The following is a 72,089-nucleotide window of genomic DNA, read 5'->3' on the forward strand; positions in this document are numbered from 1 at the left end:
CCCATAGTGCCTAGGGATGTGCAGGTCAGGTTGGATTGGCCATGCTAAATTACCCATAGTGCCCAGGGATATGCAGGTCAGGTTGGATTGGCTGTGCTAAATTACCCATAGTGCCCAGGGATGTGCAGGTCAGGTTGGATTGGCCGTGCTAAATTACCCATAGTGCCCAGGGATGTGCAGGTCAGGTTGGATTGGCTGTGCTAAATTACCCATAGTGCCCAGGGATGTTCAGGCCAGGTGGATTAGCAATGGGAAATGCAGGGTTTAAGGGATGGGGTTAGTCTGGATGGGATGCTCTTCAGAGATTTGGTGTGGCTTCAATAGGCCGAATGGCCTGCTTCCACACCATAGGAATTCTATGAAATAAAGCCTATTACTTTTCCATAACAAAAAATTGTAGATCCGAAATATAAACTGAAATTGCTGAGAAATTCAGCAGGTCTGACAGCATCTTGGAGAGAGCAAACCCGTTCCTGTTTTGAGTCCAGGGATCCTTGTGCAGGACATGTTGTGAAGAAGGGTCACTGGTGCTGAAACGTTAACTCTGGTTTCTCTCCACAAATGCTACCAGACCTTTCTGTTTTCCTTTCAGATTCTCAGCACCCACAGTGCTTGGTTTTGTTTCCCGTAATTCAATACAGTTCAGGCATGAGTTTTGTTAAGGGCTGATTGACAAAGGTGGTGATGTCGAGCCAATGGCCTCTTCATAAGTGGAAGGGTTAATGACAAGTTATTGCTAGACAGTCTTCAAGATGGAACACAGTGCTGCTCTCCGATCTCCCTTTAGGGTTCACGCAGAACGCAAGCTATTTACTGACTTCCAGTAAGCTGTGGGCTATGACAGTCAATCAGCGTGGATCATCTCCCATTACTGAGTGCTGAGTGACAGCACTGCTGAGCAGTCCTCAGGTCCCGTCGGACTTTCTGAATAGAAACCCATCAATGTCAGGCCAATGGCCCTCACAGGAAAGGAATCAGACTGGCTCTGTCATTCATTCACACTGAGGTGCCATCAACGTCTAACGCAGAGGTTCACAACACTCGGTGCCAACACACTGGATAGGGTTAGTTTGTAATTTGTGAACAGATTAAGTCACAAAGGATATGACAAATACTGAAGCAGTCCTCAATGAGATTGTGTGAGACTTTTAAATGAAGTAGCATTTTAAAGCAGTTACAGGGGGAGCTGAACAGATTGCAACAGATGCTCCGCACTCATCTGTCACACACATCTACTGTCAACTCACAACTAATTTGAATCATTTCCTAAAAACTTCTCAGATTAATTTATAAAGTGCAATATTCAATGATTTAGAGCTGCCAGTGTTAGACTAGGGTGTAGAAAGTTTAAAACTCACACAACACCAGGTTATAGACCAACAGGTTTATTTGGAAGCACTAGCTTTCGGAGCGCTGTTACTTCATCATATGGTTCATCATCTGATAAAGGAGCAGCGCTCCAAAAGCTAGTCCTTCCAAGTATATCTATTGGACTGTAGATTAGAGTGATGCTGGACAAGAACAGCAGGTCAGGCAGCATCCGAGGAGCAGAAAATCGAAGTTTCGGGCAAAAGCCCTTCATCAGGAATGAGGCCGGGAGCCTCCGGGGTGGAGAGATAAATGGGAAGGGGGTGGGGCTGGGAGAAGGTAGCTAAGAGTGCAATAGGTGGATGGAGGTGGGGATGGAGGTGATAGGTCAGAGGGGAGGGTGGAACGGGTAGGTGGGAAGGGAGATTGGCAGGTAGGACAGGTCTTGGGGATGGTGCTGAGCTGGAAGGTTGGAACTAGGGTGAGGTGGGGGAAGGGGAAATGAGGGAGCTGTTGAAGTCCACATTGATGCCCTGGGGTTGAAGTGTTCCGAGGCGGAAGATGAGGCGTTCTTCCTCCAGGCGTCTGGTGGTGAGGGAGCGGCGGTGAAGGAGGCCCAGGACCTCCATGTCCTCGGCAGAGTGGGAGGGGGAGTTGAAATGTTGGACCACGGGGCGGTTTGGTTGATTGGTGCGGGTGTCCCAGAGATGTTCCCTAAAGTGCTCTGCTAGGAGGCGCCCAGTCTCCTCAATGTAGAGGAGACCGCATCGGGAGCAACGGATACAATAAATGATATTGGTGGATGTGCAGGTGAAACTTTGATGGATGTGGAAGACTCCTTTAGGGCCTTGGATAGAGGTGAGGGAGGAGGTGTGGGCACAGGTTTTACAGTTCCTGCGGTGGCAGGGGAAAGTGCCAGAATGGGAGGGTGGGTTGTTGGGGGTGGGAAGGGGGGGCCCTTCCCACATGGTTAAAGATGCCCTCCAACTCATCTCATTCACATCGTGCACTTCCACCCTCTGACCCCACCCCTCCAACCGTAACAAGGACAGAATGCCCCTGGTGCTCACCTTCCACCCTACAAACCTTCGCATAAACCAAATCATCCGCAAACATTTCCGCCACCTCCAAACAGACCCCACCACCAGGGATATATTTCCCTCCCCACCCCTTTCCACCTTCCGCAAAGACTGTTCCCTCCGTGACTACCTGGTCAGGTCTACACCTCCCTACAACCCACCCTCCCGTCCTGGCACTTTTCCCTGCCACCGCAGGAATTGCAAAACCTGTGCCCACACCTCCTCCCTCACCTCTATCCAAGGCCCTAAAGGAGCCTTCCACATCCATCAAAGTTTTACCTGCACATCCACCAATATCATTTATTGTATCCGTTGTTCCCGATGTGGTCTCCTCTACATTGGGGAGACTGGATGCCTCCTAGCAGAGCGCTTTAGGGAACATCTCCGGGACACCCGCACCAATCAACCAAACCGCCCCGTGGCCCAACATTTCAACTCCCCCTCCCACTCTGCCTAGGACATGGAGGTCCTGGGCCTCCTTCACCGCTGCTCCCTCACCACCAGACGCCTGGAGGAAGAACGCCTCATCTTCCGCCTCGGAACACTTCAACCCCAGGGCATCAATGTGGACTTCAACAGTTTCTTCATTTCCCCTCCCCACCCCCTTACCCCAGTTCCACCCTTCCAGCTCAGCACCATCCCCATGAGCTGTCCCACCTGTCAATCTCCCTTCCCACCTATCCATTCCACCCTCCCCTCTGACCTATCACCTCCATCCCCACCCCCCTCCCCCATTCACCTATTGTACTCTTGGCTACCTTCTTCCCAGCCCCCCATTTATCTCTCCATCCTGGAGGCTCCCTGCCTTTATTCCTGATGAAGGGCTTTTGCCCGAAATGTCGATTTTCCTGCTCCTCGGATGCTGCCTGACCTGCTGTGCTTTTCCAGCACCACTCTAATCTAGACTCTGATCTCTAGCATCTGTCCAATTGGATTATAACCTGGTGTTGTATAATATTCAATATTTTTTCTCGTGGCCTCTGGAATTCTGGAGGAACTAGAGGCATAGGTTTAGGGTGAGGGGGAAAAATGTGAAAGAGACCTCAGAGGCAACTTTTTCACACAGAGGGTGGTACGTGTATGGAATGAGCTGCAAGAGGAAGTGGTGGAGGCTGAGACAATTGCAACATTTAAAATGCATCTGGGTGGGTATATGAATAGGAAGGGTTTGGAGGGATATGGGCCAAATGCCGACAAAAGGGACTAGATTAGTTTAGGATAAGTGGTCGGCATGGATGAGTTTGATGGAAGGGTCTGTTTCTGTGCAGACTATCTCTATGACTCTGTGCTGCTGATAGTCAGTCTCACACAGTAAGGTTGTGTTCACGTCTTTGTGTGTGGAGATCGGTGAGACATAAAGATGCAACTTAGCTTCGAATTTCCTCATGCAAAGGATATCTGATTTATTAAGTATTTGAGCTTTAAGCATATTATTTGATAAATTTGATGAAAATATCAGTTGGGTAAAAGCTGTACAATCGTCACTGACTGGACAGAGGACCCGCCAACAAGAAGGTCCAAGGCTTGGGTGATATTGGATGTTGTAACTCATGTTAATTCAAAGTATGGCAGTTTTGGCATTGAGAGCGATTCTGGCTGGGGCTGGGGGGTGGGGGGAGGTGGGGGGGAGATGGGACCTGTACCAACTGGATGAGTTATAGCTGGGTAGGACCGGGACTGATGTCCTCGGGTGGGGGATACTCGGAAATGTGGTTGGTGAGGGTTTATACTGGCGTGGCATGGGGCTGGGAACCAGAGGAGTGGGGCAGTAGATGCAGAAATTGAGGGTGAGGTAGAAACCAAGACAAACATTAATAAGAACAAGAACAGGCAGGGAAACGCTGCAGGGTGGTGGTCTCTGAAATGCATGTGTTTTAGTGAGAGAAGTATAATAGATGAGGGAGATCACCTTAGAGCTTTGGTTAGTACTTGGAACTGTGACATGATGGAGATTACAGAGACTTGGCTCATGAAGGGAGAGGCCTGGCAGCTGCATGGCCCAGGATTTCGATGTTTCAGGTGTGACAGAAAGGGAGGTAAAAGGGGTGGGGGAGTTGCATTATTGATAAAGGAGTATCTCAGAGCTGTACTGTGGCCGGATACATCAGAGGATTCGGGCAGCGGGGCATTATGGGTAGAACTCAGGAATAGGAAAGGTGATATCACAATGCAGGGAGTATACTACAGGCCTCCCATTAACCAGCGGGAGATAGAGGAGAGAATGTGCAGAGAGATTGCGGCAAGATGTAAATACAGCAGGGTTGTTGTGGTGGGTGATTTTAACTTCCCCTATATTGACTGGGACTCACTTCATGCTAGGGGCTTGGATGGGACAGAGCTTATAATAACCATTCAGGAGGGTTTCTTGACATCATATGTAGATAGTCCACCCAGGGAAGGGGTTATATTGGGCCTGGTTTTGGGAAATGAGTCCACTTAGATGAGTTAAATTTCAGCGGGGGAGTATTGCGGGAGTAGTGATCATAATACAGTGAAATTTAATATTCTTATGGGTAGGGATAACAGCAGTCCTCAGGTCAAAGTGTTAAACTGGGGGAAGGTGAACTCCAATAATATTAGGCAGGAACTCGAGAACATTGATTGGAGATGGCAGTTTGAGGGTGAATCCACATGGGAGATGTGGGAGTCCTTAAAATGGCAATAGATAAGATTTCAGGAGCGGCACGTTCCTGTGAGAATGAAGAATGGGTTTGGCAGATTATGTGAACCTTGGATGACCAGGGATGCTATGACCTGGGTCAAAAAGGAAAAGATAACATCGATAAAATCTGGGAGGATGGGAGTTGATGAAGGCCCTTGAAGTATATAAGGAAAGTAGGAAAGAACTTAAAGGAAGAATGAGAAAGACTAGAAGGGGTCATGAAAATTGTTAGCAAACAGGATTAAAGAGAATCACAAAATCTTTTACACACGTATAAAAAGCAAGTGGGTAGCTGCCCTCCGGACCTGTCCATCACTACCCCCCGCTGACCTATCCCTATGTCCATCTATCCCTTTCTCAGCTACTTTTCCCCCAACCCCACTCTCCTCCCATTTATCTCTCAGCCCCCTGGCCCTCAAGCCTCATTCCTGATGAAGGGCTTCTGCCCGAAACGTTGGTTCTCCTGCTCCTCGGAGGCTGCCCTGACCGGCCATGCTTTCCCAGCACCACGCTCTCGACTCTGATCGCCAGCCTCTCCTCACCGTCTCCTAAAGCCCACTCAAGGCCAAAGGAGGGAACCTATGTGTGGAGCCAGAAGAGGTGGGTGAGGTCCTAAACAAATACTTTTGAGTTAGTGTTCACCAAAGGGAAGGAATTGGCGAAGGATAATGTCAGGGAAGGGACTGTTGAACTTCTGAGCCAAGTTGTTATGAAAAATGAAGAGGTATAGTGTGTCTTAAAAAGCCCCAGGTCCTAATGAAATCTATCCCAGAATATCGAGGGATGCAAGAGAACAAATTGCTGGAACATTGACAGACCTAATCCTAATGCTATCTTTGTAATCTCTTTGGGCACAGCTGAGGTCCCAGAGAACTGGAGTATAGCCAATGTTGTCCCATTGTTTAAGAAGGGTAACAGGGATAATCCAGGAAATTACAGGCCTGTGATTCTCACGTCTGTGGTCGGGAAATTATTGAACAAGATTCTCAGAGACAAGATCTACACCATTTAGAAGCAAATGGACTTATTAGCAATAAACAGTCTGGTTTCGTACGGGGGAGATCGTGCCTCACTAAACTTGTTTGAGTTTTTTGAGGAGTGACCAAGATGATTGTTGAGGAAAAGCAGTTGATGTTCTCTACGTGGACTTCAGTAAAACCTTTGACAAAGTCCCTCTTGGCAGGCTGGTATAAAAAGGTGAAGTCACATGACATTGGGGTGAGCTGGCTAGATGGATGCAGAATTGGCTTAGTCAGAGGAGACAGAGGGTAGCAGTAGAAGGATGCGTTTTGGAATGGAGCTGTGTGACTAGTCGTGTTCTACAGGGATCACTCCTGGGACCTTTACTATTAGTGATTTGCACAAATGATTTGGAGGAAAAGGTAGCTGGTCTCATTAGTAAGTTTGTGGACAATACCAAGATTGGTGGAGTTGCGGATAATAAGGAGGAATGTCAGAGGATACAACAGGATATTGATCAGTTGGAGGCACGGGCAGAAAAATGGCAGATGGAGTTTAATTCGGACCAACATGAGGTGACGTACTTTGATTAGATTAGATTACTTACAGTGTGGAAACAGGCCCTTCGGCCCAACAAGTCCACACTGACCCGCTGAAGCGTTCCCCACCCAAACCCATTCCCCTACATTTACCCCTGCACCTAACACTACGGGCAATTTAGCATGGCCAATCCGCCTAACCTGCACATTTTTGGAGTGTGGGAGGAAACTGGAGCACCCGGAGGAAACCCACGCAGACACAGGGAGAACGTGCAAACTCCACACAGAGAGTCGCCTGTGCGGGAATTGAACCCGGGCCACTGGCGCTGTGAGGCAGCACTGCTAACCACTGAGTCACCGTGCTGGCCCACTTTGGAAGGTCAAGTACAGGTGGAAATTATACAGCAAGTGGCAGAACCTTTAGGAGTATTGAAATGCAGAGGGATCTGGGTGTGCAGGTCCACAGATCACTGAAGGTGGCAGCAGGTAGATAAGGCAGTAAAAAGGCCAATGGCAAGCTTACCTTCATTGGAAGGAGCGTTGAGTATAAGGATAAGTAAGTTACGCTGCAGCTTTAGAGAACTTCAGTTAGGCCAGACTTGGAATATTGTGCACGGTCCTGGTCAGCAGACCACCAGGAGGAGGTGGATGCTTCAGCGAGAGTACAGGAAAGGTTTACCAGGACATTGCCTGGTATGGGGGATTTTAGTTATGAAGAAAGGTCGGATAGACTGGATTTGTTTTCACTGGAACGCAGGAGGTTGAGGGGTGACCTGATTGAAGTTTGTAACATTGTGAAAGGCATGGATAAAGTGGAAAATATGAGGCATTTTTCTCAGGTGATGGGGTCAATTACTAGGGGACACAGGTTCAACTGTGGAGGATGTTTAATAACGATGTGTGAGGCAGATGTTTCACACAAAGGGTGGTGAGTTTCCGCAACGTGCTGTCAGAGGAGGTGGTGGAAACAGACATGACAGCAGCATTTAAGAAGCACCTGGACGAATATATGACTAGGAAGGGAATAGAGGGATATGGATGCTGTAAGTGAAGACAGTTTTAGTATGGAAGGGCAAAATGTGTGGGTGTGGGCTCGGAGAGCTGAAGGGTCTGTTCCTGTGCTGTCTTGTTCTTTGTTCTTTGTTTGAGCTATACCTACCTGCTGTGGTCCCTGATGAAGGGGTCATTACCTTCAGACAGTGATGGTCATGTAAGGTCCAATGGCCAGAGGGAGTAGGAGCGAAAGGCTTGTGATGATGGTGAAGGGATACTTCAACTCCTCCCGATTTTGGAAGGGGCTTATTTGTTGCCTGTCTTTACCAGCTGCTGAAAAGACTCAAGGTGCTCAAATTGCATGCAGCCTTCACATTGGATGCCTAACACAAAATGGTTTTAGCAGTGGAGCTAATGTCTGTGGAGATTGGACATGGGACTGCCCATTGTTATTAAAATTCCAAAAAAACTGTGAATGTTGATAATCTGTAACAACATTAACATTTTGTTTCTGACAAAGCACCACTGGACTTGAAACGTTAGCTCTGTTTTTCTCTCAACAGGTGCTGCCAGACCTGCTGAGTTCCTCCAGCAATTGCTGTTTTTTCTCAAAGCTATGCCTAATCTCATTGGGCAGCTCCCTCATTAGACAGAGACAACTGGTGGTGGTTTAACCTGAGGGTCACCATGTCTTAGGCCAGGGCAAAGGTTGAGAGGGCAGGACCTTCATGTTAACCTCAGCTGATGCGGCAATTGTACGCATACTCTCGGCATTACACTGCATCACAAGCCAATCATTCAACCTACTGACTTCTTTAACAACGAAGATGAGAAACATGGAAGCAATAGATACCACTCTCAGCACCAAATTGTCAAGATGTATAGGCCACAACTTGGGCGGCTCGGTGGCACAGTGGTTAGCACTGCTGCCTCACAGCGCCAGAGACCCAGGTTCAATTCCCGCCTCAGGCGACTGACTCTGTGGAGTTTGCACATTCTCCCCGTGTCTGCGTGGGTTTCCTCCGGGTGCTCCGGTTTCCTCCCACAGTCCAAAGATGTGCAGGTCAGGTGTATTGGTCATGCTAAATTGCACGTAGTGTTAGGTGAAGGGGTAAATGTAGGGGAATGGGTCTGGGTGGGTTGCTTTTCAGAGGGTCGGTGTGGACTTGTTGGGCCGAAGGGGCCTGTTTCCACACTGAATGTAATCTAAACTGCCTCAGTTGACCATGGCTCCACAAGGACAAGAATGACTGAGATGACTTGGGCTAGCTAAGGCTTGACTGACGCTGTTATTGTGGCTCCTTCATTCAATCAGTCCAAAGATGTACAGGTCAGGGTGGATTGGCCATGCTAAATTGCCCATCGTGTGCAGGCTGGGTCGGTTAGCCATGGGAAACGTGGGGCAAATTACTGATCACTGAGCAATTAGGAATGGGTAATATATGCCAGCAATACCCTCATCCCACGAATGAATAAAAAAATAAATAAAAATACACCCTGATTGACTAACTCCTGTTTGGATTTTCTGCCACCTATGTGCCTCCATGGAACACTGAGCACAAATGGTTTGGATCTTTGTTTTTAAATACACTAAACTACCAAGACTCATCTTTTCATTTCAAGCATCGTACAAATACTGCACCAAGCTCACAAGGACAAATCTAAAAATGAAATCGAAACCATGCTTCCCCTGTCCCTGCACACAGAATGAAAACATTAACTGAACGAAATATTATGTGTTGTTCCTAATGGAGGTCAGGAAACTACCATGAGAACTTCGAGGGAATACAATGAGGGCTAATCTGTAATATCAACATCTGCTTCTTTGGAAATCACAAATGATAAACGAACATCATGGAGACGACCTGCCTAATCATTGATGGTGTGGAAAAGGGTAAAATCGAAGCAGGAGAAGATTCAGATTTCAGGTTTTTACAGATGGCCTAAATATTGCATTACACCTGCAGGGCGATAGTGACATTGAGAAGCACACGCAGCACATTCCATATCCTGGTGTGAGACTGAGGTGTGGCTTTCTGGGAAATAATATACTGGCAGGGAGATTTGTTAGAGCTGCTCAGAGGATTTAAACTAGTAAGGTGGAGGGTGGGTGGGACCCAGGGAGATAGTGAGGAAAGAGATCAATCTGAGACGGGTACAGTTGAGAACAGAAGCGAGTCAAACAGTCAGGGCAGGCAGGGACGAAATAGAGAACAAGGTAGGACTGATACATTAAACTGCATTTATTTCAATACAAGGGGCCTAACAGGGAAGGCAGATGAACTCAGGGCATGGTTAGGAACATGGGACTGGGATATCATAGCAATTACAGAAACATGGCTCAGGGATGGGCAGGACTGGCAGCTTAATGTTCCAGGATACAAATGCTACAGGAAGGATAGAAAGGGAGGCAAGAGAGGAGGGGGAGTGGCATTTTTGATAAGGGATAGCATTACAGCTGTGCTGAGGGAGGATATTCCCAGAAATACATCCAGGGAAGTTATTTGGATGGAAATGAGAATAAGAAAGGGATGATCACCTTATTGGGATTGTATTATAGATCCCCCAATAGTCAGAGGGAAATTGAGAAATAAATTTGTAAGGAGATCTCAGTTATCTGTAAGAATAGTAGGGTGGTTATGGGAGGGGATTTTAACTTTCCAAACATAGACTGGGACTGCCATAGTGTTAAAGGTTTAGATGGAGAGGAATTTGTTAAGTGTGTACAAGACAATTTTCTGATTCAGTATGTGGATGTACCCACTAGAGAAGGTGCAAAACTTGACCTACTCTTGGGAAATAAGGCAGGGCAGGTGACTGAGGTGTCAGTGGGGGAGCACTTTGGGGCCAGCGACCATAATTCTATTAGATTTAAAATAGTGATGGAAAAAGATAGACCAAATCTAAAAGTTGAAGTTCTAAATTGGAGAAAAGCCAATTTTGATTGTATTAGGCAAGAACTTTCAAGAACTGACTGGGGACAGATGTTTGCAGGTAAAGGGACAGCTGGAAAATGGGAATCCTTCAGAAATGAGATAACAAGAATCCAGAGAATGTATATTCCTGTCAGGGTGAAAGGGAATGCTGGATGACTAAATAAATTGAGGGTTTGGTTAAGAAAACCCTTAAGGTTTTCATATGTCAGGTATAGACAGCATATGTCAGGTATAGACAGGATAGATCGAGTGAATCCTTAGTAAAGTATAAAGGAAGTAGGAGTATACTTAAGTGGGAAATCAGGAGGGCAAAAAGGGGACATGAGATAGTTTTGGCAAATAGAAGTAAGGAGAATCCAAAAGGTTTTTACAAATACATTAAGGACAAAAGGGTAACTAATGAGAGAATAGGGCCCCTCAAAGATCAGCAAGGCGGCCTTTGTGTGGAGCCACAGAAAATGGGGGAGATACTAAATGAATATTTTGCATCAGTATTTACTGTGGAAAAGGATATGGAAGATATAGACTGTAGGGAAATAGATGGTGACATCTTGCAAAATGTCCATATTACAGAGGAGGAAGTGCTGGATGTCTTGAAATGCATAAAATGGATAAATCCCCAGGACCTCATCAGGTATACCAACAATTCTGAGGGAAGCTAGAGAAGTGATTGCTGGGCCTCTTACTGAGATATTTGTATCATCGATAGTCACAGGTGAGATGCCGGAAGACTGGAGGTTGGCTAACGTGGTGCCACTGTTTAAGAAGGGCGGTAAGGACAAGCCAGGGAACTATAGACCAGTGAGCCTGACATCGGTGGTGGACAAGTTGTTGGAGGGAATCCTGAGGGACAGGATGTACATGTATTTGGAAAGGCAAGGACTGATTCAGGATAGTCAACATGGCTTTGTATGTGCGGCCTGGTGGCTCAGTGGTTAGTGCTGCTTCCTCACTGCACCAGGGACTCAGGTTCGATTCCAGCCTCGGGTAGCTGCCTGTGTGGAGTTTGCACATTCTCCCATGTCTGTGTGGGTTTCCTCCCACAATCCAAGGATATGCAGGTCAGGTGAATTGGCCATTCTAAATTGCCCATAGTGTTAGGTGCATTAGTCAGAGGGAAATGGGTCTGGGTGGGTTACTCTTCAGAGGGTCGGTGTGGACTTGTTGGGCCAAAGGGCCTATTTCCATAATGTAAGGAATCTAAATGTCTCACAAACTTGATTGACTTTTTTTGAAGAAGTAACAGAGAGGATTGATGAGGGCAGAGTGTAGATGTGATCTTTATGGACTTCAGTAAGGCGTTTGACAAGGATCCCATGGAAGATTGGTTAGCAACGTTAGATCTCACGGAATACAGGAAGAACTAGCAATTTGGATACAGAACTGGCTCAAAGGTAGAAGACAGAGGGTGGTGGTGGAAGTTTGTATTTCAGACTGGAGGCCTGTGACCAGTGGAGTGCCACAAGGATCGGTGCTGGGTCCTCTACTTTTTGTCATTTACATCAATGATTTGGATGTGAGCATAAGAGGTACAGTTAGTAAGTTTGCAGATGACACCAAAATTGGAGATGTAGTGGACAGCGAAGAGAGTTACCTCAGATTACAACGGAATCTTGACCAGATGGGCCAATGGGCTGAGAAGCGGCAGATGGAGTTTAATTCAGATAAATGTGAGTTGATGCATTTTGGGAAAGCAAATCTCAGCAGGACTTAATGGGAAGGTCCGAGGAAGTGTTGCTAAACAAACAGACCTTGGAGTGCAGGTTCATAGCTCCTTGAAAGTGGAGTTGCAGATAGATAGGATAATGAAGAAGGTGTTTGGTATGCTTTCCTTTATTGGTCAAAGTATTGAGTACAGGAGTTGGGAGGTCATGTTGCGACTGTACAGGACTTTGGTTAGGCCACTGTTGGAATATTGCGTGCAATTCTGGTCTCCTTCCTATTGGAAAGATGTTGAGAAATTTGAAAGGGTTCAGAAAAGATTTACAAAGATGTTGCCAGGGTTGGAGGATTTGATCTATAGGGAGAGGTTCAACAGGACTGTTTTCCTTGGCGTGTTGGAGGCTGAGGGGTTATAGAGGTTTATAAAATTATGAGGGGCATGGATAGGGTAAATAGGCAAAGTCTTTTCCCTGGGATGGGGGAGTCCAGAACTAGAGGGCATAGGTTTAGGGTGAGAGGGGAAAGATATAAAAGAGACCTACAGGGCACCCTTTTCACACAGAGGGTGGTACGTGTATGGAATGAGCTGCCAGAGGAAGTGGTGGAGGCTGGTACAATTACAACATTTAAGAGGCATCTGGATGGGTATATGAATAGGAAGGTTTAGAGGGATATGGGCCGGGTGCTGTCAGGTGGGACTAGATTGGGTTGGGATATCTGGTCGGCATGGACGGGTTGGACTGAAGGGTCTGTTCCCGTGCTGTACATCTCTATGTTCTACTGCACCCCACAGATGTTTGTTATGGAGTAGTGGTCCCTGAAGACCCACTGTAGCTCTGGATTCCTGTATGTTGCTGTCCTTCTCCTCCTCCTTCATCCATTAGCTCCTGGCCCCTTCTCCCTTCCCAGCTGAAAGCTCTACAGCAGCTCCATCACCAATCCATATTGACAGACTGGAATGGAGACCATGCCAGCAAACTCCTCTGTTCATCAATCAGGTACTGACAGCCGGGATGTTAACCAGGGACAATATCAACTGAATTAACTTAATCTTTTATTTAATAACTGGACACAACACAAGACTTAGCTTCTAGATCTGTATTTTAGATGGTTTTGTTACCCAGAGGCAATCAAATAGAGACAGTTAGAAAGACTGCCTTACTACCTTAAGTGAGGAGGAATATTGGACAACAGGAAAGGTCATATCCTTCAGAGATGTGCGTCATCAAATATCTTCCCCTTACATTCAGGTATTCATTATTCATGCCATCATTTGACCTCTGACCTCATCCAGTCTGACTGATTTCTATTCAATAAAACATCACCTGATTGAGGGAACCCAAAAGAGAGAATGCTGGAAAATCTCAGCAGGTCTGGCAGCATTTGTAAGGAGAGAAAAGAGCCGACGTTTCGAGTCTAACTGACAAAGGTTCAGTTAGACTCGAAATGTCAGCTCTTTTCTCTCCTGACAGACGCTGCCAGACCTGCTGAGATTTTCCAGCATCCTCTCTTTTGGTTTCAGATTCCAGCATCCGCAGTAATTTGCTTTTAACCTGATGTATGTATATAATCTAAGATTTATTTGATGTGAATTATATGTCACTTCATTGATAGCAACTTGGACTCTTCTTTCTGCTGTCTTTGACAGGTGACCTCTCACTTTTTCCGAGGTTTTTGAAGCTCATTTGACAGATCTCCCGTTCTCAGGGTATGAGCATCACTGCCAAAGCTGGTATTTCCTGTTCATTCTGAGTAGCCCCGTGAAGGGGCTGGCAGACATTTCTCCCGGGTTTCTGCAGTAGACAGTAAGTGTCAAACAGGATAGTGCGTGGAATCATACACAGGCCAGTAGGGAACGAGAATGTCTTTAGAGCGAAGATCTAATTTTCAAATGAATCTCCAAAGTAAAAATTCAATTCCTTATTTTGGATGGATAGAGTTTTAGGCTAGCACATTACTTGACCTCTATGGTGTGAAACTTCTTGAGCGTTGTTGGAACTGCACTCATCCAGCCAGGTAGAGAATCTTCTATCACTCTCCTGACCTGGGCTTTGGGGAGTCAGGAGCTGAGTTACTCACTGCAAACCTCCCAGTCTCTGACCAGTCCTTGTGTCCTAATAATAATACAAAATATATTGCTTTAATATTATAACAATTATAACATCAACAAGTCTACAACCACTTGCAGTTGTCAACCAAATTGCAAAATGACAGGCACCCTGCAGTGATAAGGGATGGTTGTGAAATCAGTCATACTGCACAAGTTCAGCAATAATCATTCTTAGGTTTGTATCAACAGACAGAGTAACAAGCAATCGGTTTTATTCGAACATTCTACATTTAAAAACAAAATTTATGGGCAAGGACCTTAACGGATCCTCCTGAAACTTCCGACAACTCCCTCTAACGGGCACTTTTGACCCATCTTAAAGCTTCCTGCGATGGGTGTGTGTGGCTATTTCTTTCTTTGGCTTTGACAGGTATGTTGGCCATTTCAGTGAGCTTGACAGTAAGGTGTTTCGTGCGTACATTTATTCCTCCTTTGGCAATTCCAAAGTCCACACTACTTCTGTGTTATATGTCTCAGGGTGGCATCCAAATGGATACCTTACCATTCAGAGAAATACACCAAGTTCTGATTTGTTCTGTATCAAAATTATTCTGTATGCTTCTGATTTCACACACACCGGTTATGACAGTCTAACCTGAACAGAGGCAGCCGATGATTTTGACGCCTCCACGAACTGTGAATCGGAAAACCCCAGGTGCCTTGTCTAAATGGGAAATGTACTGTTCGAGGGTGGGACTCCCAGTTCCTGGGCTCCCCTGCAATCTTTGCCATGATTGAAAGGTTATGTTTCATGGCAAAATTTAGATCCATACCTCTGCTGGTTTGTCTATGCTGCACTGATGTATACATGCCTGAGTGAAAGTCAAGTTTATTTGGCCTCGATTTGGCATTCAAATATGCGTCTTTGCACAGACATTGCATTTGCAAAAAAGACAAAACTTGTCCGGCATTTCTTTAAGGCATTTCGCAAGAGGTTAAGATCCTGTCCTGGAAGAGATAAAAAGACGTTCCTAGTATTCTGATCACAAATCACATCTTCCCTAAGGACCTGTGCAGCAAGTAAATTATTCCGGTGAACCATATGAAAGAGCAAGACTATAAAATATTATCCGGTTGTATCATAGAACTGTAACCTGAAGTGCCAATGATTTATTTTTGCAGTGGTGTCTCTAAACAATGCAATTCTTATAGGATCATTTCCCTGCACAGAACAAAGTCAAACACCAAAGTTTCTTTCCCAGTCACTCTGTAAGTTGTTTCATTTATCAGAATGGTGGCTCATAATACTGTAGTGTCTGCAATGTACATTAGAGAATAGATTTCGAAAGATGAAGGATGTAAATATAGCTACGTTTGTAACATTTGAAGAGTTGTTATCATATTGAACTCACAACACAGAGATCACAGAGCTCAAATCAAATCATACCTAGCAGTTCAATCCATATTCAACACCTCTCGTAATGTCCGAGTGGGTAACGTGAATAGCTTTTGAATGGAAACAACTATGGAATGTTACAAGGAAAAGGAAGCTGTTTCCCTTAGCTCATTCAATTTACATGGGACTCCTAATCACGGTCTCTGAAGTGATCTAGCAAAGCCACCAATTGGTAAAATGAAAACACAGCTGTGGCATTGTGACCACATGAATTCTGTGTTGCCCATGGGAGAGCAAGGATAGGAAGTGCCACCTGAAATAGATTTGGTTGAAGAACTGGTGACACTCCAGAGAAACAGCACAAGGGTGTTTACGCCAATTCCTAGATATTCCGTGAACACGCTAGAGAATGTCCTGTCAGCCACCCAGACTGGAATTCACTCCCTGTGTGTTCACTGAATCTCCTCATACAGCGGCTTCTGACTCTCACAACTGCCAGCTCAAGCCACACGCCAAGGCTTGAGTCTAAGGAATAAGACGCTAATACAATGCTCTATTGTTGGGGATGCCAATGAAACATTAAGCCAGAAATCCATTTGTTTGTTCAGGTGGATTTTTAAAGTTTGAAGTTTTCTGAGCATCCTAATCATCCCTTCAACAAAGAGCTGCAGCATACACACAAGACAGCAATCATTCAGTTTGTTGTTGCTGAAGGGATCTTCATATCTCTAAAGCATTTATCTCAAGAATATTGGTTATACCCTTTCACAGTACCTGTTGTTACAACAAAACTGGACAGGTCCACAGTGTGGTGCATGTATTTGGATTTAGCTCATTTAGCATCTGTTCAGTTTCTCAAGTGTTCCAATTAAAAATACACCCAGTCATGAAATTTTAGTCTTAAACAAATTTGGCAAAATTTACGACAAAGCTATTCCTGAAAGTAGATAGAGCTAAATGTCTCTGGATTAGTGGTGCTGGAAGAGCACAGCAGTTCAGGCAGCATCCAAGGAGCTTCGAAATCGACGTTTCGGGCAAAAGCCCTTCATTTCCTGATGAAGGGCTTTTGCCCGAAACGTCGATTTCGAAGCTCCTTGGATGCTGCCTGAATTGCTGTGCTCTTCCAGCACCACTAATCCATGAATCTGGTTTCCAGCATCTGCAGTCCTTGTTTTTACCTCAGAGCTAAATGACTCCACAGCGAAGAGATCAGATTTCTCTGCATATCCCAGTCCCATTCTCTTCACTGGCTCTCTCCAGCTCTCTTGCCCAATCCTTACCTCTCAGCAGGAACAAGAAATAAACTTGCATGTAATCAGCATAATTGCACAAACAGGTCATCAGTTTCATGTCATTGACAGAAAAAAAAATTGAGTCACTATTAATGGAGAAAATAGGTAAAGATTAAGAATTGAAAAATTAAAAAAAAAACGAGGAGACGGCATGAATTGGGAAAAGGACAATCCTGCTCAATTGATCTTGTTGACTTTTCATTTTTTCCAAAGAAGTCACATTTGACTCAAAATATTAACCCTCTCTACAGATGCTGCCAGACTTGGAGTCATTGACTCATGGGGATGTACTGCATGGAAACAGACCCTTCGGTCCAATTCATCCATGTCGACCAGATATTCTAAATTAATCTAGTTCTATTTGCCAGAACTTGGCCCATATTCCTCCAAACCCTTCCTATTCAAGTACCTATCCAGATCCAAATGTTGTAATTGTACCAGCCTCCACCATTTCCTCTGATAGCTCGCTCCATACACACATCACCCTCTGCATAAAAACATTGTCCCTTAGCTTCCCTTTAAATCTTTCCCCTCTCACCCTAAACCAATGCCCTCTAGTTCTGAACTCCCCACTCCAGGGAAAAGACTTTGTCTATTTACCCTATCCAAGCTCCTCATGATTTTATAAACCTCTATAAGATCTCCCCTCAGCCTCTGACGCTCCAGGGAAAACAGCCCCAGCCTATTCAGCCTCTCCCTATTGCTCAAGCCCTCCAAAATTGGCAACATCTTTATAAATCTTTTCTGGATCCTTTCAAGTTTGAAACACCATTCCTATCTCGGGGAGACCAGAATAGAACACAGTATTCCAAAAGTGGCCTAACCAATGTCCTGTACAGTGCAATATGACTTCCCAACTCCTACATTCAATGCATTGTCCAATGAAGGCAAGCATACCAAACACATTCTTCACCATCTTGTCTACCTGTAACTCCACTGTCAAAGAACAATGAGCCTGCACCCTAAGATCTCATTGTTCAGCAAGACTCCCCATGACCTTCTTGCACTTTCTGGTTTTATTTCAGATCTCCAACATCTGCAGTACATTGTTGTTATTTCATTGAGAACTTTGGTGAGGGAATAGAGGGCGGATAGGGTAATGTAATGGATGTACTACACCCAGACTTCCAAAAGGCCTCTGATAGGGTATTGTATCACAGGGCAATGAATAAGTCAGATTATTGACAGTCAAAGGACAATTAACAGATTGGGTGCCTAGCTAGCTGCAAAGCAGAAAACAGGAGTAAAATGTGGCTCCCCAAAGTAACAGAAGTAGGGAAGGGGTCCCTCAAGGCTTGGACCACAGGCATTTACAATCTATGCTAACAATTTAGATCTACAAATCGAAAGCACAGGTTCCCTTACATATCCAAGTAACACCCAAGTGGAATAGTCAGTATTCAATAGAACTGCAACACTTGCAAAAAAAGGCATTAATAACGTGCATAATGGGAAAATAATTGACAAACGAAATACAGCAGTTAGAAATTGTGAAGTATTTCAGTATGGTAAAAGTAAAGGTCACATTATACTTGGAAAAGGAAAAACAAAATAGGATCGAGGACTAATGAAATAGGGAAATACAAATGCACAAATTATATAAAATTACAGCATGGGTTAATCGATTTATAGAGAAAACAAGCCAAGGATTAAGGATTATTTCTACAAACTAGAACTGAAAAGTTGAGAAGTTATGTTAAACTTGTGGTCAAGGCATGTTATGAGTACAGTATATCCAGCTCTGATTCCCTATTTAAAAAAAATGACTCTGGACAAGGTGCAAAAGTGTTTGCAGGGATGATACAAGAACTGTGAGTTTAAACCAGAATCACAGAAGTATAATTGCACAAATGGAACCCATTGTGCCAGCACCAGCTCATTAAGTAAGCATCGTTACCTCTTGCAAATCTCCTGTTTTATCCAAATAATCATCCAATGGCCTCTTGAATGACAATCAGGATGAAGACACTAAGTTCTGCTTTCTTTTCTAATGCAAAGGCTGAGGGGTGATCTCAAAGAGGTCTTTAAAACTAAGGCAGGTTTTGATGGTGTGGATGTGGTGCTGAAAACTATGAGGACAACAACTGTTCACCCATCCTCCACCGGAATCCCTGGAAGATTTGGAACTAAAGGACCAGAAAGAAGCCCACCCCACAACCATTTCATGCCGCTGGAGGGTCAGTTGACCAAACGATGGGACCTCCACTCCTCACTGAGGACAAAAACTCATCCATCGAGGGCTGTCAGCCAATCATCAGTCTCAGCAGCACCACAAGGTCTGAGTGGACACTGTCGGTACTGCAGGCAGGCACACAAAGAGGAGCAGAGTCTGTTGAGTGGCAGTGGTCCAGGGTATTGGGATCAGAGAGGTTTTGGGAAACTTAGTGAGGGTGGCAAGGGTGGTGAGGGGATGATGTCAGGCACAGGGGTTTCCAATCAGACAGATAGAAAGGAAGACAATCTTATGTGAGGGTTCCTCAGGTGGGCAAAGACAATTGTTACATCCCCTTGTTTCCCACTATTATAGAAATGTATTCTAAACTGATGGCCTGCTCTCTCCTGTCCATCTGCCAAATAAATTCAGTTCGCCCTTAATTATTGATTTACTTATGCTGGGCGGGCTGCTGATTTCGGCACCTGTCTACTTTCTGTATTATGGTGGTGGGCTCAGTGAACGTGCTGGGCGCTGCCCCTGACATAGATTCATAGAATCATACAATACCAAAAAGGTCCTTCAGCCCATCACATTGGTCCTGTTAAAACTATACTGCTCTCTTCACTAGTCCTACTTTCACACTGAATGATATGGCACTTCAAATCTTCGTCCTAATTCTTTATTTTATTCATTGATGGGCGTTGGTATGGCCAGCATTTATTGCCCGGGAAGCAGCTAAGATCAACCCCATTGCTGTAGGTCTGGACTCACATGTAGGCCCCAGACCAGGTAAGGATCACAGTTTCCTTCCTTAAAGGATATTTGTGAATCAGATGGGTTTTTCTGACAATTGGCACTACTTTCACGGTTTCACGGTTAACATTAGATTCTTAATTCCAGATATTTTGTGAATGCTGGGTTCAAATTTCACCATCTGCCATGGTTGGATTCCCCAGAATATTACCTAGTTAATAGGCTATTGATTAATAGTTTACTGATAATTCTACTAGGCCGTTGCCTCCTTCTTTAAAGGTTGTGAGAGTTATCTTCCTCAACCACCCTCCCAGGCAAAGCATTCTCGACCCCCACCACTATTTTGTGTTTTTTTAAATTAATTTTTGAGGTGTGGGGTCTCTGGCTAAGAGTTCTTGCCAATTACTAATTGCTGAGTGGGCAGGTAAGGGTCGTTGCTGTGGGTTTGGTGTCACGTGTAGGCCAGGCTAGGTGAGGATGGCAGATTTCCTTCCCTAAAGGACAGAAATCATCCAGATAGACTTTTCTTGACAATGGTTTCATGGTCATCATTAGACTGTTATTTCCAGATTTTGATTGAATCCAAATTCCACCATCTGCTGTGGTGGAGATTCGAACCCAGGTCCCCCAACTATAACTAATAGGCTAGTTACAATGACATTAGGCCATCACCTACCTTAGGTGAAAAATGCCTTCCTGAAATCTCTTTCACATTTACACATGTCCCCTTGTTCTTGACCCCTCAGCTAAGCAGTCAGCCTGTCTATGCCTGTTGTCCAAATGACCAGAACCCCCTACCTCAGTCCGTATACACCAAACTATTACCAGGAGACAGCCTAGACCCTAACTTTTATATTTATTTAAAGGCGAGTGTAAGGTGCTGTGATCCAGATTATTTGATTGGTCCACCACTAGGCTTCAATAAAAACACGAGGAGCAGGAAAATCAACATTTCGGGCAAAAGTCCTCTATTCCTGATGGAAGAGCTTTTGCCCGAAACATCGATTTTCCTGCTCCCCGGATACTGCCTGACCTGCTGTGCTTTTCCAGCACCACTCTAATCTTGACTCTGGTTTCCAGCAGCTGCAGTCCTTGTTTTTACCTAGTTCAATAAAAACACGCTTCATTCTTATAATACAGTTAAAATATTTTTAAAAAACAAGAAGAATTGGCATCACCTTAACTCTATTGAAATACTTAACAAGGTACGATTTAACCACTGCTTCATCAACTGTTCCAGAATCGGCAGCATCCCACAAACACACCCTTTGGGAAGGCAATTCAGCAAAATAGCTATGATTCTCATGTACTGTCTCTCTCCAGTCCAGGAGAAAGAATCAACCTGCTCCATTTTGGTTTTAAGATGAAGCCTCACTGCTTAAGACTTGACTCTGGCAGCCAGGACATCAAGCTTTTAGCTCAGCAGCGACAGAAACATTTGCGCAAACTGAAACCCTTCCTGGATCTGCACATGCCCTGACCCCATGCACTTGTGACTCTTCTGTCTAATTTATTTTTAAAAAACACAGAGGGATACCTCCAGGCCTGTCTGAAGGTGACATTTCCACATGACAAATCTCTCTGCAAGAGAAACAGCACAGAGCGCATCTCCCTTAAAGGCACAGTATCCTATAGGCACAGTACACTGACCTATAACCTTATACAGTTCTATCAGGTCCCGACCTGTGAACTCACACCCAGGAAAGGGATGTAGGATTATTCCCTTGGGGAAAGCAACTCCATTAAGAGGAAAATGAAAACTGGAGGCCATCTCATGGGATAATTGGCAAGACATCATTCGGGAGTTCAGAAGGATATCTTTCCCCAGAGAGCAGTGAGAATGTGGAACTGCATACCAAGGAAGTTTTAGATTAGATTCCCTACTGTGTGGAAACAGGCCCTTCAGCCCAACAAGTCCATACTGACCCTCCAAAGAGTAACCCACCCACACCCATTTCCCTCTGACTCATGCACTTAACACTCCGGGGCAATTTAACACGGCCAATTCACCTAACCTGCCCATCGTTGGACTGTGGGACGAAACCAGAGCACCCGGAGGGAACCCACACAGACACAAGGAGAATGTGCAAACTCCACACAGTCAGTCACCTGAGGCTGGAATCGAACGTGGGACCCTGGTGCTGTGAGGCAGCAGTGCTAACCACTGAGCCACCATGTCACCCCTTACTGAGACAAATTGAAGGATAATTTGAATGAAAATTGAGGTTAGAGTGTCGGGCTATGCTGATAGCATTAGATGATTGAGGAAAGATGGGAGGGAGCTTGAGGTGAAGGATTATAAGGAAGAGTTAAGACACACTCCAATTGGTTCAAATCATTGTTTCTATGTTGTAATTTACCGCTGTCAGTTTAGGTTTTCAAAATCGCGGCAACGAAATCAACCTGTAAGTTTTGTTTGTAAATCATATGATAGTTAATGGTATGGCCTAGGGGATTGTCGCTGAACAAATAGACTTAGGGGTGCAAGTGCATAGTTCCCTGAAAGTGGAGTCGCAGGTAGACAGGGTGGTGAAGAAGGAGTTTGGTGTAAGCTTGCCTTCATTGGTCAGGACATTGAGTATAGGAGTTGGGAAGTCAGGTTGCCACTGATTAAGGTACAGGGCATTGGTTAGGCCACTTTTAGAATACAGTGTTCAATTCTGATCACCTTTTTATAGGAAGAATGTTGTTAAACTCAAGAGACTGCAGAAATGATCTACAAGGATCTTGACAGGTTGGAGGGTTTGAGTGACGGGAAGAGCTGAATATGTTGGGGATTTTTTTTCCCACCGGAAACATTGCAGATTGAGGGTGACATTATAGAAGTTTACAAAATCATAATGGGCATGGATAAGGTGAATAGGTTCCAGGATAGGGGAGTCGAAAACTAGAGGGCATAGATTTAAGGTGAGAGGGGAAAGATTTAAAAGGGACCTAAGGGGTAACATTTTCACACAGAGGGTGGTGCGTGTATGGAATGAGCTGACAGAGGAAGTGGTGGAGGCTGGTACAATTACAGCATTTAAAAGGTATCTGGATGGGTATATGAATAGGAAGGGTTTAGAGGGATGTGGGCCAAATATTTGCAAATGGGACCAGGTCAGATGGAGAGGCACCAGAATACCTCGCTCACAGGGGAGAAACAATGGAAACAAGGAACATTCTCACTTACTCCCGAAGAGAGCCGGAATCTCCTGATCCCATTAAGAAAAGGGCTCAGAAAAGATTTACAAGGATGTTGCCAGGGTTGGAGGATCTGAGCTACAGAGAGAGGCTGAACAGGCTGGGGCTGTTTTCCCTGGAGCGTCGGAGGCTGAGGGGTGACCTTATGGAGGTTTACAAAATCATGAGGGGCATGGATAGGATAAATAGACAAAGTCTTTTCCCTGGGGTTGGGGAGTCCAGAACTAGAGGGCATAGGTTTAGGGTGAGAGGGGAAAGATATAAAAGAGACTTGGGGGCAACTTTTTCACACAGAGGGTGGTACGTGTATGGAATGAGCTGCCAGAGGATGTGGTGGAGGCTGATACAATTGAAACATTTAAGAGGCATTTGGATGGGTATATGAATAGGAAGGGTTTGGAGGGATATGGCCCGGGTGCTGTCAGGTGGGACTAGATTGGGTTGGGATATCTGATCGGCACGGACGGGTTGGACCGAAGGGTCTGTTTCCATGCTGTACATCTCTATGAGTCCATGTTGCCAGGATGCTACATTGTTTCCACAATCAGGGGATTCTTCTGATAACTGCTTTGCAATTATCCCCATTGTAACTGGATTACTTAATGATCAAATTCATTGAATTTTCCCAATTTTTAATTAGCATCATTGTACAGGATTCCTATAAAACCTGGCTTGATTCTCAGCTCAGGGAATAGAGCCCTTGATCTACCTGTACAGACTGTCAGTTCTGGGTCAGCCTTGTCAATTTCTCTTCTCGCGATATCGCTTGTAATAAACAGCATATCAATTTCACCTGATCTGGGCTTGTGTGGTCTCTGATCAGTTGGGCCCATTTCTCCAACAGTGACTCAATGACTCGAGGGTTTGTCTTGTTTGTTTTCCTGTTGGAACATATCTGCCTGGGGTGTCTCAGTTTGGTTCTGTTTATTGTCTGGTGCATTTTGTGACCTCCTTTAAGCTTCAAAATAAACTAAAATCAAAACGAGTTTGAGACACTTACTCCACCCGCCATTTTCTGTCCCAGAGTAACCCAAGGTGATGGTTGGTGAGCTCACAATGGGCAGTGGTTGTGGATGAACCCCTGCATTCCCCTGTCCCCATTCATACCTTACTGTATCCTCTATTGCAAGTACTGTTGTCTCCCCCCCCCCTCTACAGTTGTCTTTCCCTTCCCCCTCCCAGCCTGCAGTCCCCAATCCCAATGAATATACCCCCATGGTGACGTCCCACAGCAGTGGCCCCACCTGTTTCCCCTTCGTTTCCTTGGGCAGAGCCAACAGGCTGACCATGGGCCAGACCCTTGAGGGATCCATATGGACGGAGGTTGGATGAGAAGTGCCCAGACCCCTGTCTGGCAGCTGGACATCTCAAACACCGGCTTTGTCACCAGACCCCCCACCACTGGCACTGCCCACCGTGGAGCACAGGACTGACCATGGCCCACTCTGGATTTGCCAGGCACCGACCTCTTGCCCAAGAACACCCCAGCACAATGCCTGACTGTGGCCAATCCCTGGAACTGGTAGGGCAGGCTGCCCTTGACCTACTGTGATGGAACCCCATTGACTTCAGTGAGGACTCCTCCCCCTGGGACTTTGAGACCTGGCTGCCTGCTTACTGCCCGTGCCATATGTTTACTGTATACGCTGCTGGGACTTGGTGCTGCTGTGAGACTGACATAACACACTGCCGTCCAGCAAGGGATATGACCCCTTGGATTGAGCAGCAGGGCAATCAATGGCTTGTGTAGGTAAATAAAGGCAAGTCTGGGATGCTGTGGATATTGAGGTTGGTGCAAAGTGAGCTCAGACTAAGACAGGAAGTGAGCAGTCCTGAGATGCTGCCTGCTCTAGTCCATTAGCTGGGGAGTGCCCTTGGGTGCAGTATCCTTGCAGCAGCTTTTCAATGTGAGTTTTCAATGAGTACCCTCCAATACAAGGAGGTAAAAACAATGACTGCAGATGCTGGAAAGCAAATACTGGATTAGTGGTGCTGGAAGAGCACAGCAGTTCAGGCAGCATCCAACGAGCAGCGAAATCGACGTTTCGGGCAAAAGCCCTTCATCAGGAATGAAGGATGCCTGCCTTGAAGAAGTTTTCCTCCTCTCTCTCCAAGAATCTCAGGGAGTCCCTCTCCCACTGCAACTCCCAGGTCATTTCCTCTGCTCTGAAGCTCTTCAGATTTCGCTGCTCGTTGGATGCTGCCTGAACTGCTGTGCTCTTCTAGCACCACGAATCCAGTATATACCCTCCAATACAAGTCTGTGCTTCCTTCTGAAGTGTACAGGAAGTGGTTCAGAGAGGTGCCTTGAGGATACAGAGGGCTTGATAACCAGGGACCACCCAGTGTCATGGTTGAAGGGTGAGGGTGGCTTGTGTCCATGGATCATGTCCCAAGATGCTGCAGGAACATGGAGGCTCCTTGAATCCAGCAGCAAACTGAAATCACCAGTACCCACTCTTTCCTGTCAAGTTTTCTCCAGGTCTAGTCTGTTTGCAGTAGGTGATGGGATGGGAAGCTGTGAATTAATGAGGCCAGATGTACAGTCAGTAAAGTCATTAACAAGCAATCATTCCCTCTTAACAAGCAACTCCCAACTGCCTCATAGACGCCTTGCCTACACGCCTGTAATTTAACAAGAAAATGCAGCAAGTTGCTCCCGACATTGATACGGGCTTCACTGGACTCCTTGTGCAATTCTGTCACATTTCTCACCATGACACACGTTATTCAGAGCCTCTACAATTGCTTTTATTTCATTCACAGCATGTGATTGTCAGTGGTCAGGCAAATGTTTATTACGAGGTAACAACAATGACTGCAGATGCTGGAAACCAGATTCTGGATTCGTGGTGCTGGAAGAGCACAGCAGTTCAGACAGCATCCGACGAGCAGTGAAATCGATGTTTCGGGCAAAAGCCCTTCATCAGGAATAAAGGCAGTGAGCCTGAAGCGTGGAGAGATAAGCTAGAGGAGGGTGGGGGTGGGGAGAGAGTAGAATAGAGTACAATGGGTGAGTGGGGGAGGGGATGAAGGTGATAGGTCAAGGAGGAGAGGGTGGAGTGGATAGGTGGAAAAGGAGATAGGCAGGTAGGACAAGTCATGGGGACAGTGCTGAGCTGGAAGTTCAGAACTAGGGTGAGGTGGAGAAAGGGAAAATGAGGAAACTGTTGAAGTCCACATTGATGCCCTGGGGTTGAAGTGTTCTGAGGCGGAAGATGAGGCGTTCTTCCTCCAGGCGTCTGGTGGTGAGGGAGCAGCGGTGAAGGACGCCCAGGACCTCCATGTCCTCGGCAGAGTGGGAGGGGGAGTTGAAATGTTGGGCCACGGGGCGGTGTGGTTGATTGGTGCGGGTGTCTCGGAGATGTTCCCAAAATGCTGACCTTATTTACCAAAGCCCTCATTTGAGGAATTAATACAAAAAGGTACCTATTGGTTCCTATGATTAATGACCTCGGACTAAGCTGCACTCTCTGTAACTGGATCCTCAGTTTCCTGACCCACAGGCTACAATCAGTGAAGATAGGGGTTTGGCCGAACTGGTCCTCACCCTTAACAATTTCTCCTTCGAATCCTCCCACTTCCTCCAGACCAAAGGGGTAGCCATGGGCACACGTATGGGCCCCAGCTATGCCTGTCTCTTTGTTGGCTATGTAGAACAGTCCATCTTCCGTAATTACACCGGCACCACTCCCCACCTCTTCCTCCGCTACATTGATGACTGTATTGACGCCACCTCGTGCTCCCGTGAGGAGGTTGAGCAATTCATCAACTTCACCAGCACATTCCACCCTGACCTTAAATTTACCTGGACCATCTCTGACACCTCCCTCCCCTTCCTGGACCTCTCCATCTCCATTAGTGACGACCGACTTGACACTGACATTTTTTACAGACCCACTGACTCCCACAGCTACCTGGATTACACCTCTTCCCACCCTATCTCTTGCAAAAATGCCATCCCGTATTCCCAATTTCTCCGCCTCTGCTGTATCTGCTCCCAGGAGGACCAGTTCCACCACAGAACACACCAGATGGCCTCCTTCTTTAGAGACCGCAATTTCCCTTCCCACGTGGTTAAAGATGCCCTCCAACACATCTCGTCTACATCCCACACCTCCGCCCTCAGACCCCACCCCTCCAACCGTAACAAGGACAGAACGCCCCTGGTGCTCACCTTCCACCCAACCAACCTTCGCATAAACCAAATCATCCACCGACATTTCCGCCACCTCCAAACAGACCCCACCACCAGGGATATATTTCCCTCTCCACCCCTTTCCGCCTTCCGCAAAGACCGTTCCCTCCGTGACTACCTGGTCAGGTCCACACCCCCCTACAACCCACCCTCCCATTCTGGCACTTTCCCCTGCCACCGCAGGAACTGTAAAACCTGTGCCCACACCTCCTCCCTCACCTCTATCCAAGGCCCTAAAGGAGCCTTCCACATCCATCAAAGTTTTACTTGCACATCCACTAATATCATTTATTGTATCCGTTGCTCCCGATGCAGTCTCCTCTACATTGGGGAGACTGGGCGCCTCCTAGCAGAGCGCTTTAGGGAACATCTCAGAGACACCCGCACCAATCAACCACACCGCTCCGTGGCCCAACATTTCAACTCCCCCTCCCACTCTGCCAAGGACATGGAGGTCCTGGGCCTCCTTCACCGCCGCTCCCTCACCACCCAACACCTAGAGGAAGAACGCCTCATCTTCCGCCTCGGAACACTTCAACCCCAGGGCATCAATGTGGACTTCAACAGTTTCCTCATTTCCCCTTCCCACACCTCACCCTAGTTCCAAACTTCCAGCTCAGTAACTGTCCCCATGACTTGTTCGGACTTGTCCTACCTGCCTATTTTCTTTTCCACCTATCCACTCCACCCTCTCCTCCTTGACCTATCACCTTCATCTCCTCCCCCACTCACCCATTATACTCTATGCTACTCTCTCCCCACCCCCACCCTCCTCTAGCTTATCTCTCCACGCTTCAGGCTCACTGCCTTTATTCCTGATGAAGGGCTTTTGCCCGAAATGTCGATTTCACTGCTCCTTGGATGCTGCCTGAACTGCTGTGCTCTTCCAGCACCACGAATCCAGAATCCTGAATGTTTATTACCCATACCGAATTGCCCATGGGGTAGCTCAGAGTTAACCACATTGCTGTGGATCTGGAGTCAAACATAAGCCAGACCAAGTAAGGATGGCAGTTTCCTTCCTTAAAAGACATTAGAAAGCCAGATTTTTTTTCCCCTGACAATCGACATTGCTTGATACCTAATTTCAGATTTTTATTAAATTCAAATTCCACCAACTGCCAATTTAGGACTCGTACCCAGGTCCCTCGTATATTACCTGGTGTGATTCAAACCTGGCTCCTCAAAACGTTACTTGGGGCTCTTTTCCAATGATCATGTAATGAGGTTATCCCCTCCCCACACCCACGCTTTATTAATATGGTGTACAAGAGCAAGGAGGTTACGTTGAACTTGTACAAGAGTCTTGTTGAGCCTCGGTGAAGTATTGTGTACAATTCTAGTGCGACACTTTAGGTGGAGAGGAACAACTCATGAGAATGGTTCCAGTGATGAGGATCATCAGCTATGTAGATGGGAAATAAAGGGGCTGTTTTCCTTGGGTAATAACAGGCTGAGAGGAGATATGACAGGGGTATTCAAAGTCATGAAATATCTTGACAGGGTAGATGGGTAGAAATTGTTTGCACAATTAGAGGAGACAGATTTAAAATAATTGACCAGGAAAAAATATTGAACACGCACTATGTGGTTCAAGTCTGGGGTGCACTGCCAGAGATTCAGAATACAGCTGGATTGTAATTTGAGAAGGAATAGTCTGCAGGATTACCAAGAGAAAGGAGGGGAATGGCACTAAGTGACAATGCTCAGAGAATCAGACATAATGGGCTGAATGGCCTCTCCCTGCACTGTAATAAATCTAAGATGATTGTGCCTAATCTCCCCATTCATGCTATCATACATTTTCCTTACCCACCCCCACAATAGTTCCAGATCTAATTGAAGGTCCTTTTTGAGATGATTATTTTTTCATAGACTAAGATAATAGTTTATAGAAATCAAGATGTAAATTATTCGCCAGTACTGGCACAAAATGTTTAAGATGGAATAAAACAATTCAAATACGAATTACTTTCGGTTGTAGTTCTCTGGTGCTTGCTTGATACTTGGAGTGAGGGTGAAATATTCAGAAGATGATGGATTTCCTGGGTCAGCTTCTGCACTTTCAGCTTGGAATTAACTCAGGAAGAGTTGAATTGAAATGAACCGATTCAATGTGATTGAGCACAAAAGGAAACTGACCTGGTCATACTTCATCCGGCATTTTGGCCAGTTGGCACTAACATCTGAAACCTTCCCAGCATGTTCTGTTATGAGTTACTTAATCACTTTTCCCAACTTGCTCACTCATTTTACAACATAATCGACTGACCAGATTTTCCATGCCTGCATAAATCGCCCTCCTTATACACATTTAAATTAACAAGTTCAGACAGCCTTGAGTTGCCACTGTAAGTTAGATTTTTTGCAAGGGTATATACTGATGATATTTGATTGACAGTTTTATGATCTTGCAAGAGGAACATTTTAATGCAGATTTTGGATGGTTGCTGATTTATTTTACAGTTTCACTAGTATTTTATTAACTTGCTAATAAAATATCATCTGCCCCATTTGTGCTTAGAATCATAGAATTCCTACAGTGTGGAATCAGACCATTCAGCCCATCAAGTTCACACCAATCTCTAAATATCATCCTACCCAGACCCATCCCCTGACCCTATCCCTGTAACTCTGAATTTCTGTTAATCCACCTAGCCTATGCATCCCTGAACACCATGGGCAATTTAGCTTGGCCAATCCACCTAACCTGCACAGCTTTGGAGTGTGGGAGGAAACCCATGCAGAAACAGAAAAAAAGTGCAAGCTCCACACAGACTGTGGGGATAATCAAACTTTGGTCCTGGCACTGTGTGGCAGCAGTGCTATTATTGAATGATATCAGGGCTGTAAATTGATGCAAAACACAATACTGTCTGTCAAACAGAAATTTTCCAATTGTACAAAGTACTGTAATGCATTGAAAATGTTTTGCAATGTGAGTCAATTTCAAGGCCCCTTACTTTTTCAATCGCAGCAATAAAAACAAAATATAACATTTCAAATGGAATCTAATTAAGAGAGTTGGTATTAAAACTTACTTGCTGAAACATTATTAATTGCTCAGCAGCTTCCCCCTCAATGGTTCAAAAACTCATTTGCTTGGTATAGTTCACACAATGTCAGGAACTGACTCACCTCAGGGAGGATGTTTTAGACACAAACCCAACATGGGTGACTGTGTGCAACTCACTGTGTTTCCCCACCCCAAGAAAACAAATTTTGAATAAAAGAGTTAGTCATATGTCAAAAATGTAATGACTGTTGATGGCTGTAATAACCCCCCTGGTTGATTTATGTCCTTTGGGGAAGGAAATCTGCCATCCAGACCTGAATCAACATGGTTGACTTTTAACTAGCTGAAAATGTGTTGCTGGAAAAGCGCAGCAGGTCAGGCAGCATCCGAGGAGCAGGCGAATCGACGTTTCGGGCATGAGCCCTTCTTCAGGAATGAGGAAAGTGTGTCCAGCAGGCTAAGATAAAAGGTAGGGAGGAGGGACTTGGGGGAGGGGCATTGGGAATGCGATAGGTGGAAGGAGGTTAAGGTGAGGGTGATAGGCCGGAGTGGGGGTGGGGGCGGAGAGGTCAGAAAGAAGATTGCAGATTAGGAAGGCGGTGCTGAGTTTGAGGGTTGGGACTGAGACAAGGTGGGGGGAGGGGAAATGAGGAAGCTGGAACCGACTGACCCGACACAGACTCTGGACTGTGCAACACCTGACTTTTAACTCGGCAATTAGTGATGGGCAATGCATGAATCCCATGAATGAATAAAAAATTTCACCGTAAATGTGCCAAAAAAAAATCTAATAGACTTTTGGAGACTCTTTGCTATTTATATTGATTTGACAGCAAGCTGGAACTGTATTTACCAGGTAAAGTTTCACATTTCAGTTATTTTAAATATTTAATACTTACTTCAGAAGGGGTACCCAGCTATGAGTGTGGGAGAGATGAATATGATGTGAACACCTGTACATGTTTGTTCAATTTAACATTGAAAACAGTAATTGTAAATGGAACATTTATCCTGTTTTGTCAAAGGCTCTGTGGTCAAATATGCCTTTATTAAGAGTACAGCATTTTCAATCTTGTCTTCAAGTACTTGAAAAGCAAATTGGATGATGGATTTAAGAAGCTGTTTGAGCTGAGTTTTTGCAGGAAGGTAGTTTAAATTTCTTAACATGAGAAAAAAGAGCTGAGATGTATTCAAATCTTTCGAACAGCTGTGCTTTCTTGTATTTATACATTCAATTCCAAAACAATCATTCATTCTTTAAATAAGGCTTGTTTATACAGCTGTAGTGAATAAGGGAAACACTACTTATGAAATCTTGAACCACTTCTTTCCAAATTCAATCACTTGGGATGTGCACTTCCCTATTCCCTTGCACTTTAACACCTCAATAGCTAAATGTAAACAGCATAAAATGTGAAGTTTCAAATGCCATGAACCACACTTCACTGTGGCAAGGTATCTCAAGGCATGTGCGGTTAGTTAGACTTGCATTTATGTGTTTTGGCTCTGAAGTTTTTTCTTGGTTGGCATGGATTTGTAAGTGTGAGCAGATGTCCTTGGATAACAGGGTACCTGGGATTTGAGTGAGCTTCGGCAACGTACAAAGTATCGCTTTAACCAATCAGATTGTGGGTTTGGCAAAGAATAGAGGAAGGATTGACGAGTGTGAGTGAAAGTGGGTGAACTCAGTGTTGACTGAAAACATCCAATGAAGAGCCATTGAGACTCAACACGTTAGCTTGCTCTCTCTCTCTCTCTCTCTCTCCGTGAATGCTGCCTGACCCAATGTGATCTCCAGCACTTTTTGTTTTCAGTTCAGACGCCAGCATCTGCAGTAATTTGCTCCTATATTGAACTCTGTGTTGCATCAGTTGCCAAAAGAGCAATAAAAAGAGAGGGAAAAGCATTGGATTAAAAGAGAAGTCGGAAAGGGGGGGTCTCATATTTAAGACAGAGATGAGGAGGATCTTTCTCTATAGAAAGATCGTGAACCTATAGAATTCTTTACTGCAGAGGACAGTTGAGGCTAAGTCATTAAGTATATTCAAGGCTAAGATGGACAAACTTTTAATCAAACTTTTTCCTCTTTTCTCCATCATCAGCTTGAGGATGATGGGGAAAAGAGGAAAGAGGAGTTGAAGATAATTAGATCAGCCATGATCTCACTGGATTGATTGATCACACCCTCCCTGAGATACTCTGCCACAGTAAAGTGTGCGGCAGACTTCTGCTCCTATGTCTTATCATGTTATGGTCCAAATAGAGGTTAGAAGGTCACTGATTCCTTTCCCATTCCCGCTTCGACATTGGTCATAATGACATTTGAATTTAACCAGGACAGGTTTACAGAGTAAAGAAGGATCTCCTGTTTGCACTCGGTGGTATGTCAGTAACTACTGGTCAACTTCAAGACTGTCAGCAAGAGAGCTGGGAGGGAGATGAGGAGAAAGGTCATTCAGCAGAGAGTGGTTAGGATTGGAATCCACAGCCTGGGAGAGTGGTGGTAGCAGATTCCATACAAGGTTTCAAAAGAGAACTGGATATATATTTGAAAGGGATGAATTTCGAGGAATATGGAGATATGGCTGGAGAGTGAGACTCGCTGGGTAGCTCATTCAGAACGCGATAAAGGCACGATGGGTTGAGTGGCATCCTTCTGTACTGTGAATTTAACAATTCTATGATTCTAACTGGAATCAATACAATACAAGTCTGGGTAACAAACTGGTCAAACGCTCCTCAGTCAACATCGATTCGTGAATGTGGTCACATAGACTTCCCAGTTAGATACATCCCTCCAGCTCCCCTCCCCCAAGAGGAAGTTGGGTGGGTCACACAGGGTGAATCATCAAATCGCATTCAAGTTTCTCAAGGGATTCTTTTTGAAGACCTGGCTTTGGACTTCCCTCCAAAGCCACTCTGTTATGGGTTGCCTCACTGACTGCTCATACTCTGCTCCCTCTTCCCATCCGAGTGCTGGCCTTGCCTTGATTCTACACCTGGCCTCCACCAACTACCCCCCGGGCAAATTCCAGCTTTTCACAGACAGCCAGCTTCACAAGTCCAGTACCACCACTTGAGTTCTGGAGGCAGGAGAACTCTGGAATCTTTCTTAACTGCACAAAGCCGAATATCAGTTTTATGGGTCATCTGCTTCTCCCAAAACTTCCATGACTCCCGGCATGTTTCCCGCATCCTAATTCCAACAATTAGTTGCACCGGCTCTCAGAACTGTTTCTGAGTCTTAACCACACGGAGTTCTCAAACAGCTCCTGAGACTTCTTCCTGAGCTCTGACTACAGCGAGCCAGTGGTCCTCAGTCATTTTCTCAGCAGTACATCTTAGCAGCACTCCTCTGCAAGGAGTCTGTGGGTCCCAACTGGTTCTGTCCCTTGAACGTGCTCTTCAGTGCCACTTGAACAAGTCAGTGAGCTACTGAATAAAATAGTCAAAAAAAAAAACCAGACATGATTACTCATTTAGTCTTTTAATTGAAGAATGGGCAGAACTGCAGATTTTTACTCCTCGAGAGAACCCATGAAACTAGCAAAGTAAAATGTGAGTTTAATATATTCAGCGGTCATCAATTCGTGAGGCAGGAGGCTGGAAGGATACAGCAATCCAAGCAACATCAGGAGGTGGAGAAGTCAACATTTTGGGTGTCACTGTCCTTACACACGAAACCTCGACTTCTGCACCTCCTGACGCTGCCTGTCTTGCTGTGTCCACCCAACCTCCTGCCTGTCTACCTTGGATTCCTGCATCTGCAGTTTTTTTTTGTCTCTAACCAAAGATGAAAGAGTCTGATAACCCTTTGGATATTACATAACACAACATTCTTTGAAATTTGCATCGCAGGTGTGTTAAAAAGGGGTTTAGCACATTTACCTTCATTACTCAGTGTGGAGGAGTTGGGATGTCATGTTGAGGTGGTATAGAATATTGGTAGGCCTCATCTGGAGTACTGTGTCCAGTTCTGGTCGCCTTGTTATAGGAAGGATATAATTAAGCTGAAGAGGGCTCAGCAAAACATTTACCAGGATGTTGCTAGATATGGAGGGCTTGAGTTATAAAGATAGGCTGAAAAGGCTTCTTTCACTGGAGAGTAGGAGGTTGATGGATGACCTTATCGAGGTTTATAAAATCATGAGGGACATAGATAAAGTGGATGGCAGGTGTCTTTTCCCTAGGATGGGAGGTTTTCAAGACTAGGGGGCACATTTTTAAGATGAGAGGAGAAAGATTTAAAAAAGCTTTGAGGGGCAAATGTTTTACACAGGGAGTGGTTCATACGTGAAATGAACTTCCAGAGGAAGTGGTGGATGCGGGTACAGTTAAAATTCATTTGGATAAATTCCTGCATGAGAAACGTTTGGAGGGATATGGGTCAAGCGAAGGCAGGTGGGACTGGTTTAGTTTGGAATGATGGTTGGCATGGACTGGTTGGACTGAACGGTCTGTTAAGGGGTTTTTGACTCTATGACAACATCGCAAGTGTTAGAAAATACTGAGTGCCATTCAAAATTAACTCATCAATAAAAGGTTTACAATGGATTCCCAATCCAGACAGTTACCTGCCAAGCAAATTGGTTTAAAGTTACTCCTAAACTATTCGCCAGATCTCAACGAGCACTCCACCCTAGGTCCCCGAATTAATCTAGCACCTATCACTCTTTAAAGCCAGACTTTGTGCTGACAGCATTTCGCTGACCTCCACTTGGGTTAGCAGTAGTAACAATTACCTGGGATTCCGTAGGTGTTAATTAAGCAATTGTAGACCATTGTAGCAGCGAGACATCAATGACCCTCTAGATGCCAAACTTTAAACTATCCATTTAGAATATCATAGGATACTCACTAATAACAATATGATCTTATACACTGTAAATACACAGAGGCACAGCTGTTCAAAATTCATCCCTAAAGGTGATACCTTCACTGGGTTTCTATTTCCTGACTCTCACTTTTCTGTGGAAATGACTTCACGGTGTAGAAACAATTACCCAGTTGGGTCTTTCAGAAAAATACTTCACTACATAACTCATTTACTTTCCATCCATTAACCTTGCTCCGTTTTTAATAAAAGCTGGGAATATATTTCGTTTTATGCTCCCAACACATAGGTCAAGCCCCCTGAACAACATTTTTAAGAATCTCTCTCCACCTGACAGTATGATAGGCTGTGTACCATACGGCTGACACTCCGGGCCCGGTCAATAGCGTGAGCCCTCACAAAGTTTACTTTTGCTTGTGAATCTCTTTGGTAGATTTTTGACTGATCGTTATACTTCATATCAGCTCAATACATACTTCAGCTAATCACCCGTGTGCTCCCTGGTGCTGGGCACAGCTCAGTGGCAGGGTCGAAGAAGGCTGCAGAGTATTTTACTGGCAATCCAATACAGTATCGAGAGAGAATGCTGCACTGATGGAGTTATCACCCTTTAAGTATTAAGCTAAGGCTTCCCTCACTGGCGAACGTGGAAGATTCATGGCATAACACGGTAGCTCATGGTTCGCCCTGCTGCCTCCCAGCGCCCATGGGTTCAACTTCACCCTCAGGTGACTGTCCGTAAGGAGTTTTCACATTCTCCCCGTGTCTGCGTGGGTTTCTCCCTACGGCCCAAAGATATGCAGGTTCGGCGGATTGTCCATGTTAAATTGTCCATTGTGTCCAGGGTTTTGTTGGGTCGGTAGATTAGCCATGGGAAAAACTGGGTTACAGGGATGGAGTAGGGAGGGTCAGTGTGGACCTGATGGGCCAAGTGGCCTGCTTTCATGATGACAAGTAGAGCAAAGAGTTTCAACCCAGTCTCCTGGCCAACATTTATATCTCAACTAACATCACCAGAATACATGAACTGTTCATTATCTCTTTGCTCTTCTTGGTCAGTGATTGTATGTGAATGGACAGCTGTACTTCCTATAGTAAGGTAAAAACAATGACTGCAGATGCTGAAAACCAAATACTGGATTAGTGGTGCTGGAAGAGCACAGCAGTTCAGGCAGCATCCAACGAGCAGCGAAATCGACGTTTCGGGCAAAAGCCCTTCATCAGGAAGGGCTTTTGCCCGAAACATTGATTTCGCTGCTCGTTGGATGCTGCCTGAACTGCTGTGCTCTTCCAGCACCACTAATCCAGTATATAGTTCCTATAGTAGCCAAGTGGGTACATGTTAAAGTGCTTCCTTGACAACAGAGTATCAAACATTGGGTGGATATGAAAGGTAGGAATGAGAGTCTTTATTTCAAACGCTTTCCTACCATTCAGCCCCTTCAGCTGTGTATCAATGTACTTTCGGTTTGCTCCCAATGTTGACACCCCATGATCATAGACTTGGACCACACCTAGTGCGTTCCACTATGCAGGGAAGGGGCATAGCCCTTCAGGCATGGTCCGATCATCATTCTAGCCTGTTTAGTGATGTAATTTATGACGTGTCTGCGTATTTCCCCCGCACATCTTTAGCTCTTTTGTTAACATGGAAAACGCCTCTTCACTTTCCTCATATCAAGTTTTGGATGAAAACGTTTACCTGTTGATACATGAAACTGTCTCCAGCCTTGGTTCGACTTAAATTAAACAAGAGGCGCTGGAGATCTGGGACAAACAGAAAGAGAAGTTGCTGGAGAAACTCAGCAGGTCGGCCAGCATCTGCGGAGAGGGAAACAGTTTCAAGTTAACAGTTTGCGGTTCTGAAGAAGGGCGATTGGACTTGAAACATTAACTCTGTTTCTCTCTCCATGGATGCTGCCAGACCTGCTGAGTTTCTCCAGTAGTTTCCAATTTTGTTTGTTTTGGTTCTCACTTTTCCCAAGCTCATGTGATAAATCTAGTTTTCAATACTCTGCCTGCATTATTAGCATCAATTTATAAGGCTGTGTTTGTGGGCATTCCAGTCTGAACGGAACGATTCAATGGAAGTACAGCTCCTGTTGTCAGCTATAAGTTTAACTCAGCAACATCTCCCATTGTCAATAGCGAGGTGTTGAAAGGCAAGTTCTGAAACTGCCAATTTTTGAAGATGAATGACAGTCTGCAATTTGGGCAAGTGTATAAGACCAGTTACACGGTGCTGAAAGATCACTAGCAAATTAAATAAAATGGGACAAAACATTTTTGTCCTCCACCTTTGCTGTAGGCAGTATGTTAAAGTGAGTGAACATAAGGAATGCCATAGACCGGCTGGGAGAAGGGAGAACCGCAATCAGGTGGGTTTTGATGTTCTATATCTCCAACGCCTCTTAGTTAATCGTACAACTGTGCTTGTTGCCACAGCACAACTGAGTATGTGCAGTTAGATCACCATGCTCATTTTAGCTTTGGGGTCACACACTTGGAAATTTTAGCATTAAAATTAGATTTTATTGTCACGTGTACTCAAGTATAGGAATACAGGAGCACAGTGAAAAGGGTAGAGAGACACCATTTTCTGCTGCCATCTTGGTTTCAAAACCAGAACGCCAAAAAAGAAAAAAAAACAGAAATAAAAGAAAACCAAAAATGTAAGAAAGACGTCCAGATTCTCAAAGTCTATGTCTTAATGCCTGAGGGGTTTTTGGAACCACCGACGCAAGCACGCGGGCCTAGCCATAGCTTGACACTTTGGTAGGCCTGCAAGTCTCGTATCGATCGACTGGATGAGCTGTGTCCTGATTGTCGCCGATGTCATCACCTTTGATCACTGGAGGACATCCACGAGGAGCTTTGTCCACTGCCGCTGCCATCTCAGTGAGTTTTGCTACTGCAGGGGATAGTTCTTTGGCACTGTGTTTGGATTTGTTAATGCAGTCCCAGAGGTGCTCATCCTATGGGGTTAAAACCTCTGCCCTCTCAGGTCGGTGTAAAATTCCCAGGACTGCTACTTGGTGATTTTTCTGATAATTATGTAACAACCAAATCCACCAAACCAGGTGACCTGGATACTTACTTCATCACTATTTCTTGGGATCTTGCTGTTCATGAATTAATTTTTTTGCTTTTCACAATGTTACAGCTGCGATGACCCTTCAAGGCACTCAGACCATTGAAAAGCACATTTGAGATGTCCAGACATTGTGCCTTATGAACTCATCTCACTGTACACAAACCACCTGTCTGTGACATTCATTGATTTTGGGTGGAGCCTGGAGCCTGATTTCCAAAATGGCTTCCTCATATTGTTCCCCATGGCAACATGAAATATTCTAGCGTAGCATCCAGATAGAAATGCCAATCAACTATTGATGCTCCAAAACCTCTTGCGTCTTTGAAATTAATGGACAGTTATAGGTCGACTGTTTAAAACTCAATATTCTCAACAGCTCTCTGGAATATTCAGGAGACTACTCATCGTGGGCTCAAAAGACTGTCTTCAGTCATGAAAGTCTAATGCCATCACCCCAATAACATCATCAGGGTCTGTTTTCAACCTTTAACCACCTGTGGTTAAACAGATTTCAGATCAGGACACATCACCTCCTGTTGAAGCCTTCGTTTTACACTACAATAGTGATAGACATTGCCCATTGATTTTCAAGCTCATCATCCGATTTTGATACCTGGGACTTTCATGGACTAAACTAGTTTTTAAAATTAAAAAAAATGCCAACTTAAAATAGTAACCGTAATCTGCTGACCACACAGGTTAGATAATCTTCATGAAATCATCTTGAGGTAAGTAATGTTGTCTGAGCTAAAATGAACATTTGTATCTGAATATACTGATACACAATCAGACAGGAAGAAACCAGCATCTTCTGAATTGGTTTAAACTTGTATGATACGTTCCAGAAATGAAGGATGTCATGTTCAGTCATTAATCATGGAAACAAGGAACTCAGATATTGGAGTACAGAACCTCGGTGTATTTCAGGGAGTTACTTTTGGCAATTGTAGGAGATGGATTTTTGACTGGATTAAACTAGACAAAGTTCTCTTCCTCTCAGTCTCTCTCAAATTAATAAAGTATCCAGTGACAACATAAGCTAAAAGGAAATACCAGGAACTCAAAAGACAACTCTTATGAATTGGATTTGTGTTTTTTGAAAGGGTGACCAAAAAGACAGGTGAAAGTGAGGACTGCAAGATTAGAGTCGAGAGAGATTAGATTCCCCGCAGTGTGGAAACAGGCACTTCGGCCCAACCAATCCACACCAACCCTCCGAAGAGTAACCCACCCAGACCCATTTCCCTCTGACAAATGCACCTAACACTATGGGCAATTTAACATGGCCAATTCACCTGACCTGCACATCTTTGGACTGTGGGAGGAAGCTGGAGCACCCAGACGAAACCCCCACGCAAACACAGGGAGAATGTGCAAACTCCACACAGACAGACACCTGAGGCTGGAATCAAACCCAGGGTCCTGTTGCTGTGAGACAGCAGTGCTGACCACTTAGTCACTGTGCCGCCCTCTGGTGCTGGAAAAACACAGCAGGTCAGGCAGCATCCGAGGAGCAGGAGAACCGACACATTGGGCAAACGCCCTTCATCAGGAATCCAAAAACGTAGATAAGGGCAATGAGGCAGGCATTGTCTACATGGCCTTTAGCAAAGCATTTGACTGAATGAATAAAGAGGTCTAAAGGTACAGGAGTTACAGGTAAACAGGGCAGTGCAGAAGGCTTTCGGCATACTAACTTCCATCGGTTGGTGCATTGAGTGGAGCAGTTGAGATGTCTAATTGCAGCTGTACAAGATGTTGGTGAGGCCGCATTTGGAGTACTGCATGCAGTTCTGGTCTCGCTCCTCCCGAAAGGATATTCTTAAACTAGAAAAAGCACAGAAAAGATTTACGAGGATGTTACCTGGACTGGAAGGTTAAAGTTATAAGGAGAGGTTGGATAGGCTGGGACTTTTTTTTACCAGAGACTGAGGGGTGACCTTATGGAGGTATTTAATATCATGAGAGACATAGATAAGGTAGACAGCTTTCAGCATTTCCCCACGATAGGGGAGTCTAAAACTAGAGGGCGTAGGTTTAAGGTGAGAGGGGAGAAATACGAAAGAGCCTAGAGGGGCAATTCTTTCAGCCAGAGAGTAGTGGGTGCCTGGAACAGGTTGCTACAGGTAGTGGTGGAAGCGAATGCAACTTCATTTAAGAAACATTTCGACAGGCACATGGATGGGTAAGGTATTGAGGAACATGCACAAAGCACAGGCAAATAAGGCTAGTTTAAAGTATGAAAACTGGACAAGTTGGACCATAGGACCTGTTTCCAAGCTGTAGACTATTATGACTATGACTCTAACTGAAATGTTTGCCGCTACTGAGGATAGAAGTCATTACTTAAACAACCATGGTATTAGGTTAAAACCTTAAACCTCAAAGTACATCCTGAGGCCTTTAAACTGGATCCTTTTTTTAATGTTTCTTTTATGTTGTTCCCTATCCACCTTGAACTTTGTGTATGTGTGCACATGCATTATTTTTTTTCTCGGAGTTAGCACATAATAAAAAAGTGGTCTTTCTTTCACTCCAACAAACTTTGTCCCCTGCTCCTTATAATCTTTGGTGAACCAACTGCCTACATTTTATATCGAGAGAGCAGTAGCTAAAAGGCCGTGGGCAATTCAAGAAGCTGAAAAGAGGGGAACCAATTCACCTCTCCTCACTTGGTTACCACAAGTCAGAGTTCTGAAGCAAAACAGATTTATAAACCTTATGATTCTGTTACTTCTTCATTTTTGGAGGATCTCGAGTTGGTTCTCAAGCTGAACAGTCTGCTTCTGAACCTGAACAGTATGTTCCTGTTAGGGTGAAAGGCAAGGCTGGTAAATGTAGGGAATGTTCGAAAACGAGAGAAATTGAGGTTTTGGTCAAAGGAAAGAAGGAAGCAGGGATAGCAAGGAGAGATCAAGTGAATCCTTAGAAGTGTATAAAGGCAGTAGGAGTATATTTAAGAGAGAAATCAGGAGGGCAAAAACGGGACATGAGGTAGCTTTGGTAAATAGAATTAAGGAGAATCCAAAGGGATTCTACAAATACATTAAGGATAAAAGGGTAACTAGGAAGAGGTTAGGGCCCCTCAAAGATCATAAAGGCAGTCTACATGTGGAACCACAGGAAACGGTTGGGATACGAAACAAATATTTTGCATCAGTGTTTATTGTGGAGAAGGATATGGAAGATAGAGAACTTGGGGAAATTAATAGCAACATCTTGAAATATGTCCATATCACAGAGGAGATGATGCTGGACATCTTAAAACGCATAAAGGTGGATTAAATCCCCAGGACCTGATCAAGTGTACTGTAGAACTCTGGGATGTGAGGGTTTAGTGACCTCTTGCTGAGATATTTGTATCATCGATAGTCATAGGTGAGGTGCCAGAAGACTGGAGGTTGGCAAACGTGGTGCCACTATTTAAGAAAGGTGGTAAGAAGAGGGCCACACTCTCTCAGAATTGCAAAGGACCCACTCTGTACTACATCCTCAGGAGAATTCATACTCTCAACAAACAATATTTCAATTCCATCTCAAACATCAAAAACTGTAAGTACAACAAACCTTTATCTACCCACCTCCATAAACAGCGCTCCTCAAACATTCCAGAAGATTCCCCTGGCCTCAGAACCTATTCCACCATTAGCCATGCAGCCACTACCCCCACGCTGATTGATGATGTCACTTCCGCCCCCCATCATGGCCACTCCCACAACCACTTATGCCCTTCACATCATCGTTGATGCCACATGCTCAGTGACTCCCACCACCCCTACTGCCATGATCACCACCACTTCTGCCCCCACCAGCGCCACTCACCTGCATTCTGCTGACACGCCCCCCACAGACCCCACTGTCACTATCCCCACCCCCCAGAACCCCAAAGGGAACATTACCCCTGCTCATGACTCCACCCCCATTCTCCCCACCATCACACCCACTCCATTTACAGGTTCCGCCCCCACTCCCAGCTCCACACCCACACCAGATCCCAGCTCCCGGCCTTGCCGAGTTTTCACCATCCCCCCAGACCTCCCCCTCACTGAGGACGAACGATCAGTCCTCAGCAAAGGACTCACCTTCATCCCCCTCCGTCCACACATCAATGAATTTAATACACGCTGTGACGTCGAACAATTCTTCCGTCGCCTCCGCCTCCGAGCTTACTTTCACAATCAGGACTCCCGCCCACCTTCCGAGGATCCCTTCGCCCACCTCCAACACACTGCATCCACCTGGACACCCCGCGCTGGCCTATTACCTGCCCTCGACCTCTTCATTTCCAACTGCCGCCGGGACATTAACCGCCTTAACCTGTCGACCCCACTCCAACCACTCACCCTCACAACACACAGCCCTCCAAACCCTCTGCTCCAATCCCAACCTCACCATCAAGCCAGCGGATAAAGGGGGCACAGTGGTAGTCTGGCACACTGACCTCTACACCGCTGAAGCCAAACGCCAACTCGAGGACACCTCTTCCTACTGCTCCCTCGACCATGACCCCAACCCCCATCACCAAACCATCATCTCCCAGACCATACAGAACCTCATCACCTCAGGAGATCTCCCACCCATAGCTTCTAACCTCATAGTCCGGGAACCCCGCAGTGCCCGGTTCTACCTCCTTCCCAAGATCCACAAGCCTGACCACCCTGGCCGACCCATTGTCTCACCATGCTCCTGCCCCAATGAACTCATCTCTACCTACCTCGACACTGTCCTATCCCCCCTAGTCCAGGAACTCCCCACATACATTCGAGACACCACCCACACCCTCCACCTCCTCCAAGACTTCCGTTTCCCCGGCCCCCAATGCCTCATCTTCACCATGGATATCCAATCCCTCTACACCTCCATCCGCCATGACCAGGGCCTCCAAGCCCTCCGTTTTTTCCTCTCCAGACGTCCCCAACAGTACCCTTCCACTGACACTCTCATTCGTTTGGCCGAACTGGTCCTCACCCTTAACAATTTCTCCTTTGAATCCTCCCACTTCCTCCAGACCAAAGGGGTAGCCATGGGCACACGTATGGGCCCCAGCTATGCCTGTCTCTTTGTTGGCTACGTAGAGCAGTTGATCTTCCATAATTACGCCGACACCACTCCCCACCTCTTCCTCCGCTACATTGATGACTGCATTGGCGCCACCTCGTGCTCCCGCGAGGAGGTTGAGCAATTCATCAACTTCACCAACACATTCCACCCTGACCTTAAACTTACCTGCACCATCTCTGACACCTCCCTCCCCTTCCTGCACCTCTCCATCTCCATTAATGACGACCGACTTGACACTGACATTTTTTACAAACCCACTGACTCCCACAGCTACCTGGATTACACCTCTTCCCACCCTACCTCCTGAAAAAATGCCATCCCGTATTCCCAATTTCTCCGCCTCCGCTGTATCTGCTCCCAGGAGGACCAGTTCCACCACAGAACACACCAGATGGCCTCCTTCTTTAGAGACCGCAATTTCCCTTCCCACGTAGTTAAAGATGCCCTCCAACACATCTCGTCTACATCCCACACCTCCGCCCTCAGACCCCACCCCTCCAACCGTAACAAGGACAGAACGCCCCTGGTGCTCACCTTCCACCCTACCAAGCTTCGCATAAACCAAATCATTCGCCGACATTTCCACCACCTCCAAACAGACCCCACTACCAGGGATATATTTCCCTCCCCACCCCTTTCCACCTTCCGCAAAGACCGTTCCCTCCGTGACTACCTGGTCAGGTCCACACCCCCCTACAACCCACCCTCCAATCCTGGCACTTTCCCCTGCCACTGCAGGAACTGTAAAACCTGCGCCCACACCTCCTCCCTCACCTCTATCCAAGGCCCTAAAGGAGCCTTCCACATCCATCAAAGTTTTACCTGCACATCCACTAATATCATTTATTGTATCCGTTGCTCCCGATGCGGTCTCCTCTACAGTGGGGAGACTGGGCGCCTCCTAGCAGAGCGCTTTAGGGAACATCTCCGAGACACCTGCACCAATCAACCACACCGCCCCGTGGCCCAACATTTCAACTCCCCCTCCCACTCTGCCGAGGACATAGAGGTCCTGGGCCTCCTTCACTGCCACTCCCTCACCACCAGACGCCTGGAGGAAGAACGCCTCATCTTCTGCCTCAGAACACTTCAACCCCAGGGCATCAATGTGAACTTCAACAGTTTCCTCATTTCCCCTTCCCCCACCTCACCCTAGTTCCAAACTTCCAGCTCAGTAACTGTCCCCTTGACTTGTCCGGACTTGTCCTACCTGCCTATCTCCTTTTCCACCTATCCACTCCACCCTCTCCTCCCTGACCTATCACCTTCATCCCCTCCCCCACTCACCCATTATACTCTATGCTACTTTCCCCCCACCCCCACCCTCCTCTCGCTTATCTCTCCACACTTCAGGCTCACTGCCTTTATTCCTGATGAAGGGCTTTTGCCCGAAACGTCGATTTCGCTGCTCGTTGGATGCTGCCTGAACTGCTGTGCTCTTCCAGCACCACGAATCCAGAATCTGGTTTCCAGCATCTATAGTCATCGTTTTTACCTCTATAAACCAATGAGCCTGACATTGACTGTGGGCAGTTGTTGGAAGGGATTCTGAGGGACAGGATTTACATGTATTTGGAAAGGCAAGGACTAATTAGGGATAGTCAACATGGCTTTGTGTGTGGGAAATCATGTCTACTAATTTGATTGAGTTTTTTGAAGAACTAACAAAAAGGGTAGATGATGGCAAAGCAGTGGATGCGATCAGTAAGGTGTTTGACAAGGTTCCCCATGGGAGACTGCTTAGCAAGGTTAGATCTCATGGAATACAGGGAGAACTAGTGATTTGGATGCAGAACTGGCTCAAAGGTAGAAGACAGAGGGTGGTGATGGAGGGTTGCCTTTCAGACTGGAGGCCTGTGATCAGTGGTGTGCCACAAGGTTCGATGTTTGTCCACTGCTTTTTGTCATTTATATAAATGATTTGGATGTGAGTATAGGAGATATAGTTAGTAAGTTTGCAGATTATACCAAAATTGGAGGTGTATTGGACAGTGATGATGGTTACCTCAGATTACAATGGGATCTTGAACAGATGGGCCAATGGACTGAGAAGTGGCAAATGGAGTTTAATTTAGATAAATGCGAGGTGCTGTATGTTGGAAAAGCAAATCTTAACAGGACTTATACACTTAATGGGAAGGTCCGAGGGAGTGTTGTTGGAAAAAGAGACCTTGGAGTGCAGGTTCATAGCTCCTTGAAAGTGGAGTCGCAGGTAGATAGGATAGTGAAGAAGGTGTTTGATATGCTTTCCTTTATTGGTTAGTGCATTGAGTCTAAGAGTTGGGAGGTCATGTTGCGGCTGTACAGGACATTGGTTAGGCCAATTTTGCAATTCTGCATACAAATATGGTCTCCTTCCTATAGGAAAAATGTTGTGAAACCTGAAAGGGTTCAGAAAAGATTTACAAGGATGTTGCCAGGGTTGGAGGATCTGAGCTACAGGGAAAGGCTGAACAGGCTGGGGCTGTTCTCCCTGGAGCATTGGAGGCTGAGGTTTATAAAATTATGAGGGTCATGGATAGGATAAATAGACAAAGTCTTTTCCCTGGGGTCGGGGAGTCCAGAACTAGAGGGCATAGGTTTAGGGTGAGAGGGGAAAGGTATAAAAGAGACCTAAGGGGCAACTTTTTCACACAGAGGGTGGTATGTGTATGGAATGAGCTGCCAGAGGAAGTGGTGGAGGCTGGTACAATTACAGCGTTTAAAAGGCATCTGGATGGTTATGAATAGGAAGGGTTTGGAGGGATATGGATCAAATGCTGGCAAATGGGAATATGTTTATATAGGATATCCGGTCGGGATGGACGAGCTGGACTGAAGGGTCTGATTCCATGCTGTACTTCACTGTGATCCATGAGTTGATAAATGGTGAAAGTCCAAACGTGTGACACTGGAAAAGCACAGCAGGTCAGGCAGCATCTGAGGAGCAGGAGAGTCGATGTTTTGGGCATGAGCCGTTCCTCAGGAATGTCCAGCATCCACAATTCGTTTGGTTTTTATTTCATTGGGTATTGGTTGCCCCAGATCCCACCTCCCGGTAGCTCCTCCCGGAACAGACTTCCAGGATGGGAGCAGACGGACAAAAAAAAACTGGTGATTAACATTTGACCTTTCCACTCCTGCGTCATTACACCTGACAGTTCTACCTCCCTGGGGGACAACTTCCTGTCACTCGAGAGTAACACTGATCCTCTTCCTGAAGGATTCTCAACCCTTGCCAGGCTGTCAGTGGGAGGCCCAACTGGTTTGGCATCTGGTGAAGAGGGAAGGCCATCGCATTGGATGGGGTCTCTGTACCTGACTGGTGCAACCGTTGTGATTACTGAGGGCAGTCTCATTCAAAGTGCCCAGTCCCATCAATGTTCCAACAGGCTATCTCAGATTACAATGAGATCTTAATCAGATGGGCCAATGGGCTGAGAGGTGGCAGATGGAGTTTAATTCAGATAAATGTGAGGTGCTGCATTTTGGGAAAGCAAATCTTAGCAGGACTTATACACTTAATGATAAGGGCCTAGGGACTGTTGCTGAACAAAGAGACCTTGGAGTGCAGGTTCATAGCTCCTTGAAAGTGGAGTCTCAGGTAGATAGGATAGTGAAGAAGGCGTTTGGTATGCTTTTCTTTATTGGTCAGACTATTGAGTACAGGAGTTGGGAGGTCATGTTGAGACTGTTCAGGACATTGGTTAGACCACTGTTGGAATATTGCGGGCAATTCTGGTCTCCTTCCTATCGGAAAGATGTTGTGAAACTTGAAAGGGTTCAGAAAAGATTTACAAGGATGTTGCCAGGGTTGGAGGATCTGAGCTACAGGGAGAGGCTGAACAGACTGGGGCTGTTTTCCCTGGAGCGTCGGAGGCTGAGGGGTGACCTTATAGAGGTTTATAAAATTATGAGGGGCATGGATAGGATAAATAGGCAAAATATTTTCCCTGGGGTTGGGGAATCCAGAACTAGAGGGCATAGGTTTAGGGTGAGAGGGGAAAGAAAAATAAGAGACCTAAGGGGCAACTCACGCAGAGGGTGGTACGTGTATGGAATGAGCTGCCAGATGAAGTGGTGGAGGCTGGTACAATTACAACATTTAAAAGGCATTTGGATGTGTATATGAATAGGAAGGGTTTGGAGGGATATGGGCCGGGTGTTGGCAGGTGGGTTGGGATATCTGGTCGGCATGGACGGGTTGGACCGAAGGGTCTGTTTCCATGCTGTACATCTCTATGACTCTATGACTCAATGACCTCTTTGGAGCATCTCTTGGGCAGGATTGTCTGTCAGGATTACCATGGTGATTAAACAGTGAACACTCGTTGTGCCACAACCTGTTCTGGCCACCTCTTCAGCCTGAGGCCTACATCCTGCTCCATGTCTACAGTTACCTGCCTGACAGTAATGTTTCTCCTGGCCTTTGGAGTCCAATCTTTCCCCATGATCTGGATGGTGTGATTCCACATGGCAGGCTCAAGGAGAAAATGCAGAGGCATGGGATTGAGGGTGAGTTAGCAGTTTGGATTAGAAACGGGCTTTCTGAAAGAAGGCAGCGAGTGGTGGTTGATGGAAAATATTCAGCCTGGAGTCCCGTTACTAGTGGTATGCCCCAAGGATCTGTTTTGGGACCACTGCTGTTTGTCATTTTTATAAATGACTTTGACGCAGGCATAGGTGGATGGGTTAGTAAATTTGCAGACGACACTAAAGTCGGTGGAGTAGTGGACAGTGTGGGAGAATGTTACATTGTTGCAGGGGGATTTGGATAAACTGCAGAATTGGGCTGAGAGGTGGCAAATGGAGTTCAATGCAGCTAAATGTGAGGTGATTCACTTTGGAAAGAATAACAGGAAGGTAGAGTCAATGGAGAGTTTCTTGGTAGTGTGGATGTGCAGAGGGATCTTGGAGTCCATGTGCATAGATCCCTGAAGGTTGCCACCCAGCTGGATAGTGCTGTTAAGGCGGCATATGGTGTGTTAGGTTTCATTGGTAGAGGGATTGAGTTCCGGAGCCGCAATATCATGCTGCAACTATACAAAATGGTGGTACAGCCACACTTGGAATATTGTGTACAGTTCCCGTTGCCATGTTTCGGGAAGGATGTGGAAGCATTGGAAAAGGTGCAGTTGAGATTTACCAGGATGTTGCCTGGTCTGGAGGGAAGGTCATATGAGGAAAGGCTGAGAGACTTGGATCTGTTCTCATTGGCAAGAAGAAGGCTAAGGGGGGATTTGATAGAGACATACAAGATGATCAGAGGATTAGATAGGGTAGACAGTGAAAGTCTTTTTCCAAGGATGATGACGTCAGCGTGTACGAGGGGGCATAACTACAGATTGAGGGGTGATAGATTTAAGACAGATGTCAGAGGCAGGTTCTTTACTCAGAGAGTGGTAAGGGTGTGGAATGCCCTACCTGTTAAGATAGTTAACTCAGCCACATTAGGGAGATTTAAACAATCCTTAGATAAGCACATGGATGATGATGGGATAGTGTAGGGGGACGAGCTGAGAATAGTTCACGGGTCGGCGCCACATCGAAGGCTGAAGGGCCTGTTCTGCGCTGTATTGCTCTATGTTCTATGTTCTATTCCTGCATCAATGATAATCCCAGACAAGGCCCATGGGGAAACACTAATTAATTAAAAATCACACAACACCAGGTTATAGTCCAACAGGTTTATTTGGAAGCACTAGCTTTCGGAGCGCTGCTCCTTCATCAGGAGCAGGAGCAAAAGATACAGAATGTATAGCAAAAGATATGCAACTAATATGAGAGATTGAATTAATCTCCCAGTGGAACTCATTGAGTACAAGTTCCCTTGGGAACAGGCAATAGAACTCATCACCTGAGCCCTTTATAAGGAAGACCGAGTGAGAGCTCGTGTCACAGTGTGATGAGCAAGGAGGCCTAGGTTCAAGTCCCACCTGTTCTAGAGGTGGGTAATACCATCACTGAGGCAGTTGATTAGGAAAAAGGATAAAGCAGACCCAGGGTTGAGTCCTATAGCACTATCTGTCCCAGGCTGGGACGAGCCTGTGCACACCATCAACACGGCACTATTTCGGTGATCAACAATAAATGACATTCCTTTCCAATCAGGCTTCCTGAGTTATCACAGCAGCAAAAAAACAGGTTTGTCACTCCTAATCCTCCTGAGCTCCAGCAAATGATCGTGTAAAGGAATTTTCTTCAGACAGATTGAGCATAAATGCTCTTCCTGTTCCTTAAAAACAATGTTACCTCATGTTGTCCCGAAACTCTCCCAACTAGCTCCTCAGCTCATTCCAAGGTGGTCCTGCCAGCTCACATCTCGAGGAGCTGTTTGGTCAAGGCCATCTCTTCTAATGGCTGTTAATAGTACTTTAATGACCGTTTACTCTACCATCTGTTCTTGGGAACCCTTTCCCTTCTCCAATTAAACATTGGGAAGATCAAGCCATTCATTGCCTTCAATTCTTAGAATCAAGCAGCTCCTTCATTCCCAACTTCATCCTGGGCTGATGTCTGAGGCTGAACTGAGTTCTGACCCCACACCCACGCCACGGCAAAGACCACTGACTCAAAACTCCATGCCGTCAGCTGTCTCCACTGCTGTCACCTACTGTCACAACCTGCTATAATCCCAGCTGATGGTCATACTGGACAGCTCAGATCCCAGAAAGAAACCTGGCTTGATAGATCACACATTTACCTTTCTCAGTACATTACTATGGTGGTCAGTCATTGAATCATTTTCACGTGAGGCTGCAGATATACTTTAACAACAGAGTATACTATAGGCCGGTGAGTCTCACTTCTGTTGTGGGCAAAGTCTTGGAGAGAATTGTAAGGGATAGGATTTATGAACATCTGGATAGGAATAATGTGATCAAGGATAGTCAGCATGGTTTTGAGAAGGGCAGGTCGTGCCTCACAAACCTTATTGAATTCTTTGAGAAGGTGACTAAGGAGGTGGACAAGGGTAAAGCGGTAGATGTGGTGTATATGGATTTTAGTAAGGCGTTTGATAAGGTACCCCATGGTAGGCTACTGCAGAAAATACGGAGGTATGGCATTGAGGGTGAGTTGGAGGTTTGGATTAGGAATTGGCTGGCTGGAAGAAGACAGAGGGTAGTAGTTGATGGTAAAGATTCATCTTGGTGTGCAGTTACTAGGGGTGTTCCGCAAGGATCTGTTTTGGGACCATTGCTGTTTGTCATTTTTATAAATGACCTGGAGGAGGGGCGAGAAGGTTGGGTGAGCAAGTTTGCGGATGATACGAAAGTCGGTGGAGTTGTGGACAGCGAAGAAGGATGTGGCAGGTTACAGCGGGATATAGATAAGCTGCAGAGCTGGGCAGAAAGGTGGCAAATGGAGTTCAATGTAGGTAAGTGTGAGGTGATTCACTTTGGTAAGAGTAACAAAAAGATGGGGTACTGGGCTAATGGTCGGATACTTGGTAGTGTGGGTGAGCAGAGGGATCTTGGTGTCCATGTACACAGATCTCTGAAAGTTGCCACCCAGGTAAATAGTGCGGTGAAGAAGGCATATGGTGTACTGGGCTTTATTGGTAGAGGAATTGAGTTCCGGAGTCCTGAGGTCATGTTGCAGTTGTTTCAGACTCTGGTGCGGCCGCATCTGGAGTATTGTGTACAGTTTTGGTTGCCGTACCCTATGAAGGATGTGGAGGCACTGGAACGGGTGCAGAGGAGGTTTACCAGGATGTTGTCTGGTATGGTAGGAAGATCGTATGAGGAAAGGCTGAGGCACTTGGGGCTGTTCTCATTGGAGAAAAGAAGGTTTAGGGGTGACTTGATAGAGATGTACAAGATGATTAGGGGTTTAGATAGGGTTGACCATGAGAACCTTTTTCCACGTATGGAGTCAGCTATTACGAGGGGGCATAGCTTTAAATTAAGGGGTGGTAGGTATAGGACAGATGTTAGGGGCAGATTCTTTACTCAGCGAGTCGTGAGTTCATGGAATGCCCTGCCAGTAGCAGTGGTGGACTCTCCCTCTTTATGGGTATTTAAGCGGGCATTGGATAGGTATATGGAGGATAGTGGGTTAGTGTAGGTTAGGTGGGCTTGGATCGGTGCAACATCGAGGGCCGAAGGGCCTGTACTGCGCTGTATTCTTCTATGTTCTATGTTCTATACGTTTATTACATAAACAAAGCAAGTTATATCTAGTTAAGACAGTTGGAAAGGTCTTAACGTATACAGCAGCACAAAGTCCCAACACTAACCTTTTACTGACAGTCAATTCCAGAGACATTTCATTCTTTTTCCCAATCCTTTAAGTTTTTATTTAACTGACTCCTCCCAGTTTCTTTCTCGTGGGCTGCTAAGACAGTTTTAAGATTCCTTTCTGAGTCTACTGATATGAACCTTTCACAATTCTAATGGCCTAAACCCTCTTCATTTTGAAAAGCTTGAAGATTTCTACCCAAACTCTCCATGCTGCAAAACTACACATCACTAAAACATATCAGTAAGATTAGATTACTTACAGTGTGGAAACAGGCCCTTCAGCCCAACAAGTCCATACCCACCCCCCGAAGAGCAACCCACCCAGACCTATTCCCCTACATATACCCCTTCACCTAACACTATGGGCAATTAAGCATGGCCAATTCACCTGACCTGTACATAGAGTCATAGAGATGTACAGCATGGAAACAAACCCTTCGGTCCAACCCGTCCATGCTGACCAGATGTCCCAACCCAAACTTGTCCCACCTGCCAGCACCCGGCCCATATCCCTCCAAACCCTTCCTATTCATACACCGATCCAAATGCCTCTTAAAAGTTGTAATTGTACCAGCCTCCACCACTTCCTCTGGCAGCTCATTCTATACACTTACCACCCTCTGTGTGAAAAAGTTGCCCCTTAGGTCTCTTTTATATCTTTCCCCTCTCACCCTAAACCTATGGCCTCTAGTTCTGGATTCCCTGACCCCAGGGACAAGACTTTGCCTATTTATCCTGTCCATGCCCCTCATAATTTTGTAAACCTCTATAAGGTCACCCTCCAGGGAAAACAGCCCCAGTCTGTTCAGCCTCTCCCTATAGCTCCAGCCCTGAAAACATCCTTGTAAATCTTTTCTGAACCCTTTCAGGTTTCACAACATCTTTCCGATAGGAAGGAGACCAGAATTGCACGCAATATTCCAATAGTGGCCTAACCAATGTCCTGTACAGCCGCAACATGACCTCCCAACTCCTGTACTCAATACTCTGACCAATAAAGGGAAGCATACCAAACACCTTCTTCACTATCCTTTCTACCTGTGACTCTACTTTCAAGGAGCTATGAACCTGCACTCCAAGGTCTCTTTGTTCAGCAACACTCCCTAGGACCTTACCATTAAGTGTATAAATCCTGCTAAGATTTGCTTTCCCAAAATGCAGCACCTCGTATTTATCTGAATTAAACTCTATCTGCCACTTCTCAGCCCATTGGCCCAGATCCTGTTTTAATCTGAGGTAACCCTCTTCATTGTCACTACACCTCCAATTTTAAGAACATCACATCTTTGTGACTGTGGGAGGAAACCGGAGCAAACCCACGCATTCACGGAGAGAATGTGCAAACTCCACACAGACAGTTGCCTGAGGTGGGAATTGAATGCTGTGAGGCAGCAGTGCTAACCACTGTGCCACCCACGAATGGCTCCATTGACCTAGAACTTGATTCTCCTGTTAGGAGAAATGTTTGCCCCTTCTGAACTGAACTCTCAATTCTTCGGAACTGAGAACTTAAATCTTGCTCATTTAAGTCCAATAATACTTTAGAGGGATATGGGCCGGATGCTGGCAGGTGGGACTAGATTGGTTTGGGATATCTGGTCAGCATGGACGGGTTGGACTGAAGGGTCTGTTTCCATACTGTACATCTCTCTGACTCTATGACTCTATAATACTGAGCAATGTAAACTTCTGAATCCTTAACATATCAGGCATTTTCCCAGGTTGACACATTTTGCTGGTGTCCTTTATATTGTTCCTGATTACTTTCTGACCTATTTTAAAGAAAGGTTACCTTTTCCTCATCCATCTGCTTCGATTTTAAATCCAAATTCAAAAGTAAAATGCGTTCATTATGCACCTCATTCGCGAAAATTGATTTGGTGTCCCATGAGGAGGAGAAAGTGAGGACTGCAGATGCTGGAGATCATCTCCTCCATCGCCAGACCATAGCAACACGACGGTTGGAGGAAGAGCGCCTCATCTTCCGCCTAGGAACCCTCCAACCACAAGGGATGAACTCAGATTTCTCCAGTTTCCTCATTTCCCCTCCCCCCACCTTGTCTCAGTCAAATCCCTCGAACTCAGCACCACCTTCCTAACCTGCAATCTTCTCCCTGACCTCTCCGCCCCCACCCCCACTCCGGCCTATCACCCTCACCTTGACCTCCCTCGACATATCACATTCCCAACGCCCCTCCCCCAAGTCCCTCCTCCCTACCTTTTATCTTAGCCTGCTGGGCACACTTTCCTCATTCCTGAAGAAGGGCTCATGCCCGAAACGTCGATTCTCCTGCTCCTTGGATGCTGCCTGACCTGCTGCGCTTTTCCAGCAACACATTTTCAGCTTTGGGTGTCCCATTAGTCAGAGTATACAGCTCAATCTCACCAGCTACAACCTGTCCTTTTTTAATTCACTCATGAGATGTGACCAGCATTTATTATCGATCCCTAATTGCCCAAAGGTCAGGTACATTGCCGTGGGTCTGGGGTTACATGTACACCAGACCAGATAAAGAAGGCAGAGTTGTTTCTCGAAAGGACATGAGTGACCCAGATGGGTTTTTATGACATTTGAGAATGGTTGTATGGTTGCCATTAGACTGGCATTTCATTCCAGATTTTTATTGGATTCACAAGTCCAAACCAGCCATGGTGGGATTTAAACTCAAGTCCTCAGCACATTAGCCTGGGGCTCTGGATTACCAGCCTAATGATGTTACCACTACACCACCACCTCCCCATGCCCAATGCCCATCCAACCTGGAAATCACTTCCTTTCACTTCAGGAACATTACACAGGGCTATTTTACAAAGTTTGAAGAGAACCATACAATAGTCACATGGGAGAAAGTGAGGACTGCAGATGCTGGAGATCAGAGTCGAGAGTGTGGTGCTGGAAAAACACAGCAGGCCAGGCAGCATCCGAGAGCAGGAAAATTGATGTTTCGGGCATAAGCTCTTCACCAGGAAATCCTGCTGTGCTTTTCCAGCACCACACTCTCAACAATAGTCATACGGTACAGGACTATAAAATCATAGAGTTCCAAAACATCAAATCACTCCAGACCATTCCTTGTGAGAAGCTTAGTTTCTCTCTAAATGTCTACAGTCTCAATAATGTGGAAGCAGGCCATTCACCTCCTACTGACCCTCACACAAACCCACTCTACTCCAGTATTCCTGCATCTCTCATGGCTAACCTACACATTCCTGGACACTACGGATAATTTAGTATGGTCAATCCACCGAGCATGTACATCTTAGACTCTGGGAGAAAACCAGAGCACCCAGGGGGGGACCCACACAGACACAGGGAGAATGTGCAAACTTCACACAGTCACCTGAGTGTAGAATTGAACCTGAGTCCCTGGTGCTGTGAGGCAGCAGTGTTAACCACCGAGCCATTGCGCCATCTCGACAAGACTGATTTTAAAGTAAGATTTATTGGAAAGGGAGTGCATTGGAAAATATATTTTGCATGTCCATGAACTTTATTTTTTAGCTTAATTGTGAAACATTTCTCATAAAGTCAAGTGATGCATCAAAATTAGAACTTGGGAATCTTTCCTCACCTTCACAAACAAACACTTAGGTCACTGACTGGGAAAGAATGCAAGTAGTTAATGCTGGTCCTGAATAAAAACTCATATGTAATAAATCTGCAGCCTGGCATTATCTGAACATTGAAGCATTTAATCTGTGTTTCTGAACATACCCTGTCTCAACACTCCGATTCCAAGCAGATCAGGAAAACTTTGATTAGTTCCATTTCATGCAAATTGAATGTATGGATACACATCACAGCAAACTTTCGGCACTCGCTGTTACTTAACTCAGGTCAAATCAGGTTTCCCATTAAAACTGGATTTATCTTACACATCCAAAAGCAGATTTGAAGCCTTACCCCACCCTTGCCATCGAGACTGATGTCAGTTACTTGTCAGGATTCCCTCTGATTCTTTCCCACTGGGAAATCGCCACATTCAGAACAACCATTTCCACTCTTTTACTATGAGGAACACTTCTGTCATCTTATCCTAGAATCAGCATCGTTGCAATGAAGCAAGCGGCTAAACCGCATTATTTTCTAAGAATGCCTGCAGATAAAATCCTGTGTCACGATGCGCAGAGATATATTCACAACCAAAGAGGCCAAAGGAAGTCTTCAGGATATGAATGGGCTGAAAGATGCTGGAGTATGTTAATTGTGTTATTCAGTTTCTGTTTCTGGCATTTCAGTTTTCCAACATAGGAACAAAAAGAATCAAAAAGCAAAGATTTTTATTTAGCATTTCGGGAGTTTGTTCTGCGCAAATTGTCTAACCCATTCCGGAATTCCTTGCATCGCTTGCAATACACTGATGTGTTTTGTGTGGTCGTTGTGTTAGGGAGGGAGGAGGGGGGGTGGGTGTGTGAAATATTTTACAGTCTGAGCCCCGCTCTGTGTCTTATGACAAGACAGCTTGTGTGCCCGCAGAGCAGGAAGCCACAGTTTGTGAAATATGTCTTGTTAAGGACTCACACAAAGGGCTCATAAAAGCAATGGCGATTTTGATTGACAACTGCTTTTTGCTGTACCCTTGAACAAACAGAAAGTTCACACGGCAATGGATATTCCATTTGTGATGAGAATATTAATCCAGACAAGCGGAGATCGTTGTTGATTGATAAAGAAAGAGGCGTCGAACAACTTTCTCAGTCAATGCCGTAGACAGACAGCTGCTGTAATAATTAGCTGTTGTAAAGGCTGATGGCTCAATGCTGTGAAATCACACAGGACAGACAACAGGACTGAAATATAACATCACAACTCTGTAAATCACATGGGACTATATTGTAAAATCGTATAAGGTGTTACAATGAAATCACAATAAAGCTATTTTAGGAAAGGGTAGATTGTGTTTGAGAAAAGGAGTGATATAAATGATATGTGTCTGTAGTCAACAGAGGCATACCAGCATTGCACACGCTGTGGGACATGAACAGTTCCCCCCCCCTCCCTCCCACCGCTGTCATTTCCTTCATTCCCTGAAAATGAAGAATGTGCCATGTAATCATTCAGGAGGTGGTTTAGATTAGATTCCCTATAGTGTGGAAGCAGGCCCTTCGGCCCAACAAGTCCACACCAACCCTCCGAAGAGCAACCCATCCCCTCTGACTAATGCACCTAACACTACGGCAACTTAGCCTGGCCAATTCCCCTAACCTGCACACTGTTGGACTGTGGGAGGGAACCGGAGCAAACCCATGCAGATATGAGGAGAATGTGCCAACTCCTCACAGAGGGCTGCCCCAGGCGGGAATCGAACCCAGGTCCCTGGCAGCAGCAGTGCTAACCACTGTGCCACCCTACCACCACAAGCATTTAGAAATGACGAGTAGAGATTACAACAACACGGATTGTGGCAAAGGGGCCTTATCACTGAACCCACTGGCCCCTTTTGCAGCCTCTTGGGTTGGTTTAGGTTTGCCTGCACTCTCTGCTGTTCAAAGTCCAAGTGTGGATCAGTACTGGCTGACATTCCCAGCTTGCACCTTCACAGGGGGAATCAGGGTCCAAGGAGATATCGATGGAAAGGCACATGAACTGGGTAAACCAGACTAGGACGGGGGGGGGGGGGGGGGGGGGGGGGGGGGGGGGGGGAAGGGGGGGGGGGGGGGAGATCTGGAGTGTACATAACAAGTTATAAGATTATAGCTACTTCCAAAGTGGGTATCAGGATGTGAAATGTGTCTCTACAACTTGTCCACAGGCTGCCAGTGAATTATTGGTCAGGGGAAAAGCATGTTCAAGGACGACAACATCAGATCTGACACCAGAATCATTGGTTCCAGAGCTGTGGTGGTTCCTGCCCTCCTACAGGCCTCAGAGACACAGGCTGTCTCCAGCAGAAATCTCAAGGCGCTGGAGCAGTCCCACCAATGCTGCCTGTACAAACCCTGCGAATCCACTGGGAAGGCAGACACACCAACACCAGCATCATCAACCAGGCCAACATCCCCAGCATCAAGGCACTGACCCCCCACCCTCCCACCCCCCCAACCCCCTGATTGGCTGCAACAGGCTGGGCACATCGTCCCCATGACCGACATGAGACTCCACAAACAGGGGCTTTCCTTCCAGCTCCGAAAGGTCAGGCCAGCGCCAGGTGGGACAGGGGAAGCGTCTCAGGGGTACCCTCAAGGCCTCACTAGAAAAGTGCAGCATTCCCACCGACACCTGGGAATCACAGGCCCCAGGCCGTCCAAACTGGAGGAGGAGCATCTGGGAAGGTGTCGAGCACCTCGAGACTTGCCAACAGGAAAAAGCAGAAGCCAGGAGGAGGACAGGGAAAGGACGACGCTGTTACTCCAATGCTCTGCCCACCCCATTCCTGTGGCCACTACCTGCTCCAAGTGTAACGCAGCCTGTGGTAAACCGACGGACTCATCCTGAGAGTGGAAGAGAGTCATCCTCGTCTGTGAGGGTCTGCCAATGATGATAATGATTGATCAGGAGGGGAACCTGATGGTTAACAATAAAATTTAAATTCCCGTTATTTCCAACTGCCACCGAGACCTTAACCTCTTCAACACGTCCACACCCCTCCCCCATTCCAACCTCTCGCCCCTCACAACGCGCAGCCCTCCATACCCTCAGCTCCAACCCCAACCTCACCATCAGCCCTGCTAACAAGGGGGGGGAGCGCAGTGGGTGTTTGGTGCATTGACCTCTACACCGCTTGAAGCCAGGCACCAACTCAAAGACTAGGTAAAAACACCAGATGGCCTCCTTCTTTAGAGACCGCAATTTCCCTTCCCACGTGGTTAAAGATGCCCTCCAACGCATCTCGTCCACCTCCCACACCTCCGCCCTCAGACCCCACCCCTCCAACCGTAACAAGGACAGAACGCCCCTGGTGCTCACCTTTCACCCTACCAACCTTCGCATAAACCAAATCATCCGCCGACATTTCCGCCACCTCCAAACAGACCCCACCACCAGGGATATATTTCCCTCCCCACTCCTTTCCGCCTTCCGCAAAGACCATTCCCTCCATGACTACCTGGTCAGGTCCACACCCCCCTACAACCCACCCTCCCATCCTGGCACCTTCCCCTGCCACCGCAGGAACTGTAAAACCTGCGCCCACACCTCCTCCCTCACCTCTATCCAAGGCCTAAAGGAGCCTTCCACATCCATCAAAGTTTTACTTACACATCCACTAATATCATTTATTGTATCCGTTGCTCCCGATGCGGTCTCCTCTACATTGGGGAGATTGGGCGCCTCCTAGCAGAGCGCTTTAGGGAACATCTCCGGGACACCCGCACCAATCAACCAAACCGCCCCGTGGCACAACATTTCAACTCCCCCTCCCACTCTGCCGAGGACATGGAGGTCCTGGGCCTCCTTCACCGCTGCTCCCTCACTACCAGACGCCTGGAGGAAGAACGCCTCATCTTCCACCTCGGAACACTTCAACCCCAGGGCATCAATGTGGACTTCAACAGTTTCCTCATTTCCCCTTACCCCACCTCACCCTAGTTCCAAACTTCCAGCTCAGCACTGTCCCCATGACTTGTCCTACCTGCCTATCTCCTTTTCCACCTATCCACTCCACCCTCCTCCCCACCCCGACCTATCACCTTCATCCCCTCCCCCACTCACCCATTGTACTCTATGCTACTTTCTCCCCACCCCCACCCTCCTCTAGCTTATCTCTCCACCCTTCAGGCTCTCTGCCTGTTTTCCTGATGAAGGACTTTTGCCCAAAACATCGATTTTCCTGCTCCTTGGATGCTGCCTGACCTGCTGTGCTTTTCCAGCACCACTCTAATCTAGACACCAACTCGAAGACACCTCCTCCTACCGCCCCCTTGACCATGACTCCACCCCCCATCACCAAACCATCGTCACCCAGACCATACATAACCTCATCAACTCAGGGGAACCCCCACCCACAGCCTCCAATCTCATAGTTTAGGAACCCCGCACTGCCCGGTTCTACCTCCTTCCCAAGATCCACAAGCCTGACCACCCTGGCCAACGCATTGTCTCAGCCTGCTCCTGCCCCATCAAATTTATCCCCACCTACCTCGACACTATCCTATCCCCACCGGTCCAGGAACTGCCCACATATGTTTGGGACATCACCTACGTCCCCCACCTCCACCAACACTTCTGTTTCCACTGCCCCCAACGCCTCATATTCTCCATGGACATCCAGTCCCTCTACACCTCCATCCACCATGACCAGGGCCTCCAAGCCCTCCGTTTCTTCCTCTCCTAATGTCCCCCCCAACAGTCCCCTTCCACTGACACTCTCATTCGTTTGGCCGAACTGGTCCTCACCCTAACAATTTCTCCTTTGAATCCTCCTACTTCCTCCAGACCAAAGGGGTAGCCATGGGCACACGTATGGGCCCCAGCTATGCCTGTCTCTTTGTTGGCTACGTAGAGCAGTTGATCTTCCATAATTACACTGGCACCACTCCCCACCTCTCCTCCGCTACATTGATGACTGCATTGGCGCCACCTCGTGCTCCCGCGAGGAGGTTGAGCAATCATCAACTTCACCAACACATTCCACCCTGACCTTAAATTCACCTTGACTATCTCTGACATCACTCTCCCCTACCTGGACCTCTCCATCTCCATCAACGGTGACCAACTCAACACTTGACATTTTCTACAAACCCACTGAATCCCACAGCTACCTGGATTACACCTCCTCCCACCCTACCTCCTGTAAAAATGTCATCCCGTATTCCCAATTCGTCCACCTCTGCTGTATCTGCTCCCAGGAGGACCAGTTCCACCACAGAACACACCAGATGGCTTCCTTCTTTAGAGACCCTAATTTCCCCTCCCACGTGGTTGATGATGCCCTCCAGCACATCTCATCCGCATCCCGCACCTCCGCCCTCGAACCTCCAACCATAACAAGGACAGAAACCCCCCCCCCCCAGGTCCTCATCTTCCACCCGACCAACTTCCGTATACATCGCATCATCCTCCGCCATTTCTGCCACCTACAAATGGACCCCAATATATTTCCCTCCCCACCCCTTTCCACTTTCTGCAAAGACTGTTCCCTCTGTGATTCTCTTCTCAGGTCCATGCCCTCCTACCAACCCACCCTCCCCTCATGTTAGCTTCCGCTGCTGCCACCGAAATTGCAAAACCTGCGCCCACACCTCCTCCCTCACCTCCATCCAAGGCCCCAAAGGAGCCTTCCACATCCATCAAAGTTACACCTGCACTTCCACAAATGTCAGTTATTGTATCCGTTGCTCCTGATGCGGTCTCCTTTACATTGGGGAGACCGGACTTCTACTCGCAGAGCATTTTAGGGAACATCTCTGGGACACCCGCACCAATCAACCCTACCGTCACGTTGCCCAACATTTCAACTCCCCCTCCCACTCTGCCGAGGCCTATGCTTCCTCCATCACCGCTTTCTTACCACCCGCCACCTGGAAGGAGATCACCTCATCTTCTGCCTCGGGACCCTTCAACCCCAGGGCATCAATGCGGATTTCACCAGTTTCCTCATTTCCCCTCCCCCCACCTTACCCCAGTTCCAACTGTCCAGCTCAGCGCCGCCCTCATGACTTGTTCCATCTGTCAATCTTCCTTCCCACCAATCTGCTCCACCCTCCTCTCTGACCTTTACCCCCACCTCCATCCACCTATTGCACTCTCAGCTACCTTCCCTCCAGCCACATTCCCCCATCCCCCTCCCAGTTATCTCTCCACCCCAAAACGTCGATTCTCCTGCTCCTCAGATTCTGCCTGACCTGCTGTGCTTTTCCAGCACCACACTCTCGACTCGGATCTCCAGCATCTGCAGTCCTCATTTCCGCCTGACAAAATTTCAACAACTGCCAGTTACTGGTAAAATCAAAGCTAATTCCGCCCCTGCTTCCTCCATCGAGAATCCTTCATCTTTGTCCTCCCCATGCCCTCTTCTCCCTCCTGACCCCTTCCTCAGCTTTCCTGTCGTCGTCTTATCTTTGAGAGCTGTGCCCTGACTCTCAGCATTGTCAGCTGTCAACGTGAAACCAAGAGAGTTCAGGAAAGCTGACCTTTAGAAGGTATTTACATGAGAATTGGCAGATCGAGGTGGGCAGGCTGTGGGCATTGTGATATGCTATGATGAACCCTCCAAAAACACCTCCCCCTAGAGCTAGTGACCCTAACTGCAACCAGCGGCCTGGATCAGGGGGTAGATCAGGGCCCAATAAGTGGGGGCCACGTGCACATGCACGCACCACATCTAGGTGGCGATATTCCTTACATTTGCAGCCCTTGTCTTTCTCGGTTGTGGAGGTTGCAAACTTAGAAGCTGATGTTGAAGGATGTTTAATGAGGCTTAGCCAAGAGCCAAGAAATCGATGAAAACACAAGTGGAACCAGTTCAGTCGAGGAAACCTGGTCAGCATGGACGAGTTACACCAAAGGATCTGCTTCTGTGCTGCAAGACTCTATGACCTGAACCCCAGGGAAAACATTACTTGATTAACAGCTCTGGCCCTCTGATGTTGGGTGTCAATTGTACAATGTTTATTGGCGTAGAGTTACAATGCTTCAATTACTTGCAATTTCTGCTGTTGAGATTTAAAAGGATCTGGATGACGGACGCTGTTATTGCCCAATGTAATACGTCTCTGTTGAACAGAGTGAAATATTATGAATGAATTGCTAACTTTAAAACTGTTTGGTCACATTCTACTTTCACTTTAAGGTTCATTAATTCTATACAGCATACTGTGAGGCAATGGGCAGGAATTGTGCCCACTTGGCAAGGGGGCACCTTTCCCAAGGAGAAAGTGAGGACTGCAGATGCTGGAGATCAGAGTCGAGAGCGTGGTGCTGGAAAAGCTCAGCAGGTCAGGCAGCATGCTCCTGCTCCTCGGATGCTGCCTGACCTGCTGCGCTTTTCCAGCACCACGCCCTCGACTCTGATCTTCAGCATCTGCAGTCCTCACTTTCTCCTAGCATCTGACGAGCAGGAGAGTCGATGTTTTGAGCATAAGCCCCTCAGCCGGAATGATGAATCTGGCTTCTGCTCATTCCCGAAAATGGGCTTAAGCTTGAAATATCGATTGTCCTGCTCCTCGGATGCTGCCCGACCGGCTGTGCTTTTCCAGCATCACACTCTTCAGTATCTTTTCCTAGGCAGGTGTACAAACTTAGGAATTCTTGCAACTCCTGCTGCCCAGCACAAAGATGGATAACTAAGCCATAACTAATCTCCCAGAAGTTTTAATATGTGCTAAAGTAAGTTCTCATCTCGGACGGTCATAATTCTGGATCAGACAGACCTTCAGTAGGAAATCTGTCTTGATAAATCATAACTATAATTTTTGGAGTTATTTTCCACGGTAGCTAATCGCATAAAGCTGCTGGCAATCATTGATGAAATAACGCAAGTTTTTACGCAGAAGAACTAAATATTTGTGAGTCAATTTGAAAAACTCTTAACTAAGCAGCAAAAACATAAAGGAGGAGAAAGTGAGGACTGCAGATGCTGGAGATCAGAGCTGAAAATGTGTTGCTGGAAAAGCGCAGCAGGTCAGGCAGCATCCGAGGAACAGGAGAATCGACGTTTCGGGCATGAGCCCTTCTTCAGGAATCCCCCTTTCCTGAAGAAGGGCTCATGCCCGAAACGTCGATTCTCCTGCTCCTTGGACACTGCCCGACCTGCTGCGTTTTTCCAGCAACACATTATCAGCAAAAACATAAATCCAGCTTTTTTTTTTCAGGAATGGCCTTTTCAGATAGTCAAGCCCAGAGGGAACATGCCGACCTTTACTCCTGAATTTTCTTTAATACTCTCCAGCTTTCTTTCTTGGCTTGCTAAAACAGTTTGAAGGCATCTTTCAAGTTCTGAGAGCCTAGGTCTCTGATCAAAAGGCAAGTCTTTGTTAGTTTAGTTGTTAGGATGGCCCATGGGTCAGTATAGATGCTCTATGTTTAAGTTCCCATTGTTGAGTGAGGCTACAGTGACGTAGTATTACAATGAGTCTGCAAGTGAGGAAGACTGAAAGAAGAATTCAGAAGGAGAGAGTGCCTATGGTGCAAAAAGAAAACCATTTGGCGCATTGTGCTGCACCCGTTCTATTATCGAATGTTAATCCCCTGCCTTTTCCCCTTCTCCTTGCGTATCATTTCAATCCAAGTAACCACCCAGTGCCCTTTTGAATGCTTCAAATGAACCTTCCTCCTCCAGGTTTCCAGGCAATGCATTCCCGATCCGAATGACTCACCCTCTCACGTCCCCCCCAAGCTTTGTTTGCACATCATTTTGTATCAAAGTGCTCTCATTCTTGTTTTCTTTTACAGGTTCTCCCTATTTACTCTGTTCAGCCCCTTTAGGATCTTGGAAACCTCACCCAGATCTCCTCTTCGTCTGTCCGAGGAGAAGAGTCCCAAACTCTCCAATCCTCAGAGGTGAAGTCACCCACCCCAGATCTGTTCTAGTGAACCGCTTCTGCACTCTCTGCCACCAATGTATTCACATTTTTTGGGTAATGTAATGCCCCACAGCTGTACACAGTACTGCAGCTGAGAGAACAAGAGTCTTGTGCAAGTGCAAGTCAAGTTCATTGTCCAGGACTTGTGCCAAAGTGCACTTCATCGCAACACTGCTACCCAAACCATGGATACCAAGTGCCCACAAAAGAGATGACTTCCATTGCCGTGGGATGGGTGCAGAATTTGATTGAGAGAAATTGAGGACCGCAGATGCTGGAGATCAGAGTCGAAAAGTGTGACGATGGAAAAGCACAACCGGTCAGGCAGCATCTGAGGAACAGGAGCGATCTTATGCCCCGAAATGTCGACTCTCCTGCTCCTGACCTGCTGTCAGCGCCACACTTTTCAATGCAGACTTTAGTAAGTCAAGTGGCCCTGGGGAAGAGGTCGTAGGGTGCGCCAGGTCCTGTGATGGTGATATAAAAGACACTGCTCAGTGCTGTGGGATTTAGGATGGCACGGTGGCTCAGTGGTTAGCAATGCTGCCCAACAGTGCCAGGGATGTGGGTTTGATTCCAGGCTCACTGTTTTCCTTGGACCGTCGGAGGCTGAGGGGTGACCTTATAGAGGTTTACAAAATTATGAGGGGCATGGATAAGATAAATAGACAAAGTCTTTTCCCTGGGGTTGTGGAGTCCAGAACTAGAGGGCATAGGTTTAGGGTGAGATGGGAAAGATATAAAAGAGATCTAAGGGCAACGTTTTCACACAGAGGGTGGTATGTGTATTGAACAAGCTGCCAGAGGAAGTGGTAGAGTCTAGTACAATTGCAACATTTAGAGTCATAGAGTCATAGAGATGTACAGCATGGAAACAGACCCTTCGGTCCAACCCGTCCATGCCGACCAGATATCCCAACCCAATCTAGTCCCACCTGCCAGCACCCGGCCCATATCCCTCCAAATCCTTCCAATTCATATACCCATCCAAATGCCTCTTAAATGTTGCAATTGTACCAGCCTCCACCACTTCCTCTGACAGCTCATTCCATACACGTACCACCCTCTGCGTGAAAAAGTTCCCCTCTCACCCTAAACCTTTGCCTTCTAGTTCTGGACTCCCCGACCCCAGGGAAAAGACTTTGTCTATTTATCCTATCCATGCCCCTCATAATTTTGTAGACCTCTATAAGGTCACCCCTCAGCCTCCAACACTCCAGGGAAAACAGCCCCAGCCTGTTCAGCCTCTCCCTGTAGCTCAGATCCTCCAACCCTGGTAACATCCTTGTAAATCTTTTCTGAACCCTTTCAAGTTTCACAACATCTTTCCAATAGGAAGGAGACCAGAATTGCACGCAATATTCCAACAGTGGCCTAACCAATGTCCTGTACAGCTGCAACATGACCTCCCAACTCCTGTACTCAATACTCTGACCAATAAAGGAAAGCATACCAAACGCCTTCTTCACTATCCTATCTACCTGCGACTCCACTTTCAAGGAGCTATGAACCTGTACTCCAAGGTCTCTTTGTTCAGCAACACTCCCTAGGACCTTACCATTAGATGTATAAGTCCTGCTAAGATTTGCTTTCCCAAAATGCAGCACCTCACATTTATCTAAATTAAACTCCATCTGCCACTTCTCAGCCCATTGGCCCATCTGGTCCAGATCCTGTTGTAATCTGAGTAGCCCTCTTCGCTGTCCTCTACACCTCCAATTTTGGTGTCATCTGCAAACTTACTAACTGTACCTCTTATGCTCGCATCCAAATCATTTATATAAATAACAAAAAGTAGATGACCCAGTCCCGATCCTTGTGACACTCCACTGGTCACAGGCCTCCAGTCTGAAAAACAACCCTCCACCACCACCCTCTGTCTTCTACCTTTGAGCCAGTTCTGTATCCAAATGGCTAGTTCTCCCTGTATTCCATGAGATCTAACCTTGCTAATCAGTGTCCCATGGGGAACCTTGTTGAACGTCTTACTGAAGTCCATATAGATCACATCTACCACTCTGCCCTCATCAATCCTCTTTGTTACTTCTTCAAAAAACTCAATCCAGTTTGTGAGACATGATTTCCCATGCACAAAGCCATGTTGACTATCCCTAATCAGTCCTTGCCTTTCCAAATACATGTACATCCTTTCCCTCAGGATTCCCTCCAACAACTTGCCCACCACCGAGGTCAGGCTCATCGGTCTATAGTTCCCTGGCTTGTCTTTACCACCCTTCTTAAACAGTGGCACCACGTTAGCCAACCTCCAGTCTTCCGGTACCTCACCTGTGACTATCGATGATACAAATATCTCAGCAAGAGGCCCAGCAATCACTTCTCTAGCTTCCCACAGAGTTCTAGAGTACAGCTGATCAGGTCTTGGGGATTTATCCACCTTTAACCGTTTCAAGACATCCAGCACTTCCTCCTCTGTAATCTGGACATTCTGAAAGATGTCACCATCTATTTCCCTACAGTCTGTATCTTCCATATCCCTTTCCATAGCAAATACTGATGCAAAATATTCATTTAGTATCTCCCCCATCTCCTGCAACTCCACACAAAGGCCACCTTGCTGATCTTTGAGGGGCCCTATATTCTCCCTAGTTACCCTTTTGTCCTTAATGTATTTCTAAAAAGTCTTTGGATTCTCCTTAATTCTATTTGCCAAAGCTATCTCATGTCCCCTTTTTGCCCTCCTGATTTCTCTCTTAAGTATACTCCTACTGCCTTTATACTCTTCTAAGGATTCACTCGATCTATCCTGTCTGTACCTGACATATGCTTCCTTCTTTTTCTTAACCAAACTCTCAATTTCTTTAGTCATCCAGCATTCCCTATACCAACCAGCCTTCCCCGTCACCCTGACAGGAATATACTTTCTCTGGATTTTTGTTATCTCATTTCTGAAGGCTTCCCAATTTCCAGCCGTCCCTTTACCTGCGAACATCTGTCTCCAATCAGCTTTCGAAAGTTCTTGCCTAATATTGTCAAAATTGACCTTTCTCCAATTTAGAACTTCAACTTTTAGATCTGGTCTATCCTTTTCCATCACTATTTTAAAACTAACAGAATTATGGTTGCTAGCCCCAAAGTGCTCCCCCACTGACACCTCAGTCCCCTGCCCTGCCTTATTTCCCAAGAGTAGGTCAAGTTTTGCACCTTCTCTAGTAGGTACATCCACACACTGAATCAGAAAATTGTCTTGTACATGCTTAACAAATTCCTCTCCATCTAAACCTTTAACACTATGGCAGTCCCAGTCGATGTTTGGAAAGTTAAAATCCCCTACCATAACTACCCTATTATTCTTACAGATAGCGGAGATCTCCTTACAAGTTTGTTTCTCAATTTCCTTCTGACTATTGGGGGATTTATAATACAATCCCAATAAGGTGATCATCCCTTTCTTATTTCTCAGTTCCACCCAAATAACTTCCCTGGATGTATTTCCAGGAATATCCTCCCTCAGCACAGCTGTAATGCTATCCCTTATCAAAAATACCACTCCCCCTCCTCTCTGTTGCCCTTTCTATCCTTCCTGTAGCATTTGTATCCTGGGACATTAAGCTGCCTGTCCTGCCCATCCCTGAGCCATGTTTCTGTAGTTGCTATTATACCCCAGTCCCATGTTCCTAACCATGCCCTGAGTTCATCTGCCTTCCCTGTTAGGCCCCTTGTATTGAAATAAATGCAGTTTAATTTATTAGTCCTACCTTGTCCCTGCCTGTCCTGACTGTTTGACTCACTTCTGTTCTCAGCTGTACCAGTCTCAGATTGATCTCTTTCCTCACTATCTCCCTGGGTGTCCCCCCCCCACCCCACCTTACTAGTTTAAATCCTCCCGAGCAGTTCTAGCAAATCTCCCTGCCAGTATATTAGTCCTCTTCCAATTTAGGTGCAATCCGTCCTTCTTGTACAGGTCACTTCTACCCCAAAAGTGATTCCAATGATCCAAGAATGTGAATCCTTCTCCCATACACCAGCTCCTCAGCCATGTATTCATCTGCTCTATCCTCCTATTCCTGCCCTCACTCGCTCGTAGCACTGGGAGTAATCCAGATATTACTACCCTTGAGGACCTCCTTTTTAAATTTCTGCCTAAGTCTCTGTAATCTCCCTTCAGAGTCTCAACTTTTTCCCTTCCAATGTCGTTGGTTCCAATGTGGACAATGACCTCCTGCTGGCCTCTCTCCCCCATGAGAACATTCTGCAACCTCTCTGAGACATCCTTGATCCTGGTACCAGGGAAACAACACACCATTCTGATTTTTCTCTGCTGGCCACAGAAACGTCTGTCTGTACCTCTGACTACAGAATCCCCGAACACAATTGATCTCTTGGGACCTGATGTACCCCTCATTGCATTAGAGCCAGTCTCAATACCAGAAACATGGCTGTTCGTGCTACGTTCCCCTGAGGATCCATCAGCCCCTATTTAAGAGGCATCTGGGTGGCAGATAGGACTAGATTGGGTTGGGATATCTGGTTGGACCGAAGGGTCTATTTCCGTGCTGTGCATCTCTATGACTCTATGACTCAGGTGTCTGTCTGGGTGGAGTTTGCACATTCTCCCCGCGTCTGCATGGGTCCAACTGGATGCTCCGGTTTCCTCCCACAGTCCAAAGCTGTGCAGTTTCAGTGACTTGGCCGTGGGAAACACAAGGTTACAGGGGTGGGGTCGGTCTGGCTGAGATGCTCTTTGGAAGGTTGGTGTGGACTCGATGGGACAAGTGGTCTGCTTCCAAGCTGGAGGCATTGTATGATTCTAGTCCCAGCTTTAATCTAAAAAAACTGCAAGGCCCTCTCGCCATCTCTGCTTATACCCTGTCAGCCCCGACACACTCCTCATGGCCCTCCAACCCCCACCGCATATCTCCATGTTCTGTGTAGAAAACTGTTCAAAATCACACAAAGCAAATCACATGAGGTCTGAAAGATTCAGGGCATGACAAACCCAGTATCGCTGTTCGACTTTGAACAATGAGGCACTTTGCCGAGCTCCCGTGGAACAGTCACCCCTCCCCCACCCCAGCTCTCTGTAATACAAATGATTTTGCCTCAAGGGCACAGACTTTATCTGCAGAAAACTCGGTGGGCCCACTTAACGTTCCAGAGAGCAGCCTGTCAGAGGTAAATCCACAAAATGCATTTGATGTGTCCTTATTTACCTCCTTGCGTGATGATTAACAACAGCTGCTAACACTGGTTTTTAACATTTTTTTTAAATCGGGTGCCTTCTCAGAATTTGCAGTTCACCCTCAAATAAAAACTCATCGAAATATCAATGCAAAGTCTGATCAAAAGCAATTCACTGAGCTGAATACGGTCAATTCCTCTTTCACTATGTCATACAGTCCATGCCCAACACCAATGTATTCAGGTAGATTTTGCTGTAAAGTACAGTTATTCTGTTCTTTCAGGTGAGTTTATGTACTTCAAAGAGACACATAGAACCATTGAAGTATGGAAACAAGCCATTCAGCCCATCCAGTCCATACTGACCCTCCAAAGGGCATCTTACCTAGACCCACCCTCCTCTCTCTGTACTTCCTTTGGCTAATCCAAAGCGCAACTACATATCCCTAGACACTATGGGCAATTCAGCACGGCCAATCCACCCTGACCTGCACGTCTTTGGACTGTGGGAGGAAACCGGAGCACCCGGAGGAAACCCACGCAGACACGGGGAGAATGTGCAAACTCCACACAGTCAGTCACCCGAGGCTGGAATCGAACCTGGCTCCCTGGCTGTGTGTGTGAGGCAGCAGTGCTAACCACTGGGCCACCGTCCACCCATTGTCTTGTGTCAATAATCACATTAATGAGGTTCTTTCTGTCTCAAACCCACAGGCTCAATGTAAATGTTATTGTGTAAATATCAGGAAGGTGTTCCATGTCAAGGCTGAAAATGTGTTGCTGGAAAAGCGCAGCAGGTCAGGCAGCATCCGAGGAGCAGGAGAATCGACGTTTCGGGTATGAGCCCTTCTTCAGGAATGAGGAGAGTGTGTCCAGCAGGCTAAGATAAAAGGTAGGGAGGAGGGACTTGGGGGAGGGGCGTTGGGAATGCGATAGGTGGAAGGAGGTTAAGGTGAGGGTGATAGGCCGGAGTGGGGATGGGGGCGGAGAGGTCAGGAAGAAGATTGCAGGTTAGGAAGGCGGTGCTGAGTTTGAGGGTTGGGACTGAGACAAGGTGGGGGGAGGGGAAATGAGGAAGCTGGAGAAATCTGAGTTCATCCCTTGTGGTTGGAGGGTTCCTAGGCGGAAGATGAGGCGCTCTTCCTCCAGCCGTCGTGTTGCTATGGTCTGGCGATCAATGCCCTGCTTTATTGATACAGCCAATGCCTGGGTTACGAATGGGTTTCGATCTTGAGTAGGATCATACGTCGATTTGTACATAACTCAGAACACAAAATGAAGAAATATAAAATGGCTGTTTGTGTGTACATGCAGACATACGTACACCAGATCTTTAACATTAATAAGAGTATGGGATCTTATTTGTAAATATGAATGCTCCAAAGTTGAGTGTTTGTAAATTAACAAAGGGTCATGCCCAAATCATCAACTCTCCTGCTCCTCGGATGCTGCCTGACCTGCTGTGCTTTTCCAGCACCACACTCTATCTACTCTGACTTTCTAACATCTGCAGTTCTAACTAACTGCTAAAATGGGGACTGTCTGTCATTAAATCACAGTTTTCTGCTCTTCAGTCTTCTCTTGGTCTCTATTACTCTCATTGAGGGGCTGGACGATCTGAGAAACAGCTGGTTTATGTTGGTTAAGCCCAATCATTCTGAAAACTAACTATCAAAGCAGTCATTACTTCATTTAAAACCTAAATCCCTGGGCACAAGGTTCGATCACTTAACATCGCTGCTTACACCATTCTGAAAGTTTACCTGTGCCCGACTTCCCAGGGAGGGGGAGATTGTGCCATGTCAGGTCACCAGCACAGCCCTTCTGGCACGCTTCGGTGATATGGGCCCACGCAGATGGGTATCCTGTGTGTGCCCGAGCACATTGAACTAGCACGACCCTGATGGTCACAGTCGACCGATGTGATGCCAGGGAGCCATGTTTGCACAAAAGAAAAATCAGGACGGACCCAGATTATTAAAGGACCAGTTACACGGCCAGAGGTAAGTGTGTTTCTTTTTTGTAACTGTTCCTGGTGGAAAGTGGAACAGTCGGTTTTTGTGGAGGTGCTGCAGTGGGTTCCTGGGTTTGATGAGAGAGCATTGCCTCATCCCTTCGTACCAAGGCTACTGTGCCCCTGGATCTGACCACGAGCAGGGAGGTGGAGGGTCTGGTCCTTGTGTTGCTGTGTGCCCATTTGGACCCACGCTCCTCTGTGCCTCTTGTCAGTGACGAGAGGAAATCTGGCCCCTCAGTAACTGCCTGTGAGAGACGTCAGGAGAGAGTTAGGTCCAAGGTGTAAAGGCACGACGCTAAAGTCTCCAGTGGTGGGGCGATTGAATCGGAGATTCGCAAGAGGACTAAATTAGAGGGGTAGAAATATCTTAGAGCATTATGGATGTGGAGATTGTCGAGTTGGGCGGGGGTGTTGGGAGAGGGTGTGGTGGAAAAGAGGGGAGGAATTTGTGTATAAGACTGAACAGCACTTAGTACAGGTTGGAATCCAGCAGCAGGGTCTAGTTTGGGTGGAGGGTGGAGGGTAGGAGGCTGGCCAGGAGCATATCAAAATAGGGAGTGCTCAGGTTGTCAGGTATGGATGAGGGTCTTAGCACCAGAGTCAAGGGCTGAATTCAGGCAGCGTTATCAAGGAGGGATTCAGATAGTCTCAAAGGTGGTCAGGACCTCAGGTCAAAGTCAAATATGGATCCAATGTCAAGAAGGGTCTTCTTCAGTCAGAAACGTCAGTGGGTAAGGAGTGGGAATGGTGAATGATGGTAGAATTTGTGGTGGAGATCAACAACATGAGAGTTAAAAATCACACAACACCAGGTTATAATCCAAAAGGTTTAATTGGAGGCGCTGCTCCTTCATCAGGAGGTTGTGATGAAGGAGCGTCGCTCCGAAAGTTAGTGCTTCCAATTAAACCTGTTGGACTATAACCTGGTGTTGTGTGATTTTTAACTTTGTCCACCCCAGTCCAACACCGGCATCTCCAAATCAGAACAACATTAGACTCTTCCTGACGGTCAGTTGAGGGAGGTTCCCATTGAATGAGCACCCTTACAAGAGATGGAAGAGGGTGGACGGAGTCGCTG

At 46.4% G+C, this 72,089-nt stretch overlaps 1 long non-coding RNA gene across 1 annotated transcript; it reads right to left on the bottom strand.

Annotated features, from left to right (window-relative positions):
• Window positions 1-13,645: 13,645 nt before the first annotated feature.
• LOC140469155 (uncharacterized) lies at window positions 13,646-55,525 on the bottom strand. Its single transcript, XR_011955988.1, has 3 exons — window positions 55,298-55,525; window positions 39,808-39,937; window positions 13,646-14,253 (listed from the first exon to the last, which is right to left on the bottom strand). It is a non-coding gene; the product is annotated as an uncharacterized lncRNA (long non-coding RNA).
• Window positions 55,526-72,089: the final 16,564 nt, after the last annotated feature.

This window comes from Chiloscyllium punctatum, chromosome 48 (genome assembly GCF_047496795.1).
Source record: "Chiloscyllium punctatum isolate Juve2018m chromosome 48, sChiPun1.3, whole genome shotgun sequence".
NCBI classification, from domain to species: Eukaryota; Metazoa; Chordata; class Chondrichthyes; order Orectolobiformes; family Hemiscylliidae; genus Chiloscyllium; species Chiloscyllium punctatum.